General features: G+C 45.8%; 2 protein-coding genes and 1 non-coding gene across 5 annotated transcripts; 1 reads left to right on the top strand and 2 right to left on the bottom strand.

Annotated features, from left to right (window-relative positions):
• Positions 1–8,537: 8,537 nt before the first annotated feature.
• On the bottom strand, positions 8,538–8,613 carry TRNAT-CGU (transfer RNA threonine (anticodon CGU)). Its single transcript has one exon. It is a non-coding gene; the product is annotated as a tRNA-Thr (tRNA).
• A 27,101-nt stretch (positions 8,614–35,714) lies between these two features.
• On the top strand, positions 35,715–58,327 carry WDR82 (WD repeat domain 82). The gene is made up of 9 exons (XM_066245918.1): positions 35,715–36,196; positions 42,092–42,189; positions 45,440–45,506; positions 50,711–50,810; positions 51,287–51,403; positions 51,635–51,790; positions 52,474–52,543; positions 53,369–53,511; positions 54,993–58,327. The coding sequence occupies exons 1-9, from the start codon at positions 36,036–36,038 to the stop codon at positions 55,020–55,022; spliced, it is 942 nt and encodes a 313-aa protein (XP_066102015.1). The 5' UTR covers positions 35,715–36,035; the 3' UTR covers positions 55,023–58,327.
• Positions 58,328–60,213: 1,886 nt separating this feature from the next.
• Positions 60,214–64,976, bottom strand: PPM1M (protein phosphatase, Mg2+/Mn2+ dependent 1M). Of its 3 annotated transcripts, XM_066245916.1 has the most exons (11): positions 64,645–64,975; positions 63,792–63,915; positions 63,384–63,638; positions 62,810–62,922; positions 62,387–62,471; positions 62,172–62,290; positions 61,963–62,026; positions 61,645–61,752; positions 61,387–61,535; positions 60,881–61,047; positions 60,214–60,594 (listed from the first exon to the last, which is right to left on the bottom strand). In XM_066245916.1, the coding sequence occupies exons 1-10, from the start codon at positions 64,866–64,868 to the stop codon at positions 60,903–60,905; spliced, it is 1,386 nt and encodes a 461-aa protein (XP_066102013.1). In that variant the 5' UTR covers positions 64,869–64,975; the 3' UTR covers positions 60,214–60,594; positions 60,881–60,902. The 3 variants fall into 3 exon arrangements, with proteins under 3 accessions (XP_066102013.1, XP_066102014.1, XP_066102012.1); XM_066245917.1 differs by lacking the exon at positions 60,881–61,047 and having other exon boundaries at positions 64,645–64,976; XM_066245915.1 differs by having other exon boundaries at positions 60,214–61,047.
• Positions 64,977–70,579: the final 5,603 nt, after the last annotated feature.

Genomic DNA, 70,579 nt, shown 5'->3' with positions numbered 1-70,579 from the left:
ATGTCGATTTAATTATTAGATCAACGAACTAACCTAGAAGATAAAAAGGGAAAATTTTTTTGTTTTGTCTTTTTTTTTTTGTTTTTTGTTTTTTTTGTATTTTTCTGAAGTTGGAAACGGGGAGGCAGTCAGACAGACTCCCACATGCGCCCGACTGGGATCCACCCGGCATGCCCACCAGGAGGTGATGCTCTGCCCATCTCAGGGCGTCGCTCTGTTGCAACCAGAGCCATTCTAGCGCCTGAGGCAGAGGCCACAGAACCATCTCCAGCACCCAGGCAAACTTTGCTCCAATGGAGCCTTGGCTGCAGGAGGGGAAGAGAGAGACAGAGAGGAAGGAGAGGGGGAGGGGTGGAGAAGCAGATGGGCACTTCTCCTGTGTGCCCTGGCCAGGAATCGAACCTGGGACTCCTGCATGCCAGGCCAACGCTCTACCACTGAGCCAACCGGCCAGGGCCAGAAGGGAAAATTTTTCCTGTCAAACAATCAAGTTTCTGAGAAGTCTTACTGGGTACTCTCATAGAATTAGAATTTGTAAGGAATCATCAGTTTTGGAAAGAAGATATATGACTCAGGACAGATTCCACTTCTGTGTATTATGAAATATAAAATTGTAATCCATGGGTATATGGTCAGTGGCTGCCGCAGTCATGGCCATGCAGGTTCTCATTGTATTTGGACAGACTAAAGGAACAGTGGAGCCAAAAAATGGTGGGTCATTTTGTTTATTAAAGTCTTGTACTGGTGGATAAGCAAAAAGTCAGGGAAGACTGCTTCCCTCTCATTCAGAGCTCCCAAAGCCCTGCACCTTCTCCAGTTCCTCCTGGAATCAAAGGCCCCCACCAGCCTCAGCAGAGCTCCCAAAGCCCCTCAGCTCTGGTTCCACATCTGCACTCCCTCTCTTCCTGCAAAACCCAGGCTGGAGAAAAAATCCCTTATCCAGCAAATATCAGCAATACAATGGCCCCTCCAAAGCAGGAAGGTAATCCACTATTTATTTGCAATCTGCTGCCCTGAAGGCAAGCAGGGCAGTCTTTCACAGACTACTTACATAAGGCGCTGCCTAGGCCAATGCAAAGTATAAGCAAGCAAACCTAAAAAACACATTTTACAAACTTATTTGTGCAACACATGGGCCAATCCTAACCCTACTGTAATCATGTCACGATAAATAAGTGTATCAAATCATCACATTGTACACTGTTTTTTGTTTGTTTGTTTGTTTTTTTGTTTAGTGAGAGAGAGACAGACAGACAGGAAGGGAAAGAGATGAGAAGCATCAACTCCTAGTTGTGGCACTTTAGTTGTGCATTGATATCTTTCTCACATGTGCCCTGAATGGGGAAGGGGGTGGAGGGGGCTCCAACTGAGCCAGTGACTCTTGCTCAAGCCAGTGACCTTTGGGCTCAAGCCAGCAACTATGAGGTCATGTCTATGATCCCATGCTGAAGTCTGCAACCCCATACTCAAGCTGCTGAGCCTGCTCTCAAGCCAGTGACCTTGGGGTTTTGAATCTGTGTCCTCAGTGTTCCAGGTCAAGGCTCTATCACTGAGCAACCACCTGGTCAGGCTATTGTACACTATTAAAGAAAAACCTTTGCAGCTAAAAGGTTTTCTGAAAGCAAGATGTCAGTCAAATAAATTTGTAAATATGATGTATATGTTTGCTCGCTTATAGTTTGTACTGGGTGTGGGAGAGAGGCTGTAAGCCAGCAAGGTCCTTATAGCTTAAGGCAGTGGTTCTCAAAGTGTGCTTGCTCCCTAGAAGATTTCCAGGTGCGCCCTATGGTATTCCAGAGAAATATGTGCCTGTTGGGGACCAAAAAACCAACAGAGTTTTTAGAGTTTAGATTTTGGGGGGACAGAGATGTGGGGAATTGTCTGTAAGCTGATAGTCTGCCCAACCCCCCACCTCACTTGCCTGATTAGATTGCAAAAGGCTGTTAAACTGTGGTGCTGGATTGTTTACACTACCCTCCATGTTCCCTGGAAAGACTGGAGGCAAGTTTCTTCTATCCTTTGTTTGGTGTAAAGTTAAGATGATATGTATGGTGGGGGTTTTCTGCACTCAACACAATTAAGAGTAAAAAGAGGAAAATTCTTCAATGTATTGATGAGGAAATGAGAGTTTGCCTTTCAAATATATGCCCAAACATTGAAGAAATCACTAGGACACATTCGACTCATGTTTCTCGTAAATACAAGAATGCAAAACTTAACACGTTCACACTGGGACCTGCCGAATTTACTAAATCTTACTAAGAATGTATGTATATATATAAAAAGATAACTTTTTGTTGTTTTTTTATTTTTTAACTCTTCTTTTTTACAAATTCTAAATAGCATAACTAAAAAAATGTAACATAAAAATGTTTTTTGGCCCTGGCCGGTTGGCTCAGTGGTAGAGCGTTGGGCTGGTGTGCAGGAGTCCCGGGTTCAATTCCTGGCCAGGGCACACAGGAGAGGCGCCCATCTGCTCCTCCCCCCCCCCTCCTTCCTCTCTGTCCCTCTCTTCCCCTCCTGCAGCCAAGGCTCCATTGGAGCAAGGTTGGCCCAGGCGCTGAGGATGGCTCTATGGCCTCTGCCTCAGGCACTAGACTGGCTGTGGTTGCAACAGAGTGGCGCCCCAGATGGGCAGAGCATCGCCCCCTGGTGGGCATGCCAGGTAGATCCTGGTCGAGCACATGCGGGAGTCTGTCTGACTGCCTCCCTGTTTCCAGCTTCAGAAAAATACAAAAAAAAAAAAATGTTTTCTAATGTCAGAATAAATTTAATTTGGTTGTATTTATTTCATTTAATTACCATAAAAGCATGCTTGGACTTTACATTTTTTATTTAATATTTGACTTAAATATTATAACATATTTCTCAGAAATTTGTATATACTGCACCTACAATTATTTGTAGGATTTTAAATGCGCCCCAACTTCAAAAAGTTTGAGAACCAGGCCCTGGTCGGTTGGCTCAGTGGTAGAGCATCGGGCTGGTGTGCAGGAGTCCCGGGTTCGATTTCCGGCCAGGGCACACAGGAGAAGCGCCCATCTGCTTCTCCACCCTTCCCCCTCTCCTTCCTCTCTATTTCTCTCTTCCCCTCCCACAGCCGAGGCTCCATTGGAGCGAAGTTTGCCTGGGCACTGAGGATAGCTCTGTGGCCTCTGCCTCAGGCACTAGAATGGCTCTGTTTGCGGCAGAGCAACACCCCAGATGGGCAGAGCATCGCCCCCTGGTGGGCATGCCGGCTGGATCCCAGTCGGGCGCATGCGGGAGTCTGACTGCCTCCCCGTTTCCAACCTCAGAAAAATATTTAAAAAAAAAAAAAAAGAAGAAGAAGTTTGAGAACCACTGCCTTAGGCTATAAGGATCCCACCTGCTTACAGCCTGTCCCCCACACCCAATGCAAAGTATAAGCGAGCAAACCTATACATGATATTTGCAAATTCATTTGACCCATGCAAGGAGTTTTGAAATCATTACTAATGAGACTGGGAGAGTCCTAACCCTCCTTGCACTTCAGCAAACTCAGATGAGGAACACCATTTACCAAAACAGGTTAGCACTAGATTATGTATTAGTCGCAGAAGGAGTAGTATGTAGGAAATTCAATCTTACTAATTGTTGTCTGCAAATAGATGACCAGGGCCAGGCAGTTGAGGATTTTGTCAAGAAGATGACAAAACTGGCACATGTACCTGTATAAGTCTGGCATGGCTGGAACCCTGGTAGCCTTTTTGGAGGATAGTTCTCAGCCTTTGGTGGGTTTAAAACCCTAATAGGAGTAGTTTTACTGCTCCTAGGAGTTTGTCTAATTGGCATGTGTCTGTTGCCACTACTAATAAAAAGCATAAAGAGCATGATAGCAATCACTGTGCAACAATGAACAGCAGATTAATGATCCTCCAAGGTATTCATTCTCCCTCTCCCTAGGGAGAAGAATGAGCCAAGGATTTAACTCAAGATATAAAACCAATGGGGAGTGTGATAAGGTGCCAAGGAATTGCAAAAATTGTTAGCAAGGTGTAAAGCCAGTAACCATGGCCACCATCACAGCCACCTGGCCCATGCAGGTTTGCATTCAATTCAGACGGTAATAAAACAATGGAGCCAAGAACTGGTGGGTCATTAGCTTTAATCCTAGCTTGCACCCAGCGGGCAAGAAATACACACAGTGGGAAGACACTTCCCTTTCCATTCAGAGCTCCCAAAGCCACTGACTTATCCGAGTTTCCTAGAATCAAAGGTTTGTACCTCACCAGCCTTATTCACCTCTGTTCCCCATCTCCTTCTCTCTGCACAAACTGGCTTTTCCTCAGCACTTCCCCATCTTGGTTGCTTCTCCTCTTCTCCACGTGGCCTTTCTCTGCTCTCCTCTACAGTGTAGAAATCCAAAATACAAATAAGGAAGTCTCTGATACAAAGTTACTTATCTGAGGCATAAATGGGATTTCTCATAAGAGTGCACCACCTCCTATCATGCAACAGTCAAGGGTGTGGGGAAAAGCGTAGTCTTAAAACTAAGCCTTAGGGCCTGACCTGTGGTGGCGCAGTGGATAAAGCGTCGACCTGGAAATGCTGAGGTCGCCGGTTCGAAACCCTGGGCTTGCCTGGTCAAGGCACATATGGGAGTTGATGCTTCCAGCTCCTCCCCCCCTTCTCTCTCTCTGTCTCTCCTCTCCTCTCCTCTCTCTCTCTCTCTCTCCCCCTCTCCTCTCTAAAATGAATAAATAAAAAAAAACAAAAAACAAAAAAACTAAGCCTTAGGCTATAAGGACCCTGCCTGCTTAGAGTCTGTCCCCCACACCCAATGCAAACTATAAGCAAGGAAACGTATATATCATATTTATAAACTTATTTGACCAACACAAGGCCATTTAAAAAAATTTTTTTTAATTTATTCATTTTAGAGAGGAGGGGGGAAGATTGATAGATAGATAGATAGATAGAGAGAGAAGGAGCAGAAAGCATCAACTCCCATATGTGCCTTGACCAGGCAAGCTAGGGTTTTGAACTGGCAACCTCAGTGTTTCCAAGTTAATGCTTTATCCACTGAGCCACCACAGGTCATGCCACAAGGCCATTTTAAAGAGGAAAAGTCAGGCTTCTTACCCCCTCCTTTATTTAGAGAATACAGGAGCATCCTGGCTTACAAGGACAACTGAGTCATCTAGTCATAGTTTAATTATAGTTCTCTGGAAGGACTAAGGCCACTACTTGATAGACAACAAAGAAGATAAAACTTATCTGAAAACTTCCTCTTCCCCTTCCTTAAGATTCTCTAGGGAACAATATTTACATATCTTAATTAAAAATTCCTACACTGGCCCTGGCCGGTTGGCTCAGCGGTAGAGCGTCGGCCTGGCGTGCGGGGTGACCCGGGTTCGATTCCTGGCCAGGGCACATAGGAGAAGCGCCCATTTGCTTCTCCACCCCACCCCCCTCCTTCCTCTCTGTCTCTTCCCCTCCCACAGCCAAGGCTCCATTGGAGCAAAAGATGGCCCGGGCGCTGGGGATGGCTCCTTGGCCTCTGCCCCAGGCGCTGGAGTGGCTCTGGTCGCGGCAGAGCGATGCCCGGAGGGGCAGAGCATCGCCCCCTGGTGGGCAGAGCGTTGCCCCCTGGTGGGCGTGCCGGGTGGATCCTGGTCGGGCACATGCGGGAGTCTGTCTGACTGTCTCTCCCCGTTTCCAGCTTCAGAAAAAAAAAAAAAAAAAATTCCTACACTGCCTGACCAGGCAGTGGCGCAGTGGATAGAGCATCGGACTGGGATATGGAGGACCCAGGTTCGAGACCCCAAGGTCGCCAGCTTGAGCACGGGCTCATCTGGTTTGAGCAAAATCCCACCAGCTTGGACCCAAGGTCGCTGGTTCCAGCAAGGGGTTACTCGGTCTGCTGAAGGCCCATGGCCAAGGCACATATGAGAAAGCAATCAATGAACAACTAAGGTGTTGCAACGCGCAATGAAAAACTAATGATTGATGCTTCTCATCTCTCTCCGTTCCTGTCTATTTGTCCTTATCTATCCCTCTCTCTGACTCACTCTCTGTCTCTGTAAAAAATTAATTAATTAATTAAAAAAAATTCCTACACTGATTCTAACTCTTCCTCCGCTCCTGGAGTCCTGAGAGTGTCATATACCTCTAGACAAAGGTGATAGATATATGAAATTCCAACTGCCCTTTTGTTGTCCCACCTGGCTGCTTGACCTCACCCTTACTTACTGGATAATTGACCCTGAGGCAGAAAAGTTCCAGAAAGCTGAAATCCTAAAACCGTAAAAGGGAACGTACCAGAACTTTTGATTCAGTACCCCCTCAGGCTCTCCCAAATGCTATAAAATCTGTAACTGATGCCCTTCTCCCCGCAGAAGTGCCGGCAGGGTTCCTTTCTTCCTTTCAGTAAAGCCTGTTACTCTGGTCTTTTCGGACGCCTATGGATTCCAATATTTGGTGCCGAAACCCGCGACAGGGTACTAACTGCCTGGATAAACTCTCTTTGCTGTCCAACTTACAACCAGGGAAGCAATGGGCAGCAGCAGCTCGTCCCGGGCTTACTCCCTGATTCTGTTTGGACGTGTAATTGTAGGTTGATTGGCTGGCGATCTGTCCCTGTCCTGAACCCCTGCTGGACCAGAGAAAGGTAAGGAGTTTCTCCCTTCCCCTTCCCTGGTTGGCTTCTCTTTTTCACAAAATCTCCTCTGGTCAGATGGTTTTCTCTGACACGCTTCACATTTTGAGGGGTTTGACTTTCAGTCTCAGTAGACTGCACAGAAGACTAGGCGCCTAGCCAAACCTCTCCACTCTCTCTCTCAGAACTCCCTGACAGGTGGTGACAACCTCTATCAGGGACGACTCCCCCACACAGAGATTTTCTCCTCTTGGGACAGTGACAAATGGCAGGGACGCCCCCTCTTGCTCACCTGTCTCCACTAAGGGCTCTTCAGAGTCTAACCAGGGGTCCCCAAACTTTTTACACAGGGGGCCAGTTCACTGTCCCTCAGTCCGTTGGAGGGCCACCACATATAGTGCTCCTCTGACTGACCACCAATGAAAGAGGTGCCCCTTCCGGAAGTGTGGCGGGGGCTAGATAAATGGCTTCAGGGGGCCTCATGCAGCCTGTGGGCCGTAGTTTGGGGATGCCTGGTCTAAGCCTTCTGACCAGACCCCTCTAGGATGTCTCATAAAAAACCTCACTAAGTTGGGCCTCTCTGACCTTAAGCCAAAAAAACTCATTTTCTTCTGTAACACCGTGTGGCCCCAATACAAATTAGACAATGACTCCCATTGGCCTGAAAATGAGACATTCGATTACAATATCCTGAGGGACCTAGATAATCTTTGCCACTGGATGGGAAAGGCTTCTGAAATCCTTTACGTGCAGGCCTTTCTTCTCCCTTTGCTCCTGTCCTTAATTTCGGTGCCGCTTGTTCTACACACAGGCTGTTTTTTGGCCAAAGAAACCTCAGCTAAAACTTCCCTCCTAATCTTTCCTTCTCTGCAGACTCCCAAATCTCTCCCCTTCCTACCTGACCCTTGGGGGCACCCCTCTCTTGGGACCCCTTTCTGGTCCCTCTGCAAATCTCTTTCACTCGAGTCTCTCCCCTCCAGAAAGCCCCCCCTTCGCAGAATCCTGTTTCTCATTCACTTGCAAATACCAGTCTCTCTCTTTCTTTCTCCTCCCCTGCTGGCCAGGCACCCTCCTTCTCCACTGTGTTCTTAAACCCCTCCTCCTTCCTTACAGAAGGGTGGCTCTGTCTCTTTTTCTTCTTTGACCCATCCTTGCCCCTCCTCAGAGACTGAGTGTGCCTTCCACTACCCCTCGTCCTCTCCCCTCTCCTCAGAGCTCTAAATCTTTTTGACTCCTCTGACCATGTGGTGCCACCACTAGCAGCTCAACCTCCTCCTCCTCCTGCAGATTCTGACCCTCCTTCTTTCTATCCAGCTGTTCACATTGTCCATCTGTCTGCTTTCTCTCTTCCTCCACTCTATTCTAAGAACTCCCTGACATCCTCGAAAAATTTTTTAAAAAGTAGAGTTGTCTATTGAGCTGTGTGAGTGAGTGATCTGTTTTGTCTCTTCGTTTGTCAGAAAATATCTCTAGTATAATTTTAATTGAAACAAATAAATCACGCTCATTTAAATTCCTTATTCATAATCTGTATGTGAAGTCTTTGTTTAATGTGCAACTGTGTCTGTTTCTAAGGCCTTAAACCAATAATTACCCACCTCTTTTTTTTTTTTTTTTTTGTATTTTTCCAAAGCTGGAAACGGGAGAGACAGTCAGACAGACTCCTGCATGCGCTCGACTGGGATCCACACGGCACGCCCACCAGGGGCGACGCTCTGCCCACCAGGGGGTGATGCTCTGCCCATCCGGGGCGTCGCTCTTTTGCGACCAGAGCCACTCTAGCGCCTAGGGTAGAGGCCAAGGGGCCATCCCCAGCGCCCGGGCCATCTTTGCTCCAATGGAGCCTTGGCTGCGGGAGGGGAAGAGAGAGAGACAGAGAGGAGGAGGGGTGGAGAAGCAAATGGGTGCTTCTCCTATGTGCCCTGGCCGGGAATCGAACCCAAGTCCCCCACACACGAGGCCGACGCTCTACCACTGAGCCAACTGGCCAGGGCCTACCCACCTCTTAAACCAAGGCTTACTCATCCCCAGGGACTCTCCCTACAATACCCCTATCCTTCCTGTTCGAAAACCTTCAGGGGCTTATCACCTCGTACAAGACTTACACCTAATCAATGAGGCAGTAATTCCCCTCCATCCAGTATTTCCTAATCTCTACAAGTTAGTCACACATTCCCTCAAACACTACTCACTTCACGGTCCTAGACCTCAAGAATGCCTTCTTTACCATTCCTCTACACCCTGACTCTTACTTTCTGTTTGCATTCACCTGGACTTACCCAGACACTAATGCAGCCCAGCAGCTTGCATGGACTGTCTTATCCCAGGGAGTAGGAGGCAGCCCACATCTGTTTGGGCGGGCACTGGCTCAGGATTTAGCAGCATGCAATCTCGGAACTAGTACTCTCTTATGACGTGTAAATAACCTACTCCTCTGCAGCCCCTCCCTGCCTGCATCAAGGAGACACCCCACCACCCCTTTTTTTTTACTAAAGTTGGAAATGGTATTTCTTCCAAGTAGCAGATAGGCTAATCTCATTTCTTGTAAACACAAGGGGCATCTACTATGCCTTGCCTAAATATTTGAGGTTTTGTTTTTTCCCAAGGCTTCTCTTGAGGAGAAGCCTTTTGCTATTCCACACTTCGTGGCTCCGAGCCCTCTCCCTTCCTTCTCAGTGGGAAAAATACCTTACATTTTGGTGCCGAAACCCGGGAGAGGAGTAAATGTCCACAAGGACCGCTCCTCTTCCCCGTCCCCTCCAAGAAAAAGCCAGGATCTCCGACCTTCCACCCACTTCCTCGCACGGTGCGGTAAGTCCCCTGCCTCCAGCCTTCCTCTCAGTTCTTTCCTCCAAGACTTCCTGTCCGAAACCGTAGCTACGTCAGGGAAGTTTTTCCGTCCCTCCGAGTGCGTGTGCTGTGGAGACCTCCCCAAGCACATCCACTTTACCTTTTCCGTCCGTGGCCAGACCTTGAGTTTTTAGGACGCTAATACTTAAATCTGACCACTCTGAGGACTGAGGGCGCTGTAGGGGCACAGGAATCTCCCTCCCTAAGGAAGAAGAAACTGTTCTTCTCCGCTGTGGCCAGGCCACAGAACCCACTGAATTAGCCTCCTGAAGGGACTTTCGGTGTTAACACCCTCACCAATTTAACTATTGCCAGAAAAGCTGGGAAATGATTGGAGATCTCTTACATACACGGCTTTTAATTTTTCGCGCACCGTCCTTAATCTCTGTGCCGCCTGTTCCATCGCGCAGGCCTTTTTCTGGCCAGAGAAACCTCCCCTAAAACCTCCACTCCTAGTCTTTCCTTCTCCACAGACTCCCAACTCTCTCTCCCTCCTGTCTGACCCCCAGGGGCGCCCCTCTCTCGGGACTTTTCTCTGGTCCCTCTGTGGACCTCTTTTGTGCTCAGGTCTCTTCTCTCTGAGAGCCCCCTCCCCTTCCTTCGCAAAAACCTGTTTCTTATTCACCACTACCATCTCTCTTTCTCCTCCCCTACTGGCCAGGGGCCCCTCCCTCCACTGTGTTCTTTAACCCCTCCTCCGTCAGGCCATTCTCAGCCTGGCATTGGCTCTTCCATCGGTTTTCAGAACGTCCAACCCCAATTTTCTTGCAGGAAGTTCCTGCCCTGTCCTGCCTTTGGCTCCAGTGTTTCCTGTGGGATCTGGGTGCCGTGCTCCCCACGAGCCCTCCTCCTCTTACTTCCAATCCCCCAAACCCCTATCTGGAACCTGTGAACACGGCATTTAAAGTTTTTAACGATCCCAACTAGTAGAAACAGGCCAAAGCTGTTCGCCAGGCCCGCATGCAGCAGAAGGTAACGCTCCAAACCCAAACTCTTGTGGCAACCCTGAGACCAGCAGAGCCACCAGCAGCTTGCTTTAAGTGTGGCAAGCAGGACCACTGGTCCTGGCAAGGCCCCAGCCGGCGGCTGCCCACTGAGCCCTGCCGTGACTGCAAGCAGCCCAGTCACTGGCGGAGTGATTGCCCCTTTGGGCAACAGGATTTTCCTCAGCACTTCTACGTGGAGGACAAGCCGCCTGAATGGGAAGGCCAATCCAGCCAGGTGGGTGCATCGCTCAAACTCCTAGGACACGGCCTGGACACAAAGAACCCAGGGTACGCTGCAACAAGTGGGTAAGTCCATCCCATTTCTTGTGGACATGGGGCTACCTTCTCTGTTTTGCCATCACGCTCTGGACCTCTAGTTCCCTCACAGGTCTTGGTTATGGGAATGGATGGGACCCTCTTCCTTTCCCCTTTTTACACCACTCCTGACAATGCAGTTTTGCCTCAAGCTTGCCTCCTTACAGGACCACTGGCAGTCGGAACCACTGGACTCCATCCATCTCCAGCTCACCAAAAGGCTGGACCTTACAAATCCCCCTATTACTCCTCCTTTTTAAAAATCTTTACAGGACCACATCCGCGAAGTTTCTCAACTCACAACCACATAGATGTTCCTCCTGACACCCTCAAAACCACCACCTTCCAATCTCCCCCTCCCCATGATGCCCCTATTCAGCAGGAAGTAGCCAGACGAATAAACGGTGCCCCTTTTTCTATTTAACACAAAAGGTCAGAATGTAAGGTTGGTGGATAATGGGGGATGGTCACGTGGGGAACCTCGAACCTCGAACTTTGGCTAGGACTGCCCACAACCAAGCGCGCCAAAGGAGGCTTCACAGGAACCGTTTGGAAAAAAGCGATCGTCTGCCAGCCAGTGGGATTTCACCATGTCATATTAGCTCCACTTCCCTAGAGGGACCCTTTAAATATCTCCCACGCGGTTTAATCCGTGCAACTTCCCTGGCCTCCAACTTACCTCAGGGCCAGGGAACCTTGCTGGGCAGGATGCGTGTTCTGTACTCAATAAAGCCTTTTGCTATTCCACACTTTGTGGCTCTGAGCCCCGTTTCTTCCTTCTCGGCGGGGAAAAATACCTTACAGCCATGATGGCAGTGGCCACTGGCCATACACATTCTATTAAAATAATATTTTTTTAGTGTTTGGTTATTTTAGAGAATTTTCATTTTATAGTATTATAATTAAAAGTGCACAAAATACTAATACTTGTTTTTATTTCTGCCTTAGCAGTTCCTGAAATAATTCTCTTATTTTTAGCAGTTCCAGGTGTAAAAAGGTTGAAAACCACTGGCTTAGACTAATCAGGGCTTATCACAGGGTACTGGGCTCAAGTCTTGAAAAATGCATTGCCAATTAGAGGAGGAAGGATTTCTGAACAAAATCAGGGTTCTGTCAGAAAGGAGCAAGGAGAGAAAACTGTTGGATAGGCAACTAGCAGTGTCTGCCAAAGAGTGGCCATAGAAAAGCCAGGAAGAGACTAGAAGAAGTATGTCCAGACAGGCAAGAAGAAGGTTAGAACCTTGGCTGGTAGCTCAGTTAGAGCATGGATCCAATATGCCAAAACTGTGGGTTAGGGCACATATAAAAATCAACCAATGAATGCATAAATAAGTGAAACAACAAATCAATGTCCTCCCGCCCTCAAATCAATCAATTAATAAAGAAGAAAGTCAGAATGGAATGATGTCAAGGGAGCCATGAAGAAGAGTTTCAGGGAGAGAGTGGTCAACACTGTTAATGTCACAGATTAAGGGCAGGAAGGTAAACACTTTTCTTTTTCTTTTTTCCTTCTTTTTCCAAGTGAGAGGAGAGGGGAGAGAGAGAGACAGACTCTTGCATGTACCCTAGTGGGGATCCACCTGGCAAACCTGTCTGGGGCCAATGCTCTGCCCATTTGGAGCCATGCTTGCAACCAAACTTTTTATTTTTATTTATTTTTTTACAGAGACAGAGAAAGTCAGAGAGAGGGATAGATAGGGACAGACAGACAGGAACAGAGAGAGAGAAGCATCAATCACCAGTTTTTTGTTTTGACACCTTAGTTGTTCATTGATTGCTTTCTCATATGTGCCTTGACTGTGGGCCTTCAGCAGACCAAGTAATTCCTTGTTCAAGCCATCAACCTTGAGTCCACGCTGGTGAGCTTTGCTCGAACCAGATGAGCCCACGTTCAAGCTGGTGACCTCGGGGTCTCAAACCTGGGTCTTTCCACATCACAGTCCAACGCTCTATCCACTGCGCTACCAAGCTATTTTTACCACCTGAGGCACAAGCCCCAAGGAACCATCCTCAGTGCCTGGGGCCAATGCACTTGAACCAATCAAGCCATGGCTGTGGGAGGGAAAGAGTAGGGGAGAGGGGGGAGGAGTGGAGAAGCATATAATCACTTCTCCTGTGTGCCCTTATTGGGAACTGAACCCTGGACATCCACACACTGGGCCGATGCTCTAGCACTGGGCCAACCAGCCAGGGTCATGAATGTAAACACTTAAAAATGACCACTAGATTGGAGAACTATATTAACCTAAAAATCAAAGGCCAAAGTGAGAGGCAATAAACATTTATTTGAGATTAAAAAAAAGAAAAAAGAAAAGAATAGTTATTTGGGAAGTACTAATTCAGGTAGAAACTCAAACTATTCTAATTAGGAGACAAAGGCATAATAGGATTCCTCATGAGAGTGCACCACCCCACATCAAAAAGAGTGCAAAAGGCTTAGTCCTAAAACCAAGCCCCAGGCCATAAGGATCCTGCCTGCCCACAGCCCACCCCCAACACACATTAATATCACCTGGGCGATGGGCTTCCATGTGGGCAGCGCCATCTTTAACAAAGTGAGCATAATATATTTTATCTGCCCAACAGTACTGTATCCCCAAATGTTGTAAAGTACCATACCTCACTTCCATGGGTTTACGTAGAGACATCAAGTCCAGATGGATTTTGAAGCGTTTTATTAAAAGGAGATTTATTAATATCCTGGCTGCATATGATTGACATGGGGCATATCTGACCCAAATCATGCAGCCCCAAATGTATCTCAGAGGCTGGTTATATACCCTTTGACCACATACAGGTGGAGGTGGCATTAACAAGATTATAACATTTGTCTAGGGGATTTAAAAAATGTTAAAACTTTCAAGGTAACACAATTGTGATGTCATTTTACATATCAAAATACATTCATAAACCTTTTAGTGTCTACTCTCCTCCTTTGCCTAGAGGTACACGTTAATCTCAGGATTCCAGGAAAAGAAGGAGAGCCAAAATCAGTGTAGGGTGCTATGTAAATTTTGTCTCTTATTGAAAGGGAAAGGAAGTTCTTCAGATAACCTTAATCCTTTCAGAGAACTAAAACTAAATGACCCAGTTGTCCTTATAAGTCAGGAGACTTCTATATTCTTTTCCCTCTATTTTCCAAAGAAAGGATGGGACAGAAAGCCTGACTTTTCCTCTTTAAAATGGTGCTGCCAATACTAAGCTTTACAGTTCTCTGGCACCTTACCACATTCCTCACTGGTTTTATATCCTGGGTAAAATCCTTGACTCAATTTAATGAGATGCATGAGGCAATTCTTAATTTAAAAAAAAATTTTTTTTTTTGGTATTTTCTGAAATTGGAAATGGGGAGGCAGTCAGACAGACTCCCACATGCACCCAACCGGGATCCACCCGGCATGCCCACCAGGGGGCGATGCTCTGCCCATCTGGGGCATCGCTCTGTTGCAACCAGAGCCATTCTAGTGCCTGAGGCAGAGGCCACAGAGCCATCCTCAGTGCCTGGGCCAACTTTGCTCCAATGGAGCCTTGGCTGCAGGAGGGGAAGAGAGAGACAGAGAGGAAGGAGAGGGGGAGGGGTGGAGAAGCAGATGGGTGCTTCTCCCGTGTGCCCTGGCCGGGAACTGAACCCGGGACTCCTGCACACCAGGCCGAAGCTCTACCACTGAGCCAACCAACCAGGGCCTCTTAATTTTTTATAAATTTTCTTAATTATTCAGAAATAACTGGCTTTTATTACAATTTATTTTCTTCCTTTCTCTTTCAAAAAGTATTGCTGTACCCTATACCTTTTATTACTATACAATTCCTTTTAGTCAGAACTCTTAAAAAAACTTACCCTTTACTGACAACCCAGCTGGCTTTTCTTTTACCCCAGTTTCCCTTTTTCCTCAAAGTCTGATTAAAAAGGAGTCCTTATTGAGTTTCTTCAGCTTAGCCCTGCATATACCAACCAGCTTCCAGTTTGTGGCTGGAGCAGGGCATGTCGTCCTTTTTAGGGTTAACTTACAAGGGTTGGTGGGGTCAGTCTCCTCTGTCTGTGAGGGTGTTTCTGCTGGGACTGCAGGTTTCGACTGGTTATGGTGGACCCAGGCAGGCATGCCTTCTAACTTGGCAGCTGTGGGAGTGGTCAGGATCATGGTGTGTGGGCCCATCCACGTGGGAGTCAGTCCTTGGGTAATATACTTCTTTACCCAGACTGAGTACCCAGGCTGAAAAGGATGTACTGGATCTCCTGGCAGTGCTGGAAGTGCCTCTCAGACAGTTTTTTGAACAGTCTGCTGAGTAACTTACAGACCCTGCAAGTACTTAAGGAGGGAGTGGTTACTTAACTCAGCTTTTATCTCTTCTCTGAGTTTTGGTAGTAAAGGAGGAGATCTTCCAAACATTATTTCAAAAGGCATAAATCCTTCTCTATAGGGGGTACACCTTGCCCTAAGGAGGGCTAGTGGAAGTAAGATTGGCCAGTTTTCACTGGTTTCAAAAACAAATTTAGTTAGTGTTTCTTTTAAGGTCTGATTCATACACTCTACCTGCCCTGAACTTTGGGACCTGTAGGCACAATGTAATTTCCACTTAATATTTTTAAATTTTGGCTAAGTTGTGGGATATCTGGGCAGTGAATTCCAGCCCATTGTCAGAACCCATGGCTATGGGGAGGTTGTATCATGGAATTATTTCATGAAGTAATTTCCTAAATACTGTGGTAGCAGTCTCTGACCTAGTGGGGAAGGCTTCCACCCACCGGAGAAAGTGTCTATGCAGACTAGGAGAAACCTGTACCCTGCATGGGGTGGTTTTATTTCACTGAAATCAATTTCCCAATGTTCCCCTGGCATGGTTCCCTTTTCTCTAACCCCTAAGGGTGTTCTCCTACCTTGTTTTGCATTTATTCGTATGCAGGCCTGGCAACGTTCTACAACACTACTTAGTATCTGGTCCAGGTGCAGTATGAAATACCTGGGTCAGAGCAATTTAGTCATTTTGAATGTATTTGGAGGCTATTGTCTGCCCTAATGTGTCTGGAATCAAGCTTCTTTCATCTGGTAGGACCCACCAGCCATCGACATTTTCGGTAGCATTTTTCTCTTTAGCTAAGGTAGTTTCCTCCTGAGCGTAGTGAGGGGTGTTAGGCAACTCAGGCAAAGGCAAAGTCACTAAAACTTGAGGAGGCCCCTCTGCTTTTATGGCTACTGCTCATGTCTGTAGGTCTGCTGTACGGTTTCCTCGGGCTTCTTCTTTTTTTCTTTTCTTTTTAAACTTTATTCAGTTTTCAGAGAGGAGAGAGAGAGAGAGATATTCAATTTTCATAGAGGAGGAGGAGAGAGAGAGAGAGAGAGAGAGAGAGAGAGAGACAGAGAAGGGGGAGGAGCAGGAAGCATCAACTCCCATATGTGCCTTGACTGGGCAAGCCCAGGGTTTCGAACCAGCGACCTCAGTGTTCCAGGTCGACACTTTATTCCACTGCGCCACCACAGGTCAGGCTCCTCAGGCTTCTCTCGAATCTCCTTTTTGGTGCCCTTTGTAGTGAATGATGGCTACAGCTGAGGGGAGTTGGATAGCTTCTAGTAATGCTAAGATTTCTTCTTTATTTTTGATATCCTTTCCAGCCGGGGTAAGTAGCCCTCTTTCTTTATAAATGGCACTATGTACGTGTGCCGTGGCAAAAAGCATACCTACTGTCCGTATAAATGGAAACTGCTTTTCCTTTTCCCCATCTGAGGGCCTGGATAAGGGCTATTAGTTCTGCCTTTTGTGCTGAAGTTCATCGGCTCAACGCCTGCGACCAGATAACCTGATGCAGGGTCACTATTGCAGCCCCCGCGTACCTGATGCGTCTTGTATGTAGCTGCTCCTGTCTGTGTACAGTACCTCATTGGCATCAGGCAGCTCAGAGTCTTTCAAGTCTGGTCGGGCAGTCTGTATGATGTTGATTATCTCCGTGCAGTCATGTAATGGGGTGTTCAGGTTGTCATCTGGGAGTAGGCTCGCGGAGTTAATGGCAGTTGCTTTCTGAAACCTTATCCTGGCCTGGGCTAGAAGTAAAGCTTGGAATTGGGTTACTCGAGTGTTAGACATGTATCTCTCTGGAGTTCCCCTTAGGAGCGCTTCTACTGTGTGTGGTGCTGTCAGAGTTAACACTTGACCTATTGTGAGCTTGTCAGCTTCTTTAACTAGGATTGCGGTTGCTGCTATGGCCCTTAGGCAGGCAGGCCATCCTGCTGCTACAGGGTCCAGTCATTTGGACAGATATGCAACCGGTCACTTCCATGGTCTTAAGGCCTGAGTTAAAACCCCTTTTGCGATTCCCCGAGCCTCATGAATGAATAGCCGGAAGGGCTTTGAGACGTCAGGTAGGGCAAGAGCGGGGCCGATCTAAGATCTAAGACTGTATAGACCTGATGCTCAGGGTGCAGGAGGCTGAGCAATGTGTAGGGGTTAGGGACTGTAGGGTGTATGGTCTCTATCAATGTGTAGGGGTCAGGGACTGTAGGGTGTATGGTCTCTATCAATGTGTAGGGGTCAGGGACTGTAGGGTATATGGTCTCTATCAATGTGTAGGGGTCAGGGTCTGTAGGGTGTATGGTCTCTATCAATGTGTAGGGGTTAGGGACTGTAGGGTGTATGGTCTCTATCAATGTGTAGGGGTTAGGGACTGTAGGGTGTATGGTCTCTATCAATGTGTAGGGGTCAGGGACTGTAGGGTGTATGGTCTCTATCAATGTGTAGGGGTCAGGGACTGTAGGGTATATGGTCTCTATCAATGTGTAGGGGTTAGAGACTGTAGCGTATATGGTCTCTATCAATGTGTAGGGGTCAGGGACTGTAGGGTGTATGGTCTCTATCAATGTGTAGGGGTCAGGGACTGTAGGGTATATGGTCTCTATCAATGTGTAGGGGTTAGAGACTGTAGGGTATATGGTCTCTATCAATGTGTAGGGGTCAGGGACTGTAGGGTGTATGGTCTATATCAATGTGTAGGGGTTAGAGACTGTAGGGTGTATGGTCTCTATCAATGTGTAGGGGTTAGGGACTGTAGGGTGTATGGTCTCTACCCATTTGTTAACTTCCCAAAGGTCCTGGACCAGTTGGTAATCTTTTGTTGCGGGCTTTAGGACCAGTAATAAGGGAGTGTTCCATGGGAATTGGCAAGGCACCAAGATTCCCGCTTCCCAGAGATGCTGTATATGAACAGTTATTCCCTCCTTAGCTTCCGGACTCAGTGGGTATTGTCTTACTGCTATTGGAGTCACAGTGGATAGCAACTGTATGACCATAGGCGGCTGGTGGGCTGCTAGTCCGGGAGGGTTGGTTTCAGCTCATATTTCTGGAAAACTCTCCTGAAGCTGCTGGAGTAGAGACGGGCTGCGGGCATCTTCTGGTTCAGTTGATTTTCTGAAAAAGGTATTCTTCGGAGAGGGAGCAGGTTAGGAGTAGCTGTAATCCAGCGTCTGAAATTCCCTTATTGTTTCCTATAGTTAAGGCGGTATTTTCCCCTTTAATAAATTTTTTTTTTTTTTTTAGATTTTATTTATTCATTATAGAGAGGAGAGAGAGAGAGAGAGAGAGAGAGAGAAGGGGGGAGGAGCAGGAAGCATCAACTCCCATATGCGCCTTGACCAGGCTAGCCCAGGGTTTCGAACCGGCAACCTCAGTGTTTCCAGGTTGACACTTTATCCACTGCGCCACCACAGGTCAGGCGGTATTTTCCCCTTTAAAGGAGATTGTGGCCTGGAGTTTTTGTAACAAGTCCCACCCTATCAAAGAATAGGGGCACTCTGGAATGACCAAGAACGAATGGGTGACCGTTCCTTGCCCTAGATTGACTGTCTGCTGGGTGTTCTATGGGTAGTGTGCAGTTTTCCCAGTGGCCCCTTGTATTGGAGTCTTGTGAGTGGTGATGGGCCCCAGAGGCTTGGTTAAAACCGAATGTGTTGCTCCAGTGTCTATTGGAAAGTCTACAGTTCCCCCCCCCCCCTATTTCTGCTGTTACCATAGGCTACCGGGAGTTCAATGAAAAGAGCCTTGGCTCCGTCAGTCCTCAAGGTTCAGGACCTTAGTACTTGCCTTGGCTGTTTATAATATGGGACATCTAATTTTCCGATGCCCTTCTTCCTTACAATATGTGCAGTGATTCTTTCCTAGCAGAGTCCTATTCCTCTCGAATCGCTTCCTTCCCCCTCTTTATTTCACTCTTAAAAGAGCTTACTTTTCCTTAAAAGAGTTCATCTCTTGGAGCGCTGCTAGTACTACTTTAGCTATCCTTTTATCCTGTTTTACCTCAATTGTCTACCTATTATAAAAAACTTTCTGAGCGATTGAAATTAACTGGGACTTACTCATGCCCTCAAACCCTTCTAGCTTTTGAAGTTTCTTTCTTTTGTTTTTTCTTCAGAGACAGAGAGAGTCAGAGAGAGGGATAAATAGGGACAGACAGACAGAAACGCAAAGAGATGAGAAGCATCAATCATCAGTTTTTTGTTGGGGCACTTTAGTTGTTAATTGATTGCTTTCTCATATGTGCCTTGACCGCAGGCCTTCAGCAGACCGAGGAACCCCTTGCTCGAGCCAGTGACCTTGGGTCCAAGCTGGTGAGCTTTTGCTCAAACCAGATGAGCCAGTGCTCAAGCTGGAGAGCTCGGGGTCTTGAACCTGGGTCCTCAGAATCCCAGTCCAACACTCTATCCACTGTGCCACTGCCTGGTCAGACAACCATCATGGTTCTTTAAAGGCAAACATCTTCTGTAGTTTCGTGAGGTTTCTTATATGAAGTTTTATAGACCTTAGTGATTATTGCAAAAGATTGAGCAACTACTTTAAAAATGGTGTTTTTATAACATCAAACTATATAAAGCAAACAAAGATTTGTAATGCAAAACATTTCTATAGTAACAAAGAAAATGTTCATTCAAATTTGAAGAACAGGTCTGAACCAGGAGACAATATTCAAGGACAACCTGACCAGGCAGTGGTGCAGTGGATAAGAGCATCACCCTGGAATGCTAAAGACCCAGGTTCAAAACCCCAGTCATCAGCTTGAGCGTGTGCTCATCTGGCTTGAGCATGAGATCACAGACACAACTTTCACAGTCCAGCCACGACGAGTCCATTATGGGGTCTTTGAATGGGAAAAGATATGGATTTGAAATAAATGATAGACAGGGACTTAAAGATACACACACACACACACACACACACACACACACACACACACACACACACGGGTTCAGGAGGACACCATGGCAAACAGTCTCTACTGTTCCTTAGCTGTAACGTGCCTACTCCCAAAAACACATCCACTTTTATTCATAGAAAAAATGTGGTCCATCAGCAATTCAATTATGTTGCCAAGGCAACTCAAAGACAACCCCCACCATGCCATCCAAATCTACCTTACACTAATAAGAAACTAGCTTTCAGCCTTTGGGTGAGACAAATGAGAATCAGCTGTAGCTCTTTGTTAACTAGGCAAATGAGGTGCGTTTGGGCCCAGCACCTCTGTCCAGATTGCAAAAATACCCTGTTTATTTATTCAGTCCCCAACACACAACACCATGGTTGCTGGCTTGAGCCCAAAGGTCATTGGCTTGAAGGCCAAGGTCACTTGTTTAAACAAGTGGTCACTGGCTCTACTGGAGCCCCCTGGTTAAGGTACATATGAGAAAGCAATCAATGAACAACTAAGGTGTGGCAACTATGAGTTGAGGCTTCTCATCTCTCTCCCTTCCTGTCTGTCTCTCTCTCTCTAAAAAAAGGGGGACAAACAAAAAAACAAATAAGTCTAACTATGTTAATATTTTTCTTTTAATAGAAAAAGGACCCTGGCCAGTGGTTCAGTGGATAGAGCATTGGCCTAGCATGTGGGTTCGAATTCTGGTCAGGGCACACAAGAGAAGTGACCATCTGCTTCTCTCTCCCTCCCTCTCCATTTCTCTCCCTCTTCTCCTCCTGCAGCCAGTGGCTTGATTGGTTTGAGCGTGGCCAGGACACTGAGGATAGATCAGTTGGTCCAAGCACTCAGCCTCAGGCACTAAATATAGCTCAGTACTTGAACATCGACTCCAGATGGTGTTGCCAGGAGGATCCTAGTCAGGGCACATGTGAGAGTCTGCCTCACTGTCTCCCCTCCTCTCACCTAAAAAGAAAAAGAACAAATCTTCTGTGGTATTTCAGGGACCCTCTGAATACCCCAAAGTTATTCTTAGATCAGTAAGACTTTATTTAAAATCTGATTTGGGGAAGTTTGTTAAACATATTAAAAGTTTAAAGACATAACCTGAGGTGGTGTATTACATAAAGCTTTGACCTAGAATGCTGAGGTTGCCAGTTCAAAATCCTGGGCTTGCCTGGTCAAGGCACATATGAGAATTGATGTTTCCTGCTCCCCCCCCTCCCCCTTTCTTCTCTCTAAATAAAATCTAAAAAAATTTTTTTTAAATATTTGATCAAAAAATCACAGATTATTAAGAAATATTTAAATATCCATTTAACTAAATGACAATGAAAAATTTAAAAACAAGTACAATTTACATAATTATAAACAAAATTTTAGTTCTTATTATTGAAAAAATTCCGTTTTCTGGAGGACCTGATTAAGACAACATAAAATACAGAACTTTGTTGTTGTTGTTGTTTTTAGCTGAAAGAAACAGAGAGAGGGACAGATGGGGACAAATAGGAAAGGAGAGAGATAAGAAGCACCAATTCTTCATTGTGTCACCTTAGTTGTTCATTGATTGCTTTCTCATATGTGCCTTGATCTGGGGAGGGGGTGCTCCAGCCAAGCCAGCAACCTTGGGCTCAAGCCAGCAACCTTAGGCTTGTAGCCAGTGACCTTTGGGCTCAAGCCAGTGACCATGGGGTGATGTTCAGTGGCGGGATTCAAATAATTTAACAACTGGTTCTCTGACCTAATGACCATTTTAAGTACAAAAAAAGATATACTGAAAGGTAGTTTATTATTTCATGCATTTAATACTTAAATAATAACAATTAAATAGGTACACAAAACTAGATTATGTTATAAGAAACAGTTTTAAAATAGTAATGAAGCCTGACCTGTGGTGGCACAGTGGATGAGGCATTGACCTGGAACACTGAGGTGTCTGGTTCGAAACCCTGGGTTTGCCTGGTCAAGGCACATATGAGAGTTGATTCCTTCTGCTCCTTCCCCACTTCTCTCTCTCTGTCCTCTCTAAAAAAAAAAAGAATAAAAATGTTTAAAAAATAAATAAAATAGTATTGAAAAAATATTAAAGAAAACCTGACTAAAAACAATACAATTTGTTATACTCTTGTTTGGCACTTTTTCTTTTTACATTATATGTTTGTTTACTGAAGTAACAAACATGATGGAATTAAAATGTAGTATTTCATCAAAGGTATAATGAGTTTTATGAAATGAATAAGTAAATATTACAAACATAGTTCCATCAAATTTTTTTTCGCCCTTGCCAGTTGGCTCAGTGGTATAGTGTCAGCCCAGAGTGTGAACAGCCTGGGTTTGATTCCCGGTCAGGGCACACAGGAGAAGCACCCATCTGCTTCTTCACTCGTCTCCCCCTTGCTTCACTCTCTCTCTTCCTCTCTCTCTCTTCCTGCAGCCGTGGCTCAATTGGAGCGAGTTGGCCCCAGGCACTGAGGATGGCTCCTTGGCCTCCACCTCAGTGGCTTAAGAAGAGCCCGGTTGCTGAGCAACAAAGCAACGCCCCAGATGAGAAGAGCATCGGCCCCTAGTGGGCTTGCCAGGTGGATCCCAGTTGGGGCACATGTGGGAGTCTGTCACTCAGCTTACAAACAAACAAACAAACAAACATTTTTTTCACCTATGGATAGATGAACATTACTATGGTTGCTTAGAATACACTGTCGTGAAGATGAACATTAAAAAAGAGTGAGAAATGTAAATTTGTGATTTCCACATTGGGGAGCTGCCCAGGTGCCCACCTTAGAGAGAACCCTGATTGCAAGAGCTATTTTAACAAGTGGTTCGCCAAACTCAACAAAAAATTAGGTATCAGTTCTGCTGAACTGAATGAATCTCACCACTGGTCATGTCTATGATCCCACGTTCAAGCCAGTGACAGTGCTCAAGCTGGCAAATTCAGGTTTTCAAACCTGGTTTTCATCCCAGGACTATGCTCTATCCACTGTGCCACTACCTGGTCAGGCCAGAACTTTTTTTTTTTTTTATGCAACAAACTTTATAAAGTCTTACCAGGAACAGACCAATGACACAGGAAAACTCTGTCTTTTTAGTAGAAGAAAGAATTCAAGTTATACCTTTATATAAATACGCCATTAGTAAAGATTAATTTTTAAAAATTCTTATAACTTAATGTTAGCCAGCTTATTTATAAGAAATAACATTTCTCTTTCCTCTTCCCATTCTGAAATAACCAAAACAAAATTATTTTTATTTCCTTGAATGAAAACATATGTTCATACCTATACCAGTGGTTTTCAACCTTTTTACCCTTGAGACCAGTGAAAATAGGAGTATTTCAAAGATCACTAAAGCAGGAATCACCCTGAGTATAAGCAAATTCAACTAAGATCATTGGGTTTATAATCTTCATACAACGTCAAGGTCATACAACATGCCAGTCAACTCTTTTGCAGACTGGCATGAAATTTCTAGAGGACTGTTCCATGGATTGACATCTGAAAAACATTGCCTTATACCACCTTTTATTAAAAACATACATTAATTCTTCTATATTAACCATACTTTTTAACCCTTAGAAATATTTAGTGATAAATAAAAAAAACAATTAACATTCTTTAGGTTGGCTAATTTATGAATACAATTCATTCAAAATGATTGTGTAAAAAAAACCAAAAAAAAAAAACCCCAAAATGATTGTGTAGCTCTGTATTATTGACTTGGTTGATGTTCACAGTATTATATGAAAAGGGTAGATTATAAATAATATTATATTATAAGCTCATTAAAATATAATTCAGGGGAGACCCTGGCCAGTTGGCTCAGTGGTAGAGCGTTGGCCTGGTGTACAGGAGTCCCAGGTTTGATTCCCGGCAAGGGCACACAGGAGAGGTGCCCATCTGCTTCTCCGCCCCTCCCCCTCTCCTTCCTCTCTGTCTCTCCCTTCCCCTCCCGCAGCGAGGCTCCATTGGAGCAAAGATGACCTGGGCACTGAGGATGGCTCTGTGGCCTCTGCCTCGGGTGCTAGAGTGGCTCTGGATGCAACAGAGCGACCCCCCAGAAGGGCAGAGCATCGCCCCCTGGTGGGCATGCCAGGTGGATCCCGGTCGGGTGCATGCGGGAGTCTATCTGACTGTCTCCCCGTTTCCAGTTTCGGGGAGGAGGGGGGGGATTATATTTCCCCTGAATATATAATTCAGGGGGAAAATATCTGAAAAGTCTCACATCAAAATGGCAAAATTTATGTTATATATGTTTTACCATAATAAAAACAAATGTAACAGTAGTTACTTCTGGATGCTGTTTTTTCTTTTTTATTATTATTATTTTTTTCTTTTTTAAGTGAGAGGACAGGAGATAGTAAGACAGACTTCCACTTGCGCCCTGCCAGGATTTACCCGGCAACCCCTTCCTGGGGCCAATGCATGAATCAATAGAGCTATCCTTAGTGTCTAGGGACAATGCTCGAACCAGTCATGCCACTGGTTTTGAGAAGCATATGGTTGCTTCTCATGTGTGCTCTGACTGAGAATTGAACCTGGGAAGAGCATATGCTGGGCGGATGCTCTATTCACTGAGCTGCCAACCAGGGCCGGTATTTTTTTTTTTTTAGTGAGAGAGAGACAGACAGGCAGGACAGACAGACAAGAAAGAAAAGAGTGCCACATCAACTCGTTGTTGTGGCACTTTAGTTGTTGGTTGATTGCTTTTTCATATGTGCCTTGATTAAGGAGCTCCAGCAGAGCCAGTGACCCCTTGCTTAAGCCAGTGACCTTGGGCTCAAGCCAGCAACCATGGGGTCATGTCTATGCTGGATGAACCTGCAGTCAAGCCAGTGACCTCAGGGTTTTGAACCTGGGTCCTCAGCATACCAAGTTGACGACCTATCCACTGTGCCACCACCTGGTCAGGCCAGCACCTGTTATTTATTTATTTATTTATTTATTTATTTATTGACAGAGACAGAGAGAGTCAGAGAGAGGGACAGATAGGGACAGACAGACAGGAAGGGAAAGAAATGAGAAGCATCAATTCTTTGTTGTGGCACCTTAGTTGTTCATTGATTGCTTTCTCATATGTGTCTTGATGGGGGGGTGGGGACTACAGCAGAGCTAGTGACCCCTTGCTCAAGCCAGTGACCTTGGGCTCAAGCCAGTGACCTTTGGGCTCAAGTCAGTGACTGTGGGGTCATGTCTATGATCCCATGCTCAAGCCAGCATCCCCTGCGCTCAAGCTGGTGAGTCTGTGCTCAAGCTGGATGAGCCTATGCTCAAGCTGGTGACCTTAGGGTTTCAAACCTGAGTCCTCTGTGTCCTAGTCTGACACCACTGCCTGGTCAGGCCCAGCACCTACATATTTTTTTTAATTTATTGATTGATTTTAGGGAGAGAGGAAGGGGAGAGAGAAGGAGGGAGAGAGAGAGAGGAACAGCAATCTGTTCCTGTATGTGCCCTGACCAGGAATAAAACTTATTTGTATTTTTTGTTTTCTGCAATGAATGGATGTATATTTAGTTGTGCGAAAACTAAGTAAATAAATGAAGAGAAAAAAAAATTAAGTCTGATGCTCTGTAAGGCAATCTGATCCACTTCTTTTTATATACAGTGTGTCCGTAAAGTCATGGTGCACTTTTCACCGGTCACAGGAAAGCAACAAAAGAAGATAGAAATGTGAAATCACCAAATAAAAGGAAAACCCTCCCAGTTTCTGTAGGTTGATGTGGCAGCATGTGTGCATGTGCAGATGATGCCGTAACACCGTGTATACAGCGGAGCAGTCCCTGGCCATGCTAGTCGAGATGTGGACGGTACAGAGGAAAGTTTAGCGTGTTCTGTGGCTCGCTAAATTCGAATCCGTGACCAAAGTGCAATGTGAATATCGGCACGTTTATAACGAAGCGCCACCACATAGGAATAACATTACTCAGTGGAATAAGCAGTTGAAGGAAACCGGCAGTTTGGTGGAGAAACCCCGTTCTGGTAGGCCATCAGTCAGTGATGAGTCTGTAGAGGCTATACGGGATAGCTACCTAAGGAGCCCTAAAAAATCTGTGCGTGAGCCCACATCAAACTGCACTGAATAGGTATGAAACTGGGAGAGTTTTCCTTTTATTTTGTGCAGTTTTACATTTCTATCGTCTTTTGTTGCTTTCCTGTGACTGGTCAAAAGTGCACCATGACTTTACAGACACACTGTATTTATTTATTGAGAGGTGGGTAGGCAGAGAGTTAGACTTTCACATACACCTTGACCAGGATCCACCCAGAAAGCCCTCTGGGGGTGATTCTCAACCCATCTGGGGCTGTTACTCTGCTGCTTGGCAATCAAGATATTTTTTAGCACCTGAGGCTAGGCCATGGTGCCATCCTTAGTACCTGGGGCCAACTTGCTAGAATAAGCCATGGCTGTGGGAGGGGTAGAGGAGGAGGGAGAGAGAGAAGATGGAGGGCTAGACAAGCAGATGGTTGCTTCCTCTGTGTGCCCTGACCAGGAATAGAATCTGGGACTTCCACATGTTGGGCAGTTGCTCTATCACTGAGCCAGCCGGCCAGGGCCTCTGATCCACTTTTGATTGCAAGCCTTCCCCTCTGTCCACACCCCCACTGGAGCCCACCCACCTTTCTGGGTCACTTTTGATTTCTTTTCAATTTTTATTTTTATTTTTTAGTGGGACGAGGACAGACAGACAGGAAGGGAGAGAGATGAGAAACATCAAATCATAGTTGCGGCACCTTAGTTGTTCATTGATTGCTTTCTCATTATGTGCCTTGACGGGGGGGGGGTGTAGGTTGGAGTGGGGGGCTCCATCTGAGCCAGTGACACCGTCCTCAAGCCAGCGACCTTGGGCTCAAGCCAGTGACCACTGGATCATGTGTATGATCTTACTCTCAAGCTGGTGACCCGCGCTCTCAAGTTGGATAAGCCCACACTCAAGCTGGCAACCTCAGGGCTTCAAACCTGGATCCTTAGCGTCCCAGGCCAACACTTTATCCACTGTGCCACTACCTGGTCAGACTCAATTTTTATTTATTGATTGATTTTTAGAGAGAGAGGAAGGGAGAAAGAGAGAGAAAGAGAAAGACATCAATTTATTGTTCTACCTATTCATGCATTCATTGGTTGATTCTTGTATGTGCCCTGACCAGTGATCAAACCTGCAGCCTTGACAGGAGAGGTGATCAGCTAAGCTACCTGGCCAGGGCCTCTGGGTCACTTTTTAAAGTCGAGCCTTTAAGGCACTTTTGAACTGGAAGTCAGGTGAGACCAATTCTAATAGGGTTGGGTGCCAGATTAGGAATGTGAAACAGGCTGAACCATTTCAGGATACTCTTAAAATATGAAAAAATGACCTTTTCCATTCCAAAAATAATTCAGGAAGTCAAATCTTGGAAGAATGCTTCTATTTTAACAGTGAAATCTGGAAAAGGTACAGGAAGTACAAAACTTGAAAGATACCCTGAAAAGATTGCTTTGGGCCGAAAACATTCAGTAGATTACAGCTGTTTCTGTGTGTTTTTTTTATAGGTTAAGATGAACTAAAAAATGGTATTTCAGTGGGTGTGTTCACTTCCCAACCATTCCAGGACTTGGCACCAGATTTGTCCCTGTTGTCACCCATTCAAAGTCCACTCTACATCAGCCTTTCTAGCCTGTGAAATAAAGAAGCAGGGATTGCAGGGAAGTGAGTGCTCTGGGGCACTGAGGGCTTTTCTTCCATTGCTTTGCAGTTTGGAAAGTTGCCATCCATTCACGTTTCACTCAGACAGCCTTTTTCCAGACCCCAGAACAAATTGTAGCCAGAAGCTCTGCTCTTTGTCAGGAGGCAAAATTGCAGTCCAGATCTTGCCTTCTCCCCTCAGAGAACAACGTTTCCTTATGTTCGGGAACCCTAGCTCTTCTTTACTCTGGAGATGGACACAGCTTCTAGTTCTTCCCAGGACAACCTCAGTTGTCCCAAGGTTTCTGTATTGTTTTTATCATTGTCCAGGTTGTATTTGGATCTTTGGATATCACATCTTTTTAATATCGGTGTTTTAAACATTTCAGTTTTCCCATTTAGCCACTGTAGTTAGTGAAGTAAAATAAATAGGCTCCATTTCTATTGTTGTAGGCCCCAGGCAATTAATCATTTGAGGAGCTGCCCATGAGCTAGACATCTATGAACCTTCATAGACTGCACTGAGTTTAACCCCTTGCACAGAACGTTAAAGCCAGGTTTTGTGGTACTTATTTTGTGATTAGATACACTTTTCTTTGTTAGGAATCGACTTTCCCTCCTTTTAAGGCAAAGAATCCCTTATAGGAACCCTTGAAACAATTTTGTTCTCTACACAGAGGGTAATGCAACTGATATACATCTTGAATGTGGTGATGGTTGCACAATGTATATGAGTGTTAAAACTATTTTTTTTTTTTTTTCATTTTTCTGAAGCTGGAAACAGGGAGAGACAGTCAGACAGACTCCCGCATGCGCCCGACCGGGATCCACCCGGCACGCCCACCAGGGGCGATGCTCTGCCCACTAGGGGGCGATGCTCTGCCCATCCTGGGCGTCGCCATGTTGCGACCAGAGCCGCTCTAGCGCCTGAGGCAGAGGCCACAGAGCCGTCCCCAGCGCCCGGGCCATCTTTGCTCCAATGGAGCCTTGGCTGCGGGAGGGGAAGAGAGAGACAGAGAGGAAGGCGCGGCGGAGGGGTGGAGAAGCAAATGGGCGCTTCTCCTGTGTGCCCTGGCCGGGAATCGAACCCGGGTCCTCCGTAAAACTATTGATTAAAAAGTCCAATTTTTTTTTTTCTGAAGTTGGAAACGGGAAGGCAGTCGGACAGACTCCCACATGTGCCCGACCAGGATCCACCCAGCATGCCCACCAGGAGGCGATGCTCTGCCCATCTGGGGGTTGCTCTGTTGCAACCAGAGCCATTCTAGCGCCTGAGGCAGAGGCTACAGATCCATCCTCAGCGCCTGGGCCAACTCTGCTCCAGTGGAGCCTTGGCTGTGGGAGGGGAAGAGAGAGACAGAGAGGAAGGACAGGAAGGAGAGGGGGAGAGGTGGAGAAGCAGATGGGCGCTTCTCCTGTGTGCCCTGGCTGGGAATCGAACCTGGGACTTCTGCACGCCAGGCCGACGCTCTACCACTGAGCCAACCGGCCAGGAAAAAAAGTCCAATTTTTACTGTTCATAAATTATACCTTGATTAACAACACCAACAACAATTGGTTTAGTAACATGAAAAACCAATGAAACATAAAAACGGAAGCAGGGGAAAATGATTGCATCTATAAAGTTAATGTATATACATAAATAAGGATTAGGAGCCTGACCAGGCAGTGGCACAGTGGATAGAGCGTCGGACTGGGATGCAGAGGACCCAGGTTCGAGACCCCCAGGTCGCCAGCTTGAGTGTGGGCTCATCTGGTTTGAGCAAAAGATCACCAACTTGGACCCAAGGTTGCTGGCTTGGTCTGCTGAAGGCCCGCGGTCAAGGCACATATGAGAAAGCAATCAATGAACAACTAAGGTGTCGCAAGGAATAATTGATGCTTCTCATCTCTCTCCGTTCCTGTCTGTCTGTCCCTGTCTATCCCTCTGTCTGACTCTCTGTCCCTGTAAAAAATAAAATAAAATAAATAAAATAAAATAATTATTTAAAAAAAATAAGGAGGAGGAAATCAGAATTTAAAACTGCATTTTGTTGTATGAGGAGATAATTTTCCCTTTAAAAATTTTCTTTGTAATTGATGTTAAATTTTGGAGTTGTAAATATATTTATTTTTATTTTTTCCTACATATTAAAAAATTTATTGAATTGGGGTGATATTAGTAGATAAAATTGTATAAGTTTCAGGTGTACAATTCTATAATACAGTATATTGTATTGTGTGTTCACCACCCCAAGTCAACACTCTTTCCATCACCATTTATCTTTACTTTACCCTTTTTTATTCCTCCTTCCTCCCTTTCTTCTGGTAATCACCATACTGTTGTCTGTGTCTGTGAGTTTTTGTAGTTTTGTTTGTGTGTGTGTGTGTGTGTGTGTGTGTGTTTTCCCTTCACCTTTTTCACCCAGCTCTCTAGCCTCCCTTCCTCTCACAGCTGTAAGTCTGTCCTCTGTATCTATGAGTCTGTTTCTATTTTGTTTGTTTGTTTATATTATTCATTATATTCCACATATAAGTCATATGATACTTGTTTTTGTTTTTTTAGAGACAGAGAGAGAGAGAGTCAGAGAGAGGGATAGACAGGGGTAGACAGACTGGAACGGAGAGATGAGAAGTATCAATCATTAGTTTTTCATTGCACGTTGCAACACCTTAGTTGTTCATTGATTGCTTTCTCATATATGCCTTGACTGTGGGCCTTCAGCAGACTGAGTAAACCCTTGCTCGAGCCAGCAACCTTGGGCTCAAGCTGGTGAGCTGGTGAGCTTTTGCTCAAACCAGATATGAGCCCACACTCAAGCTGGCGACCTCGGGGTCTTGAAACTGGGTCTTCTGCATCCCAGTCCGACGCTCTATCTACTGCGCCACCGCCTGGTCGGACACTTGTTTTTGTTTTTTGACTGGCTTGTTTCACTTAGCATAATACTCTCCAGGTCCATCTGTGCTGTCGCAAAAAGTAAGATAGCCTTTTTATACAGCCAAGTAGTATTCTATTGTGTAAATATATCAGGCTTTTTAATTTTTATTTAATTTTTTTTTTGAGAGAAAGAGAAAGGGAGAGGGAGAAGAAAGATGAGAAGAATTAACTCATAGTTGCTTCTCTTTAGTTTTTCTTGGATTGCTTCTCATATGTGCCTTGATCAGGGGGTCAAGTTGAGCCAGTCACCCCTTGCTCAAGTCAGCAACCTTGGGCTCAAGCCCATGACCTCAGGATCATGTCGATGATTCTGCACTTCAGCCAGCAACCCTGTGCTCAAGCTGGCAACACTGCACTCAAACTGGCAACACCATGCTTAAGCCGATGAGCCCGTGCTCAAGTTGGTGACCTCAGGGTTTCAATGGAATATAATGTGGAATATTCTGGGTCAGTGCTCTATCCACTGCACCACCACTGGTTAGGCTGTATGACACTTTTGTTTTTTTATTTTAGTGAGAGGATGGGGAGGCAGAGATAGACTCCTGCAACTGGGATCCATCCAGCAAGCCCACTGGGGGCGATGCTTTGCCTATCTGGAGCCCTTGCTTTGTTGCAAACAGAACATAGAGGTTCATATATCCTTTCAAATTAGTGTTTTGGGTTCCTTCAAATCCAGTAGAATTACTGGATCATAAGGAAGCTCCATTTTTAATTTTTTTAAGTAACTCCATGTTTTCCATAGTGGCTACACTAATCTGCTTTCCCACCAACAGTATATGAGGGTGCCCTTCAAACCTGTGGTAACACTTGCCATTTGTTGATTTATTGATGATAATCATTCTGACTGGTGTGAGGTGATATCTCATTGTGGTTTGAATTTGCATTTCTCTGATGATTAGTGATGTTGAGCATCTTTTCCTATGTCTATTGGCCATCTGTATGTCCTCTTCGGAGAAGTGTCGACTCAGGTCTTTTGCCCATTTTTTAATGGGATTATTTGTTCTTTTGTGTTGAGTTGTGTAAGTTCTTTATAAATTTTGGGTATTAACCCCTTATCAGATGTATCATTGGCAAATATATTCTCTCATTAAGTGGGTTGTCTTCTCATTTGGTGATGGTTTCTTTTGCTATGCAAAAACTTTTTAGTTTGATGTAGTCCCATTTGTTTAATTTTTCCTTTGTTTCCCTTGGCCAAGGAGACATATCAGAAAAATATTGCTACAAGAAGTGTCTGAGATTTTACTGTCTATGTTTTTTTGTAGGATTTTTATGGCTTCAAGTCTTACATTTAAGTCTTTAATTAATTTTGAGTTTATTCTTATGTGTGGTGTAAGAAGGTAGTCTAATTTTATTTTTTTTGCATGTTTCTAATTTCCCCAATACAATTTATTGAATAGAATGTCTTTACCCAATTTTATGTTCTTGCCTCCTTTGTCAAATATTAATTGCTTATAAAGGTGTGGGTTTATTTCTCGGCTCTTTCTTCTGTTCCATTGATCTATATGTCTGTTTTTATGCCAGAACGATGCTGTTTTGATTACTATGGCTTGTATGTAGTATAGTTTGATATCAGGTAGCGAGACTCCTTCAACTTTGTTTTTCTTTCTCAAGATTGCTATGGCTGTTTGGGGTCTTTTGCAGTTCTATGTAAAGTTTTGGAATATTTGTTCTACTTCTGTGAATATGCCATTGGTATTTTGATAGGAATTGTGTTAAATCTATAGACTGCTCTGGGCAGTATGGATATTTTATTGATGTTAGTTCTTCCCATCCATGAACTCAGTATATGCTTCTACTTGTTTATATCTTCTTCTATTTCTTTCTTCAGTGTCTTATAATTTTCCAAGTATAGGTCTTTTACATCCTCTTTTTTTTTTTTTTTTTTTTTTTTTACAGGGACAGAGAGAGTCAGAGAGAGGGATAGACAGGGATAGACAGACGGGAATGGAGAGAGATGAGAAGCATCAATCATCAGTTTTTCGTTATGAGACCTTAGTTGTTCATTGCTTTCTCATATGTGCCTTGACCATGGGCCTTCAGCAGACGGAGTAACCCCTTGCTCCAGCCAGTGACCTTTGGTCCAAGCTGGTGAGCTTTTGCTCAAACCAGATGAGCCCGCGCTTAGCTGGCGACCTCGGGGTCTCGAACCTGGGTCCTCTGCATCCCAGTCCAACACTCTATCCACTGCACCACTGCCTGGTCAGGCTACATCCTTGGTTAAATTTTTTCCTAGCATTTATAAATAAGATTGTTTTCTTAGTCCCGCCCCCTTTTTTTTTATTAAGTGGGAGTCAGGGAGGATGCTCTGCCCATTTGGGGCCACTGTTCTGTTGTTCTGGCAATGGAGCTATTTTAGTGACTAAGGTGAGGCCATGTAGCCATCCTCAGCACCTGGGGCCAACTTGCTCAAACCATTTGAGCCATGTCTGTAGGAGAGAGAGAAGGAGGAGGAGAGGGAAGGGGAGGGGGAGAGAGAGAGAAGAGGGGAGGAGTTGAGAAGCAGATGGTTGCTTCTCCTGTGTGCCCTCACTGGGTATCGAATGTGGTACTTCCCCACAATGGGCCTGTTTCCCTTTTCTGCTAGTTTACTATTGGTGCATAAAAATGCAACTGATTTCTGGATATTTTGGACCCTGCCACTTTACTGAATTCATTTATCAACCCAGTAGTTTTTTTGTGGAATCTTTACAGTTCTATACATACAGTATCATGTCATCTGCTGTAAATACATTTTAAAACTTAGATGTGAGTGTTTACAAAAATGTGTGGAGGTGTGCACTTAAAATTAGTTCATTTATTGCACTTTGTTATACAACAGCGATTAAAAAATATGTATTTTCCGATGGCTTTAGGTGACCCCTGTGTTTTGGTCGTTCGACCCTGCCGGGGTCGCGACCCACAGGTTGAGAACCGCTGTTATACAACAATTATAAAGTTTTATAAGAAGGCTTAAAGTTCTGGTGCTAGTCACAAGGGTGTATATCCAAATTTAAAAAATATTCATCCAGTAAGAATCTGTGTGGTCTACCTGTAAAGCCAATAGCCACGGCCACCATCACAGCCGCCTGGCCCATGCAGGTTCTCATTGGATTCGGACAGAAGGTAATGAAACAATGGAGCCACGAACTGGTGGGCCATTACGTCTAATCCTAGCTTGCACCCGGTGGGCAAGTAAAAACACACACTGGGCTCCAAAACCCACTCATCCAGTGCTGACAAAGCTACTGATTTATCCGAGTTTCCTAGAATCAAAGGTTTCTAACCTCACCAGTCTCATTCACCTCTGTTCCTCATCTCCTCTCTGCACAAACTGGCTTCTCCTTTGTAAAGCCAGTAGCCACGGCCACTATCACAGCCGCCTGGCCCATGCAGGTTCGCATTGGATTCGGACAGTCGGTAAAGAAACAACGGAGCCAAAAACTGATGGGCTGTCATCTTTAATTCTAGCTTGCACCCGGTGGGCAAGTAAAAATACACACTGGGCTCCAAAACCCACTCACATTCAGTGCTCACAAAGCTACTGACTTATCCGAGTATCCTAGAATCAAAGGTTTCTAGCTCACCAGACTTATTCACCTCTGTTCCCCAACTCCTTCCTTATCCCAGATACAAACTCTACACAAACTGGCATCTCACTCAGCACTCTGCCATCTTGGCTGCTTCTCCTGGCCTCCTCCACATGGCCTTTCTCTGCTTTCTGCTCTGCTCTCTCCTCTAATGCTAATAATCCCAGGAACCGAGAGCACAAGCTCCCTTTCTGTCCCCATTTTATAGTGTAGAAATCCAAACCCTTAATCCAATATACAAAATAGGGAAGTCTCTAATACAAAGTCACTTCTCTGAGGCATGATTGGATTGTACCACCCCACATCAAAACGGGTGGGAAAGGCTTACTCCCAAAACCAAGCCCCAGGCTACAGGGATTCTGCCTGCCCACAGAGACACACATTAATATCACCTGGGCAACGGCCTCCACGTGGGCAGCGCCACTTTAACAAAGTGAGCATAATACATTTTATTTGCCCAACATCCTTCAACACTCTGCCATCTTGGCTGCTTCTCCTGGCCTCCTCCACGTGGCCTTTCTCTGTTCTCCCCTCTAATGCTAATCTCAGGAATGGAGAGAGCAAGCTCCTGGTCTGTCCCACTTTATGGTGTAGAAATCAAAACCTTTAATCCAATATACAAAATAGGGAAGTCTCTAATACAAAGTCACTTATCTGAGGCATGATGGGATTACACCACCCCACATTAAAAAAGGGTGGGAAAGGCTTAGTCCTAAAACCAAGCCCCAGGCTACAAGGATTCTGCCTGCCCACAGCCCGCTCCCAACACACATTAATATCACCTGGGTGACGGGCTTCCATGTGAGCAGTGCCATCTTTAACAAAGTGAGCATAATATATTTTATCTGCCCAACACTACCTTATATTCTACCTCAGAAAGAGAAGCACAGAAATTGAACTCTGCTGGCTCTGTCCTGGACTACCGGTCAAAGCCAGCCAGAGATAGTTTCACTGGCTGATCCCTAGAACACTCCTACTAGGGCTTAGAACAGGGGTCCCCACCACATGCGGCCCTCTGAGGCCATTTATCCGGCCCCTGCCGCACTTCTGGAAGGGGCACCTCTTTCATTAGTGGTCAGTGAGAGGAGCATAGTTCCCATTTAAATACTGGTCAGTTTGTTGATTTAAATTTACTTGTTCTTTATTTTAGATATTGTATTTGTTCCCGTTTTGTTTTTTTTTACTTTAAAATAAGATATGTGCAGTGTGCATAGGGATTTGTTCATAGTTTTTTTTATAGTCCGGCCCTCCAATGGTCTGAGGGACAGTGAACTGGGCCCTGTGTAAAAAGTTTGGGGATCCCTGGCTTAGAAGATCTCTGCAGGATCTCCTTCCGCGTGGCCTGAGGTCAGAGCGCCTGCAGGGGGCAACCGAGATACTGCGCAACCAGTGGTTCCGTCACATGTCACCTCCCCCCCACCACACACACACACACACACACACACACACACACACACACACAGGCGCGCGCGCGCCCGGACTTTAAAGGTCATGGCTGTCCCTTCTTCTCCCTCACACAGAGGGCAGGGAGATCTCTGCCTGGGGCCATCCCCCCAGTTCCACTCCTCATGGGCCGTACTGACGTCACCGCCCCGCCTCCGGTTCTCGCGGTGCAGTCGTCGCCCCGCCTTTTTTCCCGGCGTGCATAGTGGTGAGGTTCCTCGCCCTCGACTTCAGCTAGTCGCCCCAAGATGGCGGACACAATGAGAGGATGCCGCGCCGGCTTACCCTGAGCCTACTCTGAGGAGGAGCAGTCGGCGAGACCTCACAGTCTAGGTAGAAGAGCGTCGAACGAGCAGGAGGAGGGAGAGGGGGAGGCACCCCGATCGTCGCCGCCAGCGCGGCGCCCGCCCCGCCTGGGTCGGCCCCTCGGCAGCCCGCCCGCTCGCCCGCCCGCTCGCCGCGGGGCCCCACCCCGGCCCTGCTCCGCCACTGCCGCCTCTAGCAGCCGCCGCCGCCATGAAGCTGACCGACGGCGTGCTGCGGAGTTTCCGCGTCGCCAAGGTGTTCCGTGAGAACTCGGACAAGATTAACTGCTTCGACTTCAGCCCCAACGGCGAGACAGTCATCTCGAGCAGCGACGACGACTCCATCGTGCTCTATGACTGCCAGGAGGGCAAGTGAGTGCGGCAGGGGTCCTGGCTCCGGTCCGGGTCCCTCCCTCCCTATCGTGGTTCGCCCCGCTGCCGGCTCCCCATCCCGACTTCGGCCCTCCCGCTTATTTTGCACTGGCTTCTGCCAGGGCCGTTTCCACGCCAAAGCCGTCCAGACCTTTCCTTAAAAGAAAAAAAAAGGAAGAGTAAGGATAGTGTTATTGTTTTGTTGTCTTCGGTCTCTTCAGAGAGAGCTTCTGCAGCTGTCAAATCCCACCTTGACCTTGACCTTTGAGCGCGGGGTCTGCCCACCTCGGTCTCAGCAGGTAGCTTTTCCCGCTCCTCGTACCCTGTCGAAGGTGCGGTCGGCTCTGCACCCGCGCAGAACCGCGGAGGCTGCCGTCCTGCTCCGCAGCAGCTCTGTGCCCTCTCCTAGGTGACCTCGGTTCATCCCTGCACTCCGCGCATCCCCTGCCCCGAGCTTTCCGCGGCCTTTCTGTCGGAAGGCCGCGTGGGTTGCAGTTCTTAGCGGTTGGGGTGTATTTGTTCTGCCTCTTCGGGCCCCGTGTCCTTTCCTTTCTGTTTCCAATAGCATGCTCTTTTTTCTGTTAGACCCGATGCCCACGCTTCTGAGCGAAGTTGTTGGCAACATCTGAAACTTTTACTTTTTGCCAGGCACAAACGAACTTAGCCTTCCATCCCGACCTGAATGTGAACCTCCCGTTAGAACAAAGAAAGCATCATATAACCATTTCGTGTTTCCTGTTACGCTGTTTTCTTTTTTAAATAACACTATGTAGTCCACTTGAAATTGTCAAAATTCCGAGTCTAGTCTGATCATGAAATTTCTACCTTGTCCCAAGTTCTCTGGAGACCCACTACACCAGCATCTCTGCAAAATCTTGTAAGGACAGCATTTTTTGCCTTTTCCCCTGGGAACCTTGTCAACTTCACCTCACCCCTGTACTTGTTTTTAAGTTCCTGCTAAATTGTGCTTCTTTGAAGCAAAAAATTGGTTTAGGCTAAATTTGATTTCCCTTCAGCCACCTTCCCCAAGCAGACTTGATGCAGATACTTGGTTTAATTTGGTGGCTACTGGTTTTGTCAGATTTCATTTTGTTGCCTAGTTCCAGATCTTATTTTTTGTATCTTTGGGTTATTGTCTGTCTTCTCCAGCTGTTCCTTTTGCCTTTCTAAAAAACTGATGTCTTCTGTAAACTTTCTTTGGAACTTGTGTCTTGGCTTGTGGGTTTAGTTCTGTTTTGGTCTGAACCATAACGTTCTCCCCAGTTTTTTCCCACTGGGGCTATGAAAGAGTATTATGTAACTGGCTTTGGATCTGCCTGCTGTGTGTGGAAGGGTGGCCTGTAGTGGTGGTCCTGGGGAGGAGAATTTTTTAGTTGGACCAATGTTGAGTTATTTGAGTCAATTTATTTCTGTCCACAACTGGTCACTCGAATAAGAGCCATGGCGCAGTGGAAAGAGCGTCAGTCAGACTGGGATGCGAAAGACCCAGGTTCAAGACCCCCAGGTCGCCATCTTGAGCACGGGCTCATCTGGTTTGAGCAAAAAAAGTTCACCAGCTTGAGCCCAAGGTCGCTGGCTCGAGCAAGGAGTTACTTGGTCTGCTAAAGGCCCGCGGTCAAGGCACATATGAGAAAGCAATCAATGAACAACTAAGCTGTCGCAATGTACAACGAAAAACTTATGATTGATGCTTCTCATTTCTCCGTTCCTGTCTGTCTGTCCCTCTCTCTGACTCTTTCTCTGTCTCTGTAAAAAAACAACAACCCATAAAACTGGGGTGGGAGTCAGTTGTGGGGTTCTGGAGCTAGAAGTAATTTGAAGCTGGCTTACTTGAAATGTGTAGTGCTTGGACACAGATTAGAATCTCTGGAACTTGAGGATGGAGATCTATATCCACATTCAAAGAAAATAAAGGTTGTGATACTATTTTATAGTTTGTCTTGTAATTTCCATTTGTTAGGAGGGATGACAGTGACTTGAAGTCCTGTCTTGTTAAAAATAAAATGTTAATTTTGTGAGGTACTATAGTTTATTCACTAGAAGCATTTTTTCATAATTACAAACTTACAGAAAAGTTACAGCAATGTTTCAGAGTTCCCATATGATCCATAATTGGCTACATTTTGCCCCACTTGCTGTATTCTCTGTACATATTTATACCTATGCATTTTTTCTCCAGTAGTTGGAGGTATGAAGCCCCTTTATCCCTAAACACATCCCTACAAATGGTTTTCTTAAGCACAAGCACATTTTCTTCTATAACCAGAGAACAATTTATCCAAATTAGTAAATTTAATATTGATGCAACAGTAGAGGGTATACTTTTAAAAATTTTGTTTTATTAAATAATGGTGACCTATTTCATTGTGATCTGTGGCAGGAGAGTGACCTGGTAGTAAGAATACTGGGTTCTAGATTAGTCTTGTGGCCAGGTATGCACAGTTTTTTTTGTTGTTGTTTTAAATTTTATTTATTTATTTTAGAGAAAGGAGACAGAGACAGATAGAGAAGGGAGGGAGGAGCAGAAAATATCAACTCCCATATGTGCCTTGACTAGGGAAACTTGGGGTTTCAAACCAGCGACCTCAGCGTTTCAGGTCGGCACTTTTACCCACTGCGCCACCACAGGTCAGGCCTAGATCAGTGTTTTTCAAGCTGATTAGTCTGCCAGAAATTTTGTGCTAGTCTGCAAAAGAGTTTATACCCTGATGTATGAAGAGTATAGATCCAGTGACCTTAGTCCAGTTTACTTATGCTCAGGATGATTTCTGCTTTAGTAGTCTCCAAAATAATTCTCCTGTTTTCACCAGTCTCCTTGTGTAAAAAGGTTGAAAACTACTGGGTCAGATCACTTCTCTGGATATTAGATGACTTCTTTAGCCTCTAGGAATCCATGATGTTAGGTGATAATGTGAAGAAAAAATTTGCCAGTAGTGTGGATCAAACCAACATTGGAAGAAAAGTCAAGTTTCCTTGTAATGCATAGTATCTTTGTTAGATGGTGCTAATGTTAGAATTTGGGAGTTTGAATATGGCTAAAACTAATATATATATATATATATATATATATATATATATATTTTTTAGCATGGACAATAAAGAGAGCGACACACATAGGAAGGGAGAGAGATGAGAATTATCAACTCATAGTTGTGGCACTTTAGTTGTTTATCGATTGCTTTCTCATATGTGCCTTGACCAGGGGGCTCCAGCTGAGCCAGTGATCCCTTGCTCAAGCCAGTGACCTCTGGCCTCAAGCCAGTGACCTTGGGGTCATGTCTATGATCCTGCACTCAAGCTGGATGAGCCCACACTCAAGCTGGTGACCTCGGGGTTTTGACCCTGGCTCCTCAACATTCCAGGCTGATGTGCTATTGACTGCGCCACTGCCTGGTCAGTCTAAAATAATATTCCTTATACTTATTGTTTTCTAGTTTATTTTATTTTATTTTTTGTGAGAGAGGCTGATGAGAGACAGGAACATCTAGTTCCTGTATGTCCTCTGACCGGGGAATTGAACCAGCAACCTCTATGCTCTGGAACGAAGCTCCAACAGAGCTATCTGGCCAGAGCTTAATCTTCTAAAAGATATTTATTGATTCTTTAGAGAGACAGAGGAAGGAAGGGAGAGAGAGGGGCAGGGAAAGGAAGCATTCGTTTGTTGTTCCACTCAATTGTGCACTTGTTGGTTGCTTCCCATGTGTGCCCTGCTGGGGATCGAACCCTCAATCTTGTCATTTTTGGAACGATGCTCTTAACTGACTGAGCTAACTAGCCAGGGCCTGATTTACTGTTCATTTAAACTTTCTTTTTAATGGAGTTCATCTATTGAATGATTTTTTTCAACTTGAAAGAATATGAAGAGGATGTTACCTGTGGTAGGTGGTGCAAATTATTTAAAGGAATAATTTAATATTATTATTTATACTTGGTCACCAGAATCATAGTTGGTGGAGAGAAGCTTATCAAAATATTTGTGAGAAAAAGATTTGACATGGGTTTGATACAGTAGAATCTTGCTTTCAAAGTAGGAAATATGTAGTAAAAGATTTCTGCTAACAAATCTCAGGTTAGTGTTATTGATAAATTTAAGACAAACAGGCTGTATATAAGTGGAACTGAAAAATTTCCTTACATCACACACTTTAACATTGGCTCTTTAGGCCCTACTGTTGTAGGTAGACTGAAATAATGAGATAGGTAAGCTTCTCCTTTCACTGGTAGAGGCCAAGTCAGCTATCTTTTGAGAGCAATCAACACGCGCTCGTTTACTTATTCGCTGGTCACCACCATACAGTAAGTAACCCCAGTGCACAATACAACCCTGGATGGTGAACTAGACTACGTAGCCTCTGAGTTGATCTTTTTAGCTGATCTTTCAGTAATGATAAGAGTGGAAAATTCAGTGCATTTAGAGTGAGAAGTCTTTGGAAATGATTTATGTATTTATATATTCATTTTAGACAGAGGAGAGAAAGAGAGAGAGAGAGAAAGGGAGAAGGGGAAGGAGCAGGAAGCATCAACTCCCATATGTGCCTTGACCAGGCAAGCTTGGGGTTTTGAACCAGTGACCTCAGCATGCCAGGTCGACCTTTATTCACTTAGCCACCACAGGTCAGGCTCTGGAAATGTTTTACGTAGGGAAACCCTTATCCTCACTGACATTAACAAAAATTGAAAGTGCTAGTTGACTTTTTTTTTTTCCTGTATTTTTCTGAAGTTGGAAACAGGGAGGCAGTCAGACAGACTCCCACATGCGCCGACCGGGATCCACCAGGCATGCCCACCAGGGGTGATGCTCTGCCCATCTGGGGCCTTGCTCTGTTGCAACCAGAGCCACTCTAGCGCCTGAGGCAGAGGTCATGGAGCCATCCTCAGCGCCCGGGCCAACTTTGCTCCATTGGAGTCTTGGCTGCGGGAGGGGAAGAGAGAGACAGAGAGGAAGGAGAGGAGGAAGGGTGGAGAAGCAGATGGGCGCTTCTCCTGTGTGCCCTGGCTGGGAATCGAACCTGGGACTCCTGCATGCCCAGGCCAATGCTCTACCACTGAGCCAACCGGCCAGGGCCTCTAGTTGACTTCTTAAAGCTGACTGTGTCATCTGATTTTTTTACCATCTGTGTGCCAAGATGATTTTGCATTGATGACAGGGTGAACTTTTATATAAATTGGGACTGTTGGTAAACATTGGTACAGGGTTTATGAAATTCTTCTACACCTAAACATAGAATGTTAGAAGTTTGGGGAAATGATTTTGCTGAGTTTGATTTCGACTTGATTTTCAAGCTTTTCTGTAGAGAAGACATTGAAGGAACTTAACGAATGGATTGGTATCCTCTAGCTTGAAAATAAGTGGTTTTATATTAAAATGAAAACAAAACAACCAATGACTAGTTTTGCTAGGGAGAGTTAGGCTTGCCTTCTGAAAGCCTCAGTAAGTGCTTTGGAACTTGAGGATAGGGAGAATGGATAGCTTCTATAACAGCAGGTTTATATTAGGGAGGGTAAACAATAATTTCTGGCCTTACTGGTTTGATGTATTTCCATATCCCTCTTTGTTATCAGGATGACTTGTATCGTTCTGTATGCCTTTCTTCCCTGATAGATGTACTTTTGAACATTACAGTAAAGACTGAATTAGGCCCTCAGATATATTCCCATATCCTAACCTTGGCATTTGGTGTTCAGAGGTGAAAGGCTGTTGCACTTGATTGATATTATTTGTTTCTTCCCTTTTGGAAGAAATTCTGTCTCTTTCCAGTGTTAGAGTTTACCAAGAATACTCACCCTTTCCGTATCATTCAAGTGCCTTTTTTTTTTTTTTTTTTAAATGAAGATCTCAGATTTTGGTGATGGAGGATTTTGATAGTTTTCTTTCTCTGTCCTTTCCTTTATCAGACCAAAGAGAACCCTGTACAGTAAGAAATATGGTGTGGACCTCATCAGATATACTCATGCAGCAAACACAGTCGTTTACAGCTCTAACAAAATAGACGGTAAGCAAGCCTTCTTTTTAGGAGTTATGATCATGGTTTCCTTTGTTAAATAGTTCACAGAATCTTTGTGACTTCAGATTTGGTTATAGTTACTTAAAATATTTTCCTATGTTAGCAGTGCTAACATTTTTATGACTGAAGAGATGGTGGAGGCAAGCTGCTAGTGCTTTTGAAGGACTTGTAATTGAGTGTGCAAAGTCTTCAGTTTAGAGTGGAATGTGGGAATAGGAAGCCTCAAATTGTATTTATGGTTTGTACTTCTTGAAACTTTAAAGAATACTTTAGAACAAGTAAAGGTAAAGAAGACTTGACAGCACAACAAATGCTAAACAATAGTACCTCCTGTTCAAAATAGAGATTTGAGAAAAGTTTACAAGTGCTTGAGCTGTGATAGTTTAGGGGAGCTTAGAAGAGTTTTGGGGTATGCCCAGCCTTTTATGGTCTGTCATAAAGGACAGTGTACTGTCCTTGGTTATCTTTGATTCTGGGGACATTTTTTGATCTGAATTTTATCCTTTGCCCTTTTAATTTTTAAATCTGAGGTCTTTGAAAAGTAATGTTATTTTTCAAAATTAAATTTGTAAATTTCTTTCTCTAATAAACCGTCTCTTTTTACCTGAATTTTGCCTGGACTAAGTTGTTGTTAGTTGACAGATAGATAGATGGTCTTGGTAATTGAGCAAAAACAATTTTAACTTACCTCACTGATTTATTAATTGTTTCAGTTTTTGTGGTAAGATTTTCCTAATGTCATTTAACAAAGATTGCTTAGACTACTATTTTGGTTATACCTGTCGCAGAGCTGATGGGCAGAATTATGTTTTTAAAAATTTTTTTTCCTGAGATTTTTCTGCCTGTTCTTGACTTTAAATAAGTATATTATTTTTACTTTTTATACCTCTATTTCAGAAGTGGTTTTCTAAGTAAGCATGCATTTGATGCTTTTGGACAAGAATATAAAACATTAGGATCCTGAGGAAACATATCTATGTGATCATCTATATGACTGGTATATTTCTTCTGTTGGGGTGTTTTTCTGGGTGATTAAATGAGGATTGTCTAAATACGGTGCAAGATAAGGCACATGTGTGGCACTTGCAGCTTTGCTGCCAGGCCTCTGCTGTGAGGATGTTGCCTTTCCTGTCTCAAAGAGTGCATCCTGAAGAGTTCCTCCAACGCTTCGTTTCCTTTTGCCTGATTCCAGGCTGAGGTAGTAGTTTGTACAGTTTGAGGGTCTATGATACCACCCGGTACAGGAGATAACTGTACAGGCCACTGCCTTGCCAGGAACAGTGCGCCAGCTACCGAGTGGGGCGGAGAGGATGGCGACGCCCTGCTCATCTCTGGGAAACCAGGTAATGGGGAGGAAGCCTTTTTCTGCTTAGGGCAGGTGAGTAGCTCCTAGCAGTAGAAAACCAGGAAGACTTTATAGTTGTTATTTGAGAACTTTGAAGATGTATTCAAGGAAAATCATGTAGAGTTCACTTTTGGAACATACAGAGTACCCTGTTTTCCTCTCCTAGGTTAAATGCCCTCTTACTAGAAAGTTCCCCTCTGAACCACTGGAGTGACTTGGTGCTTTCAGCGTCTTTGTTCCTATGTTCTGTTTGCCTCTGGAGTGTTCTTTCTGTGCTTTCCTTTCTACATTTTGGCATCATTTCCTATTACCCCTTTCTCAACAATTGCTCTTTATTTTCATAGTATTTTTATGGGTATAGTACTTCTCCAGTTTTTTTTTTTTAATTGGCATTTCATGTCCTTCCCACCACCATCTTCTTTATTTTTTCAGATAGACTCATTTGATTTTTAAAAGTATCTTATTTTACCCAGGCACAAATCTCTCTGATTATTCTTTTCTTTGATATTGTCAAAATCTCACTATTCTGACTTGGTATAGTTTATGAGTTTTGTTTTGAAATGTCTTGAGTTCTTTTAAACCCAAATTTTCTCACTTCTTTTGGCCACTTTATTCTCTCTCTCTCTCTCTCTCTCTCTCTCTCTTTTTTTTTTAAATTTGGTGAGAGGAGGGGAGGCAGAGACAGACTCCTGCATGTGTCCTGACCAGGATACACCTGGAAAACCCAATAGGGGGTGATGCTCTGCTCATCTGGGGCTGCTGCTCTGTTACAACCAGAGTCATATTTTAGCACCTGAAGTGGAGGCCATGGAGCTATCCTCAGCACTTGGGGCCAACTCGCTCCAATCATGCCATACCTGCAGTAGAGGAGAAGATAGAGAAAAGCGAGAGAGGGTGGGGTGGAGAAGCAGATGGGCATTTCTCCTGTGTGCCCTGACTGGGAATTGAACCTGGGACTTCCACACACTGGGCTGATGCTCTACCGCTGAGCCAACCAGCCAGAGTCACTTTATTATTTTTAACTAATTTCTCTGATACACAAAGGGCCAGTAGATATTTGGTTAATTCAGTGGTTCTCAACCTTTCTAATGCCGTGACCCCGCAATACAGTTCCTCATGTTGCGGTGACCCCAAACCAAAAAATAATTTTGGTGGCTACTTTATAACTGTAATTTTGCTACAGTTATGATTCGGAATGTAAATACCTGATATGCATTATGTATTTTCCGATGGCTTTAGGCCAGGGGTCCCCAAACTACGGCCCGTGGGCCACATGCGGCCCCCTGAGGCCATTTATCCGGCCCCCACCGCACTTCCAGAAGGGGCACTTCTTTCATTGGTGGTCAGTGAGAGGAGCATAGTTCCCATTGAAATACTGGTCAGTTTGTTGATTTAAATTTACTTGTTCTTTATTTTAAATATTGTATTTGTTCCTGTTTTGTTTTTTTACTTTAAAATAAGATATGTGCAGTGTGCATAGGGATTTGTTAATAGTTTTTTTTTTTATAGTCCGGCCCTCCAACAGTCTGAGGGACAGTGAACTGGCCCTCTGTGTAAAAAGTTTGGGGACCCCTGCTTTAGGCGACCCCGCTGGGGTCGACCCACAGGTTGAGAACCACCGCTGGGTTAATTAGAATAGAAGTAGAAGACTGTTACTTCTCTTTCCAATGTTTAGTTTTAATGTAAATTGTATATCTAGTTAACATTCAGGTCAGTTTAAGAACTCTGCTTTTCGAATTGGGTCAGATTTATAGTACCTCTCTTCAGCCCACACCTTGCTTGGGTTATGGAGAACAATGAATTCTTTTGACCTTATCTTTTTAAGATCAAAATACAAAGCAAAGTTCTTTAAAAATAGGAGAATATCATCATGCTTTCTTTGTCTTCTTGCAGATACTATTCGATACCTGTCCTTACATGACAACAAATACATCAGATACTTCCCTGGACATAGCAAAAGGTAAGACACAAGTGTTAACAGAAGTAGATAGTGCTCTTATCCTGTGGTTCCAGACAAAAGAAGAATGGAGAGATTTTATCAGTGAACTAAAGCTTGTTCCTCACTGCCATTGGCATTCCTTTAGTCTTCTTTTGTTAAACCTCTACCCAGTTAACTCTTGATTAACTGAAGTTGTGGAGGCAGGGGTAGGACTTCATACATAAATTGAAATCTCAGTTAAAATGTAATTAGGGTAAAAAGTAGATTCAAGATATTCAGGGGAAACCTGTGTAGTAAAAACACAGTTTGTACTTAGAAACCTCAAATATCAGTTGTCTCTTAATGAAAGGATCTTGTACATATTGTATGTGAGGCCTTCCAGTGTGGGTAGCCCCCATATCAGCAGGCTTCTGCTCTACGCAAACATATTCTGTGAGGATCTTAATGAGGATGCAAAAAAAAAAGTAGTAATTATCCTTTGTTACTTTTGAAAGCTACGAAGCTTGTTTTCTTATTCTATTTTGTAATGTAGGTTGCTTCTCTCTCCCACCTCAATTTTCCCAGTATTTTTTCTTTCGTTTTTCAAGTTTTGATTGAATGTGTGTGTGTGTGTGTGTGTGTGTCAGACTGAGAGAATCAGAGAGAGAGACAGATAGGGACAGACAGGAAGGGAGAGAGATGGGACGCATCAGTTTTTCGTTGCAGCACCTTAGTTGTTCATTGATTGCTTTTTCATATGTGCCTTGACAGGGGGCTACAGCAGACTGAGTGACCCCTTGCTCAAACCAGATGTGCCTGCATTTAAGCTGGCGACCTCGGGGTCTCGAACCTGGTCAGGCTGATTGAATGTTAAACACTTATTTTCCCTGGTATATTTTAATCACTGGGAGGGGTATTTCCTTCTGTTTTCATTTGCAAGTGTGCAGAAACCAAGTAAGTTTTGTAGTGGTAGAGAACCCTGACAGAAGGTGGATCAAGAGCCAGGCTGCACTTCTGATTGGGCAGGGCATTTCCATGTTGTTGGAAGTAAGGAGGTGGCAGCTGTTGGTTACCATAGTTCCAGACAAAGAATGGCTTATGACAGGTAGATGTTTTTGCTAGTTTGTAATCAAATTAATGTTCACAAATGTACTGTCTGTAATTAAGAGTTGATTGTAGCCTGACCAGGCAGTGGTGCAATGGATAGAACATCGGACTGGGACGCAGAGGACCCAGGTTCGAAACCCCGAGGTGGCTGGCTTGAGCTCGGGTTTACCAGCTTGAGTGCAGGGTTGCCACTTGAATGTGGGATGATAGACATGACCCCATGATCTCTGGCTTGAGCTCAAAGGTCGCTGGCTTCAGCAAGGTGTCACTTGCTTTATTTTAGTTGCTGATTGATTGCTTGTCATATGTGCCTTGACGGGGCAAGCCCAGGGTTTCTAATTGGCGACCTCAGTGTTCCAGGTCGATGCTTTATCCACTTGGCAACCACAACCATAGGCCAGGCAAATACTAATGTTTTAGCTTTAATTTCAATTTTTTTAATTTTTGAGAGAGAGAGAAGTAGAGAGACAGGGAGAGAGATGAGAATTATCAACTTGTCATTGTGGCACTTTAATTGTTCATTGATTGCTCCTTATATGTGCTTTGACCTGGGGGCTCCTGCCAAGCCAGTGACCTCTTGCTCAAGACAGCAACCTTGGGCTTCAAGCCAGCGACCATGGGATCATGTCTGTGATCCCGTGCTCAAGCCAGCAATTCCATGCTCAAGCTGGTGAGCTTGGAAGCCAGATGAGCCTGCACTCAAGCTGGTAATATTGGTGTTTTGAACCTGGTACCTCAACATCCCAGGTTGATTTTCTATCCACTGCTCCACCATTGGTCAGGCAATATAATAATTTTTTTTATTTTTTATTTTTATATTCAGTGAGAGGAGGGGAAGCAGAGACTGATTCTCACATGAGCATTGACTAGGATCTACCTGTAAAGCCCAGTAGAGGCTGATGCTCTGCCCATTTGGGGCATTGCTCTGTTGCTTAGCAACTGAGCCCTTCTTAGCACCTGAGGCGGCCATGAAGCCATCCTCAGTGCCTGAGGCCAGCTCGCTCTAATCAAGCTATGGCATGAGGAGGAGAGAGAAGGAGAGGGAGAAACAGATGGGCGCCTCCCCTGTGTGCTCTGACCGGGAATCAAACTTGGGATATCCACACACCAGGCTGATGCTCTACCACTGAGCCAACTGGCCAGGGGCTGGTAATTTTTTAAAAAATAATTTTTTAAAGGTTTTATGTATTCAGTTTTGAGAGAGAAGTTAAAGAGACAAAGAGAGAAAGAAAGGAGAAAGAAGGAGAGAGAAGCAGGAAGCATCAACTCCCATATGTGTTTTGACCAGGCAAGCCCAGGGTTTTAAACTGGTGACCTCAGTGTTCCACATTGACACTTAATCCACTGCGCCACCACAGGCCAGGCCGCAAAATAATTTTTTTAAAGAAAAATTTTTTTTTCTCATAGAGAGAGATAGACAGGAATGGAAAGAGGAGAAGCATCAATCATCAGTTTTTCGTTGCGACACTTTAGTAGTTCATTGGGTTCATTGGATCCTCTGCATCCTAGTCTGATGCTCCACTGCGCCACCGCCTGGTCAGGCTAAAGAAATTTTTTTTTTTTAAAACAGAAACAGAGTCAGAGAGAGGGATAGACAAGGACAGAGAGATGAGAAGCATCAATCATTAGTTTTTCGTTGCGCATTGTGACACTTTAGTTGTTCATTGATTGCTTTCTCATATGTGCCTTGACCATGGGCCATAGCAGACTAACCCCTTGCTCGAGCCAGTGACCTTGGGTCCAAGCTGGTGAGCTTTCGCTCAAACCAGATGAGCCCGCACTCAAGCTGGCGACCTCGGGGTCTCGAACCTGGGTCCTCCGCATCCCAGTCTGACGCTCTATCCACTGCACCACCGCCTGGTCAGGCCTAAAGAAATTTTTTAAGAAAAATTTTTAGAAAAGAAATTTAAGGCAAAGTAAATTTTCTCATTTTTTATTTATGGCATACATTTTAATTCTTTCTAGTGGAACCAAAACCTCCTGAACTCCTTTCAGTATCATTCAAAACGAACTTCCTCTATTTCTAGATATAAAAAATTCATTCACAAATGAGCTGTCATTCAATCACTTTTTTTACTTAAAACTTTTCTTTGTCAAAATGAAACAGTACAACATGCACATCTTCTCTATGATCTTGATCTGTGATACTAGCTGCTGTGTTTATGAAGTGTTTTGCAGCCAAGCCAGAATGTGGAACTACTCGTTTATAACACCCAGAAAGAGGAGCCATCTGAGTGTCCCTTTTCCTATGGGCTTTCCCCATAGGTGGTACTGTAGAGTCACAGGCACTGGACAGGTCATAGCTTGTGCCTCAAGGATTCCGTGGTCAGGGTCATGGTGTGCTCTAGAGACAGGTAAAGTGGAGACACATGTGGTCCTTCTCTGTAGGCAAAGGCTCAAATGCTAGGTGATGGAGGGTGTCTCTTCAGAGCAGGGTATGGCAGAGCGAGAACACCAGCAGACGGGACAAGAGAGGTCAGGATGAGCCCTGGGAAGAAATATTTTTCAGTGAGTGATTTTTACAGGTATAACCATAAAAAGGGACCCACATCAGAAATATAGTTGCTTTGGCACAGGCCTGTGGCTGTGTCAGTGTAATGTTCAAACCAACAGTCTCACTGTCACCCAGGAGTTTGTTAGAAACGTAGATCTCAGACCTCACCCCAGACCTATCGGATAGGTTCTGGGTGTGAGTCCCAGCAATCTGTGTTTTAACCCACCCTCCGGGCGATGCAGATGGTACTCAGATTTAGAATATTTAGTATAGCCCACAAGCCTAGTTAAGGGATCATGCTTTAAAAAAATTTTTTTTGAGGTAAATTTCAGTACTATGCGTTCACCCTTTTAAAGTATACAGTTCGGTGGTTTTTAGTATATTTACAAAGTTGGGCAACCATCACCACTGTCTAATTCTGGAACATTTTCATTACCCCAAAGAGAAACCTTGTACTCACTGTGAGGATTTTTTTTAATTCATTTTAGAGAGGAGAGGGAGAGATAGAAAAGAGAGAGAGGAGAGACAGAGAGAGAAGGGGGAGGAGCTGGAAACATCAACTCCCATATGTGCTGTGACCAGGCAAGCCCAGGGTTTCGAACTGGCGACCTCAGCATTCCAGGTCGACGCTTTATCCACTGCGCCACCACAGGTCAGGCCTAGAAACCTTGTACTCGTTAGCAGTCACTTCCTAGTCCCTGGCAACCACTAATCAACCTTCTGTCTCCATAACTTTCTCATTTACAAAATTCAATTTGCATAAGTAGAATCAGACAATAGGTGGCCTTTATATTTATCACCATGTTTCCAAGGTTCACAGGAACTGTAACATGAATCAGTACTTCATTTGTTACTACTAAATAATATTTCATTGGATGGAAATATACCACATTTTGTGTATCCATTCATTAGATGATGAATATTTGGGTTTCCAGTTTGGGGCCATTGTGAGTAATGCTGTTATAAGTATACGTGTATGTTTTTGTGTGAACATATATTTTTCTTGTTATTTCTTGGTCACATGGCAAGTCTATCTTTAATTTTTTGAGGAACTGAAAACTTTTCCAAAGGAACTGGACCATTTTACACTAGCAGTGTATGGAGGTTTCAACTTCTCTGCATCCTCACTAACACTTGTTACCTCTCTTTTTTTTTTCCAGATTTTAGTTATGGATTTGAGAGAGAGAAAGAGAAAGGCTGTGTGTGTGGGGAGAGTAGGAAGCATCAACTCGTAGTTGGTTCTTGTATGTGCTTTGACTGGGCAAGCCCGGGGGGTTTTAACTGGTGATCTCAACATTCTAGGTCAGCGCTTCATTCCCTGTGCCACCATAGGCCAGGCGCTCGCGCGTGCGCGCGCACTCTCTCTCACGCGCTCTTTTTATCTTTTACACTATAGGTATGCTAGTGATTGTGAAGTGGTATCTCATTGTTTGATTTGCATTGGAATCATACATTTTTATGCTATAGCTTTAAGGGTTTTTTTCATTATACTAGTTGCCTTTGATTATTCCACATTGCTTGTGTAGTGTGTTCCTTAAAATAGCAATTTGAGGTATATATAAATGGGTTGGTAGAGTGGTTTAGAGTTCATATCCAATTTTTGTAATATTTTGTTTCAACTCCTATTTATCTTGCTCTGTTTCAGGGTGGTGGCCTTGTCCATGTCACCTGTGGATGACACTTTCATTTCTGGGTCTCTTGATAAAACCATTCGACTCTGGGATCTCCGATCTCCTAACTGCCAGGTAATGGTACCTCACAGTTATACTTTGAGTGTTTTCTATGGTAGGAACTATTATCAACTCTCTCTCTCAAGGAAGGGGGAAAGTAATAGTTTCATTCTGGAATCCCAAGTCTTTTTAAACTTTGGAGAGAATCTGATTTCTTGGTAGGTAGCTGGTAATTAAGCAAATGCCCTGTTCCCGTGCATATTGCAGTATGCTCTGTGCTTTGTTGTTTTAAAAACAGTTTTTCTGGAGTTTTCCCCTTTTAACCTCAAGGGACTTTTTATTTGAATTTAGTGTCCATAAAAATTATACGGTGAAGTTGATCTGAAATCAATGTATGGAGACCTGTTTTTTTTTAAAAGCCTTGTTTTAGTTCTACTTTTTCAGTTCTGTATGGGTAGGTTATCTATCAGTGTCTTTTTTAATTTTCTCTGGGAAAAGTAAATATTATAGAGGTATGTTTGCTATAACTTTTCTCTTATTTTTTTTCTTAGGGCCTCATGCATCTACAGGGCAAGCCAGTTTGTTCTTTTGATCCAGAAGGGTTAATTTTTGCTGCAGGTGTCAATTCTGAAATGGTCAAACTTTATGACCTTCGCTCTTTTGATAAGGTAAATCTTTGATTCTTTTCATCTACTTTGATACGGAAATTATGAAGAGTGAGATGGACATTTAAGAACTCTTCTATAGTAGGAGAGAATATGATAGATACTGGAGCGTGTCATAGCTGTAGTCTTTCCCTAGTCAGAAAGGAATCTAAAGGGATAGAATAAGAGATGGCTTTGGTGGAAGGAATTATTAATGTGCCTTGGGCCTGGGGCTGCTACTTTTATCTGTTTCAGGGGCCATTTGCAACATTTAAGATGCAGTATGATCGGACATGTGAATGGACAGGACTTAAGTTCAGCAATGATGGCAAACTCATCCTTATCTCCACCAATGGCAGCTTTATTCGTCTCATTGATGCATTCAAGGGAGTGGTGATGCACACGTTTGGGGTGAGCTGACAACATTTGAGTGTGGCTGTTTCCATGTTCATACCTCCTAGGCTGAGAATTGTGTTAGCTGGCTAGTGGAGATGAGCAGTTATCCATAACTTACTGATTGAGGCATGGGCTTGCAGAGAGGCAGAGACAGATTCCCGCATGTGCCCTGATTTGATCTATCTGGCAAGCCCCCTATAGGGCAATGCTCTGCCCATCTGGGGCTGCAGCTCCATTGCTTGGCAACTGACCTCTTTAGCTCCTGAGGTGAGGCCATGGAGCCATCCTCAGCACCCAGGGCCAAATTGCTCAAACCATTTGAGCCATGGCTGTGGGAGGAGAGGAGAGAGAGAAAAGGGGGTGGGGGGGGGGAGGGAGAGAAGCAGATCGTCACTTCTACTGTGTGCCCTGACCAGGAATCAAACCTAGGACTTCCACACACCTTGTTGATACTCTTGGCTCAGTGGTAAAATAATTCTTGACCATAAACATTTTCTTGCTCTCTTAAAGATGGAGTTCAGTGTAGAGGGTGAAGTGTAACGAGTGGTGGCAAAGTTTGGAACCTTGCGTGGTACTGTGTGCATGAGGAGGAGAGGGTTTCATAGAAATGAAGGTGATGAGTCTGCTGGGTCAATGTTTCTAGGCAGTTATATTTTGTTAATGACACTTGAACAAGAGTACTGTTCTGCCTTTTTTAGGGTTATGCCAACAGTAAAGCTGTCACACTGGAGGCTTCGTTTACTCCAGACTCTCAGTTTATTATGATTGGTAAGTGTCCTTTATTCCTCTTGGGGGGGTTATTTTTCTGGTACTGAGATTTTTTTGGTTTTTTTTTTGTTGTTGTTGTTACTTTTGACTAAGATACAGTGGTACCTTGAGATGCGAACAGACCAACATACAAATTTTTTAAAGTATGAGCTGCGACTCAGTCCGTGTTTTTGTTCGAGATCAGAGCAAAATTCTGAGATAGGAGTGGTGATTCGGGAAGCTGCCGCTAGTTGGCATGTTGGCGCACGGGTCCAGTATCGGCAGTTTGATATCCGAGTTGACTGACTTACAAGCTCGGTTACAGAACGAATTAAATTCATATCTCAAGGTACCACTGTATTTATTATCCTTTTGTTAGATATTCTCAGGTATCTGTGTAGTACAATGTGCCAAAGGTCTAATGCCTTTAAACTATTCTGACGTTGCGGTTCTTTACTGGGAACTGGCAATAAGGCTGGTCTTCCCTGGACTAGCATTTGAGTTAAACTCTATAAGCATTATCTTACTAGTAATACTCACTTTCTGATATAATTTTGCTTTTAGTCATCTTACATGGCTAGATGTTGGTAGTATAATGATATTAGGCCCCTGTTTTTAATGAAAAAACTGAAGTCAGAGGGGAAGTGACTTGCCCAGGAACAAATAACTACGGTCAAGATCAATGCTCAAAGTGTCCTTTCTTTACTGCTTTTCCTTTCTCTCAATTTCTGCTGAGGGCTGGGTCCTGAAACACGGCCTCTTTCTAGATGTCAGTCTGTGTCTCTTTCCCACTTGTCTTCGTATTGTGCCTTGAGCTGTTGTGTTTTCCTTGATCATTCTCTTTAGGTTCAGAGGATGGCAAGATCCATGTATGGAATGGAGAGAGCGGTATAAAAGTAGCTGTGTTGGATGGCAAACATACAGGCCCCATTACCTGTTTGCAGTTCAACCCCAAGTTCATGACTTTTGCCAGCGCATGTTCCAACATGGTATGTGCACAATGGGAGATGTCCTTCAGCTGGGTTGTGGGTATTCAACAAGCATAGCAAGCTATGTTCTAAGTAGGTACATTATAAGCACCCAAGTTCGTGTTTCTCAACTGGGTGCTTCCCTGTTTCACCTCTTATTTTCTGATCTCTGCTTAGGCCAATCTCTTTCACTTTTACTTTTTTTTCCTGTAATCTGGGATCACTCTTGAGCTCCTTGGAGGTCTTAGGCAGGTTTTAGCTCTGGCTCCTGGTTTTATGCCCAGACTACCTGAGCTATGCTAGACAGCTTCTTGGCTTCTTAAATACTTTGGACAGGACTTCTGTGGCTACAACCTTTCAGTTTTCCATTTCTCTAAGTTTATGCTGAAGTCCTCAGAATTCTTAAAGTTGGTCATCACTTAACCACTTAGAATTTTCTTGCCTGATCAGGCAATAGATGTGCATTGGATATTGTCGGCCTGGAATGTTTAGGACTCAGGTTCGAAACCCCAAGGTCGATGGCGTGAGTGTGGGATCATAGACATGACCCCATGGGTGCTGGCTTGAGCAAGGGGTTGCTGGCTTGGCTGGAGCCTCCCAGTCAAGGCACATTTGAGAAAGCAACCAATGAACAGCTAATGGTGCTGCAATTGTTGAGTTGATGCTTCTCAGCTTTCTCCCTTTCTGTCTGTCTCTATCTCGCTAAAAAAATTTTTTTTTCTCTAGATCCTATGTCTTCTTAGATAACACTGGCAGGACAAAGCATCATGAGTCTCAGCTACCAGTTTCCTCTTGGCATCTTCCAAACCTGCCTGGGTATTTGGGGATGTGGTACTTCACTACTAGCCTACCCAGAACATGTTGCCTCCCCTTTCCCTTCTTTTATCTAAGAAGACGGTCAGAAAATAAAGCAGCAAAACCATCCAGTCTAGTCCCCCCCCCCCCTTTTAGATAGGGACAGACTGACAGGAAAAGAGAGATGAGAAGCATCAACTCATAGTTGTGGCACCTTAGTTATTCAGTGATTGCTTTCTCATAAGTGCCTTGACTGGGGGCTCTAGCTGAGCCAGTGACCCCTGGGCTCAAGCCAGTGACATTGAGGTTTCTAACTTGGGTCCTCAGCGTCCCAGGCCAATGCTCTATCCATTGCGCCACCGCCTGGTCAGGCAATCCCTCTCATTTTTTACAGCTCAGGAAGGTGAGGGCCTATCTAAGGTCACCTGGTATATTAGCAGTGAGGCCAGGTTATCCAGGACCCCACCCCCCACCCCCCCGGCCCACCTCTTGTACAGCACTCCTTTTATTCCTTACCACTAGGGGAAAACACAACCAGCTTGCTTTCATGGAAAGCAAAGAGTGTTTCTTCATAGATTGTCAGCGTCATAACTCCTCCACCTTTGGGGTAGGGCAGCTTGATGCTGTGGGAAGGAAGGGGTGGGTAAAAGAAACCTTGGCAATTGGGAGGCTTGGCTTTTTAAAGTTGACTTATATTCTTTTTCCAGGCTTTCTGGTTGCCCACCATTGATGACTGACCCTGTTGCTGTTCGGCTATTTCTGTGCAGTGAGGGTGGCCAACAGAAAAAAACTCAGATAGGACTGAGATAATAGTGGGATTGGATCATTTGACTGGGCTGGAGAGCATCCTTCCACATGGCCTTCCCAAGGATGTGCTGTACATCTGTTCAAAAGAAGAAAAATTTCTTTGCCAAGTTTCTTCAAAAGGACTCTCAGTGCGGCAGATTTGATTGGGACTCAGATTTTCTAACAACTACGCCGACCTCCTTGAGAGGAGTGACCAGACTCATGATTAGGGTATAGTGGGGCCCTTAAGGCACCTTCAATTTTGAATGTATTTGCTGCTGAGGAGCCGGTGAAGTTATTAATTCTGCACATCCCTTCTCCCACCCCCATAAATGCATGGGAAGCCACAGTTCTGGTTTTGGGATGCTAGAGCAGCTCAGTGCCCCTTGCCCTCACCCTGCATGTCTTGTTACTGGGTCTCCCTGTGTCATTGTGGTATAATCCACAACCATCATGTTGCTTAGGTGCCAAACATTTACAGAAATAAGTCTTCTTATATCTTGGGGTCAGAAAGGGACAGATACAGAAAGACCTTGCCAAGAAACCTTGCAAGTTAGTCATTTGAGGGTGGGTGATACAGACATGCTTTAGGGCCATGGGTTTTGGGTGGGGAAAAAGCTCAAGAGCCTGAGAAGGAGGGAAGGGTAGCAGATGAGTTCCTAGGGCTGGGAGGTTTAGCATTAGCCTAGTGTGGTCCTTTGTCATCGAGCCAAATCTGTGGTCCTGGGTGCTTACCCAGCATGGCTGTGTACAAAAGCAAGGTGGGGCTCTATTTTTGTACATGAGATACATCACACTTTCCTGTGGGTCAGTATTGTGGAGTGAGTCTGAGTTGTTTACACTGATGCCTTCCCTGCCCACCACAAATTGTGTACATAGTCTCCTGATGATACTACCCATTTCCCAGCTCCCAACCACGAGCTGGCTCTAGGCCTGTGTTATATGTTATATTTAGCCTTTTTATATATGACCTAGGATTTCTGTTGTTTGTATTTTAGCACAGTGTGTATACCTTCATTTAAATATATGTGTATATGCATACATATATATGTATGTGTGCATATATATAAAATATCTGTCATTTCTCAGTTTAGCTGAAGGACATCCCGGGGGAAAGACCGCATTCTTGCTAATAGTGTTTGCCACAAGTGTTAGTGAGTATTCCCTATTAACATTTTTCCCTTTAGGAGACTGAACGAAGCAAAGCTTCAAGTGTTTGCTATTCCCATGGCAGCTAAGTGAGGGTCTTTGGATGACTCATGTGTTTCTCAAGCCACAGTTTGGGGCCCTCTCTGCAGTATTAGCCCCTTTTTGCCTGGTGATGCTCTCTGCACCTATACATGTGACAGTCACTTTTGCATGCCTTTTGTGTCTGTGGCTTACAGTGTTTGGGGACAGGATGCTGGAACCCAGAGCATTTTCAGCTTGAGGCTTCTTTACCAATTACAGGTCCCTTCTGTTTATCCGTTATGTCGCTTTCTTGTTTCTTTTCCTGCTTTCTCTGGGGAGAGGGAGGGTTCTTGATCAGGGATGAGATGAGCTGCTGCTGGCTTATGGCCATTTCCTCCCCTGCAGGATGAACGGCATATTATTTCACTAAATTCCCAAATGTTTAAGCAGGTGACACATTCCCTGCACATCGAGAAACAGACTCAACAAGGTTATGACTTGTCCAAAAAGACTTGCCTAAGAGTAGTAGATAGCTGCTAGGGTGAAAGCAAGCCATTAACTGCAGCAGGAATAGACTATGAATTGCAAGCAATTACTGTTTTGTTTTTTAGCAATTACTTTTTTACTATTTTCTCAGACATGGACGTCAAGGGGCATGCACTTTACCAATGCAAACTAGAACCTGCAGTTTCTGTGATTCCACCTATTGTGTATATCTCTGCCATTTCAGAGTGAAGGGACTTTTAGAAACCAAATAATCTGAGCTGTTACTGCCTACTCCTGGCTTTCCAGGGTAGAAAACTCATGGTAGGAATAACTGTTGAGAGAGAGTGCTTAGAACTGGGTTATCAAGATTACCTGCATAATTAACATTATACTGCTCACAGAAATTAGGGGATCAGGGAACACGCAGATACTCCAGAACTTTAAGCCATTTGTATAGTGCATTTTTACCAATGAAATAAAAGTTGGTTTTGCATTCATTTGCAAAATTGAACAACTTTCTTTGACTTGTTTGCTTTTCCTGATGTTCTTGTTTAATAATCAAAAAAATCAAGTGCTTCTTTTTTTATCGCTTCATACTCATTTTGAAATATCTCGTAATTTTTGTGAGCAGCATATCTGTAAATAGGCAGCCACCAAGCATGAGTTACATGTCAGCAGGAAAACGATTTGTATTGAGTTCATGTATGTCCAAAGGTGAGGTACCATGTTCTTTGAAAATAAGCACTGTATGGCTTCTCTATGGGGCTCTTTGGCTGCAAAGCTGGCTCCTGAGTTGGGAAGGAAAAGTTAAAAATGCAGCTGGAAGTGACTGGAGGTAGTGTGGTGGTGGGTGGGAATAAGACAGAGTAAAAGAACAGCTATGGGCCAGAGAGGCTGCTGGCTAGAACTGCAGGGATGCTCAGTAGGAGTCAGAGGCTTGAGTTCTCAATGGGGAGAGCTGCTCACAACTCAAGTCGGGGTCAAAGCCACCAATTTGTATGTGATGGTAATATTGCACTGCTTAACCACCAGCCAGTAAGTTTTTTATTTAAAGAAAAACTTCCCCTGACCAGGCAGATAGAGCACTGGACTGGGACGTGAAGGACCCAGTTTTGAAACCCTGAGGTCACTCACTGGCTTGAGCGTGGGCTCATCAGCTTGAGCACAAGGTTGCTGGCTTAAGGAAGGGGTCACTCGGTCTGCTGCAGGCTCCCCCCCCTTAAGGCACATATGAGAAAGCAATGAACAACTAAGGAGGCACAAGGAAGAATTGATGCTTCTCATCCGTCTCCCTTCCTGTCTGTCCCTATCTGTCCCTCTGTCTCTTTCTGTCTGTCACAAAAAAAAAAGAAAAACTTCCCCGTTGGCAATCATAATGCTTATTAAAGAAAATTTGAGAATTTTAAAAATCAAGTTTGCCACCCAAATTCTACCACTTAATCTTTTGGTGTTAAATGTTCTTTTAGACATTTGTGTAGATTTTTGGTGTCTACATAGTTGTTACTTCTACTGTATATACAATTTATGTCCCTTTTGTATTAACAAACATTTTCCATGTTATCTGTCTTAAACAGAATTTTATGACTGTAGCCTCTTCCAATGAGTTTCTGTAGCATTATTTGCTTGGTTCCTAGAGTTAGAGGGAAAGATGGGTTGTCTCCTGGCTCACACTGGGACTCACTGTAATGCTGTGTGGATGGATTGTTGGGCTCCCTTAATTGTCCCTGACTGTCCCTGGTGACTAAGGCCTATGGGCTGGTGGCAGGAACCCTTACACCCACCCCTCGATGCATAGCAGCCTGGGTATTCTCAGCTTCAGCCTGTCATAAGCAACTGTATGGCCAGAAATGAGTGGCTGGGAAATGGCAACCTGAGCCAACCTTGACCTTCAAACACTGCATCTGGCATGTACTTCAGGCCACCTTTCATCCTTGATTAGATTAGCAGCATCTAGTTGGAATAAGGTTCATACTGCTGGGCCCTGGCTTTTGGGGTGGCAAGGATAGTGGGACCCCTTTGAAGCTCCTGTGCCAGTTCTGGCAGAAGGCCTGGCCAATTGCTTGGTAACCCATTGCCTGGCTTATGAGTTTGTAACTCCTAGAGCTTGTGCTCCAGCTGTCCTCGGCTATAAGGACCTGTCGACCTTATTCCTGGCCCTCTCCAAACCAGAGAAGACGGCCTTGGGCCTGTCGCTTTGCTCATGGTTATTGTAGGTTGGGCAAGGGCTCTGAAGGGCATGGTTATTGTAGGTTGGGCAAGGGCTCTGAAGGGCAGCAGAAGGAATATCCGAATTTGTGAGTGACAGGTCATGTGTAGGCTCTCCTGCCAGATTGCTCAAGGAGGAAGAGACCTCACGGCCTGATGGGAGGGCTGCTGCAGTGTTGGCTCTGCCGAAACACGAGCAGTGTAGCTGCCTCTGCCACAGTCAGTCTTGTCAGTTTGGCTTGCTTGCAGTTAAAAGAAATGCACTGCACCCACTCCCTGGGCCTCACCCTTTGGTGTGAGGAGCAAGAACAGGCAGTGGCTGGATCAGAAGCAAAACAGGTGGGTTGTGGGGACGAACTAGCTCCGCTGTTCATGTGGGTAAGAGGCAGGCATAGGATGCTGCCCATGGTTTTTTTTTTTTTAGGTGGGTGAGGAGACTGCTGGGGACAGGAAGTAAAACTGCAGACTATTTGGGCACACTTCTGCATTTGCCAGCTGCCTACTAGAGTGGTTCTAGAGAGGCTGCCCAGGGCTGCTGGGACCAAACACAACTTGTCAGGACCCAGCTATGGACAGATGTAGGTCCAGAAGGGCTGGGCGTGGAATATAATTGAAAAGTGAGAAATTTTGTAGTTTTCCCTATCTCTTCCCTAAAGAATGTATAAGAAATTGAGTCTAAAATGAGTTCATGGGCAGGAAAGGTTCTGAGAGCCTCCTCAATCAGTAAAATGTTAGTTTTACCATCAATTCCTGGGCCCTATCAGCCTTTGTCTGTGTATTACTTCCTTGCTCCAGTCTAGGACTGTGAGTTGCCTGGTAAGAAGTCATCTCAACTATTGAGTAGCGGACCAGGAACATGTTGGGTAAGGCTGAGGTCATGAAGGTGATAGCCTTGTAACTGAACAAATACTTTCCTAGCACCTGAGCCTTGGCAAGTGCTAGATGGTAAAATAGTCTTGTAAGGGAATGTGAGGAACTAAGCTGCTACTCATCAAAATGCAAGCCCTGGAGCTTTGCATTCAAAAACAAATTCAAGGGCAGCCCTCTGGTACTTCAAGCCCAGAACTCACAGATGGTGGTGGAGACCTTTCTGTTCCCCAGGGAACAATCCCCTCACCAGGGCCTACCCCAACCTGAGAACTAGGGAGGCCACAGAAAACTAACGACTGTATGCAAGCTTGCAAGGCAGAGTGAAGGATTCTTTGGAAGGTACAAGAGCAAAAGATACACTATAGTGCCAAGCTGTACAGCAATTCACGATTCACAACGGCTTTTCTATATAAACATTTAATATCAGGGAGGTGATGGGGAGCAACAAAACAAAGGCATTATTGGGGCATCAGCTTAGGGTGGCTGGGGCCTAGAAGGAGCAATTGAGATGCAAGGCCAGAGGCAGGAGCACCAACTGGAGAGAATTCCTTGCTTAGCCAACTGGGGCTCCTCTTGCCCCTTTCTGTTCTCCAACTTTAGCCCAAGGGCCGCTTCAAGATGGCTGTTCAGCAGATAGGAGGCTGCCCACAACTTCCCATAAAGCAACCTGCATGGGTTTTGGGGGTGGTCAAGCAGATACCCTGACATTCATGGATTGTAGACTTGGATCCAAACAGGCTGTCTGTCCCTTCTAGCATCCTTGGCCCGTTCCCTTAGTCCAGCTGTCCCCACCTGGGAATAATATAATTGGGCTGTTCAGGTTCCCGGAGCCTCCTATGGGTGTCCTAAGTTGTAAAATGCCTGCCATAGGGATGTTACTGACATTAGCACTCTTTCCCTGCTAATGTCCCCCAAAAGGGGGACCTGGGTTCTCTGCACTCTTCAGTTCTTGACTGCCTGGTATAAATGGTCCCCTTGATACGGGTTGGGGTGGAGGGGGCCAGGGCTCTGGGTTGTGTCTGGGGGCAGGGTACGCAGGCCTGCTGTGGACCACAGTAGACGGCTGCCCAGACTGCACCTGGGATGTGATGTCTGAATTGTCAGTGGTTATTGCGTCTTTGGCCCTGGCTGTACAAGGGAATCACGAACACAGAGACGTCATCATAGGACACTTGCTCTTCCCCTGTGGAACCATCGTCCTTCCCCTGTGTGCTGTGTATCAGCATTTGGGCCAGCTCCGAGAACCTGTGGGGAACATCCTGCAGATGTACTGTGGGGCCAGAGAAAAGAGGTAAGGCCAGCCATCAGGGAGAACTCGCTGTACTCCTGAGCTAGACACTGGGAGACCCAAGCAATGCAGTCTGTCTTGTGGGGCCAGATGAGCTACAAGCCTGGAAGGGCCACAGGTTGAACCACAGGAATCTGGACCTAGACATTTATGGAACCCACTGTCATCCCCTTCACACTGATCCTCACCACCTGCCCTCAGCAGGCATATCATCTATGGCACTATCTTCTCAGTCATAACTACTTGGTGTTGCTGCTGGCACCCAGGCCCAGGCAGGTTCCTAGCAGTTACAGTACCTATGTGGGTCCTCTTGATTGCCAGAGAGGAAGCTCCGCACTAGTTGTGCCACCTGCTCATTGGACAGGACATCCCAGAGCCCATCAGTTGCCATGACAATGATGTCGTCTTCCTGCAGCTCTAACTGGTCCACATCCAGCACTGTTACCTGCAAGTTAAGCCTGAGGATCCCTCAGTGTTCCCTTCCTGGCTCCCATAAGCCTTACAACCTGCCTCTCTAGGCAGGTGGAAACTAGAGTGGGCTGTTGCCCCCTCACCTGTGGGACAGAGAGCAAGAAGGGCTTAAGCTGAATGTCTGTGTCCAGGACTCTGAGCTGATGGTCTCCAAGGCCCCGGGAGACAGCCAGTGTTCCCATTAACCGAGCCTGTGGACAAGGGAGATGTGAGGTGACAGCAAACAGCACCAGCAAATGTACAAACAGAGGTGGATTGTGGCCCATAGGCACTCTGGGCTGACGAAGAAACTTCCTGTGTCCTTGGAGCAGACCCCAAGACACCAACCACAACCACAAGACACAAAAGAACTTCTGTAGGGGGCAACTAAAGGGGGATTTTTGAGGGAGCCAGTCACTGACCTGTCTACCCTGTCCATGGATCAGTGGGTACTTGAGATCCGACTTCTCCACGCACTTGTAGCTCCTACCAGGAGCAGACCCAACATCAACCCAGGCCCTACTTCCCAGCTCATCTCCCTCAACACAGGACCCACCCTGCCCAGGTCACAAAACTGGGCTTGGATCCCATGGTTCTCCCCATGATGTCCCCCCACCACCACCTTGCTCACCAGCCGCTCATGTGGTGGTCCCTGAACAACACCTTCTGCCCCAAGTCATCCCCCTTCAGTCGCCGAGGGAACTCCAGTCGGGTGAACTCACCAGCCAGAAGCTCAGGGTAGACAAAGGCCTGGGATAGGGGGGCCATGCTCAGATCAGGCTCTCTCTGGTGGCCCTGGACCCAGGAGTTGGGGCTACACAGCCTCCCTCTGCCGAGGGCACCTACCAGCTGCTGGATGCGCTGTCGCTCAGTTTCTGGGGTGAACTCAGAACTCAGAGGCCGTACCTCATCTCTCCGCACCAGGATGGCCCTGGATGCGATTGTGGAAGAGAGGGAGAGGTCTGGTGAAGACTTCAACCTCACCCATGGCCTCCATCCTACTGGCCCCTCCTCCAACCACCAGGGGTCAGCTCTGCCCATGCCAGCCCCTTGTTCAAAGCCCTCCATGACTGCTTGAGGGTAAAAGCTCAGCCACTTCGGCCTGTGCCATCCCTGGTATCTGCTGTCCACTCATACTCCATACACGTCAGGTATACAAATAGCCAGTCAAACCTCTCCATTTCCATTTCCTCACTTCCAGCCCCCTTTCACTGTCCCCACTGCCTCTGGTGCCTGCCTGTGACCTGCCCCTACCCAAAGCTCACTTACCTGCTATCTCCGGCATTGGCCACATACAGCTTTCCCTGCAGGGACACGGCTACCAGGGCTGTGCAGCCGCTCCCTTGTCCTGAGACCTCCAGCTCCCGCCCGATCATCTCATCCTGGAGCAAACCGAGGCCACTTTAGCTGCTGCTTGTCCTGCCACCATATCACTCTGTTCCTGATCCCCATCCTGCAGTTCACTTCCCCACCAATAAGCCTGACAGTCCTTGCTCAAAGTCTAGCTCTGAACCCAGGATCCTTGTGGTCAGATCTGGATGTATCCCTTGTGAGGGAGGGAAGTCTTACTCAACAGTGAGGAAGGGAACCAGCCCCTGCACCAGGGACCAACAGGTATGCAATGAGGTGACGCAGGTAAAAGCACATAGCACATAGTAGGCACTGGATAAATGGGAGGGGTTATGACCATGATAGCTGTTAGGAACAAACCAACTCAATTTTGTCTTCCCAATTCAAACATCAGGGGTGACCACCATTGTGTGCAGGGATACCCCATAATTCAGAGACCCTCAGATCCCTGGGGACAAAATCTTCACTTCCCCAAAGGCCACACTTAACTTACACATTCCTGGAAGGCACTCTCCAGAGCCCCGACCACCAAGTCTTCTGTCTTAATGCCCTTTTCCTCCACAAACTGGGGATCACTGGGGCAGACACAGTGACCACTGAGATGCATGGGGGGCTGAGTGGCCACCATGACCTCTACTATGTCTTCCAGCTGCTGGCGCAGGCAGGAGTGCAGGGTGTTGGCAGCCAGGATGGCTGCAGCTGGTCCACCATGCCCGTCAAACAGTGCCCAGTAATGACCTGTTAGGAACTGTACAGGAAAGGACTGGTGTCAGGTTCTTCCTGGCTTCCTCACTTGACCCCTGGCCTAGCAGAGGGCAGTAGGGCAAGAACTTCAGCCTGAAGTCCTAGCCTCAATCCTGGCCCCAGCCTGTAAGAAGGGCTCAGACCCAGTTGCATTTACCTCCTCTGGGCACAGGGTCAGCCACTCCTGGTCCTCTTCAGCCCCAAACTCACACCTCCGGATGCACAGCTTCCCACAGGCGGCTTGATCCTCATTGAACTCAGATTTCTCTGCATTGATGATTCTGGGGACAGGAAAGTGATCAGTGACTCTTCAGGGACACAGCCATGTCCCTGTGTGCACAGAGACCAGACGGAGCTGGTACACAGAGGAGGGGATCTCCTTCTGGAGCAGTAGCCTCAACGCTGTCCCTTACATCTGGACAAAGATGGTGTACGTTTCCTAACTGTTCAGTGATCTCCTGGCTAAGGCAAAACTTAGGGGCCAGCGCCTCTTGAGGCTGCCGCTGACCTGGGCTGGAAGGTAAGGGCGGACCTGCTTGGGGAGATCTTGGGTGGCCTTGCAGATCCCTCTTGCCCCCTCTCAGAGAGATTCCCTGTCCCACACTGCACAGGCCATAACCCAGACGGAGGTGGGGTGTGTGAGTACATTGGGGTGGGGTATATCCAAAAGCCTAGAATGCTGGCACTTTACCCAGTGTCCCTGTCCCATGTTGGAAGCCTCAGGGGTGCTGGTCCTTCCCAACTTGCAACCCTCTCTCAAGGAGGCTAGAATCCCAAAGAAAAGGCAGAGATGGGATAGGGAGAAGGCTGTCAAGAGTTCAGAGGTGAAGACAAGGAGTTACCCACAAATTTGGGGAGGTGGGTCACTCACTCAGTTTAGCCTGTTTTCTAACAGAGCAAAGGCCCCCAGGCTCGATCAGCAGGGTTCCGGGGTAGGGGGGGAGTCCCGGGACAATAGTCGCCGGAGTGGGGTATGTCGGATGGGGGTCGCTCAGGGGTGAGACACTCACTCTGCATAGCCTGCGTTCCAGGGCAGCGCGCGGCCCCTCGCAGGACAGCGCACGGGCCGAGCTTCCGGGCGGCGCGGGGCGTCGGTTGTGCTGGCGCAGGAGCCGGAGCCGCGCAGGAAGCGGGGCCGCCGGTAAGGCACTGGGCTGGCGCGCGGCCTGGGGGGCCGCAGGGCGGGGAGCGGATCTCCTTGCAGGAAGCGGCGCCGGAACCAGCCGGCGGACATGGCGCGGCGGCAGGGGGCTGCAAGCAGAGCGCTGGGTGCGAGGGCTAGACTCGACACCACCGGCCGCCCGCCCCTGGGAGGAGGAAGCGCGGGACGGACGGGGCCGAGGGGAGGGGCGCGCCGAGGCTGGGCGGTGACCTCCCCAAACCCTTGCCTCGCGGCGGGGTGCGTGCGCGGCCTGGTGTCATCGGGCTTGTCAAGCCTCGTATCAACCCTGAGAAGCAAACGCTGTTTACCAACCCCGCTTTACACGCCAGAGAACTGTGGCCTAGAGAGGGAAGTCGGTTGCCCCTTGTCACACAGTCACCCGAGCAGAGCGACTGTTCACCCACATGTGTGGGGCACTAGCCTTGGAGAGGGACACGTCCCTCCTCCCCTCCAAGGAGGCCTGGTAGGGGTTCAGAATACACCCTGTGCCTCCAGGCTGACTGAGTCCGTGTCCAGGCAGAGCCTCAGGCCTCCTCCTGCTGGGCCCCGACCTTATGCAAGGGTCAGATGGAAAGAGGATGCCTTGAGAGGTGTGGGGCTAACACATTGAGTAAGTCTCAGAACACAGTGTTCCCCTCAGGCGGCCTCCATTCCTCCTCCGCCCAGCTGGCACCCCCCCCCCCCCCCCCGCGCCTCCCCAGGGATGGCTTTACTCATCCTGAGACACTGCTCCCACCCTCAGGTCAGTCTCCCAAACGGCCCTCCCAGCCGGTATCTTCTCTCTGGAAAGAGAATCCTCACTAGAGAGTGAGTGGCTAGGAAAATAGGAACCCAATGTCCCCAAAAGGCTCCAACTGGTCAGAGTTCAGAGCTGGAACTATTATAAAAAAAGTGAAAGACTTTTATCTGGGCTGGAGGCAACATGTAGTCTTTGAGTCCCTGGCTAGCTGTCACTGTAGGGTCTCTTCACATCAGCATGCTAACAGAGTGCTTTGTCATCGTCTGTCTCTTCAGCCAGACTCCCTGTGCAGGACTGTTATTTCCACCTCATAACGAAGATTCTGAGGCCCACCCACACAGGGGAAGTATTCTGATGCCCAACACTGTGCTGTTTCCATTATGACAGTGCCACTGATTGACACCCCCCCCCCCCCCAGGGTATTTCTCTTCCCCTTTCCTCCTCCAGGAAGGCAGGCTAGTCAACTCAAAGCCCCTGAGGCCCATAGCCCAGGGCTCCCAACGAGGTTACAGGAAGAGTCCTTACCATCACCTCTGCTTCTAAACCCAGCACATGCTCACTAGGCCGTACTTCCTCCAGGTTAGCCATCCCAGCCCCATTGAGAATCCCCCCAATTAAAAAAGGAAGATTCTTGGGGCAGGATGAGTAACCCAACATACCCTCCTTCAGATTATTCAGTTCCAGAGAGCCTGGGGGCTAACTTACTGATCCCACTGTGTGTGCCAGGCCTCATGCTGGGTGCAGCAGCACAGCACTGATGGACATGTGCTTCCCTGCAGTGATGGTGGGAGTCCTAGTGGATGGTGCTTGATCCAGCTGACAAGGGGTGTTGGCAAAGTCAGAGAAAACTTCCCAAAGAGCATGTGAGCTCTGACCTGTTCTTGGACAGAACTGGATCAGATCCAGGCGTATGGCAGACCTAATTCAGTCTATGGGCTTATCTCATCTCCACCAGCCAATGGCTAAGAAGCTTTGTGTGTGTGTGTGTGTGTGTGTGTGTGTGTGTGAGAGAGAGAGAGAGAGAGAGAGAGAGAGAGAGAGAGAGACATATAGGAAGAGAGATGAGAAGCATCAATTCTTCATTGCGGCACCTTAGTTGGTGATTGCTTTCCCATAATGTGCCTTGACCCAGGGGCTACAGTGGAGTGAGTGACCCCTGGCTCAAGCTAGTGACCATGAGGTCATGTCTATGATCCCACACTCAAGCCAGCAACCTTGGGGTTTTGAACCTGAGTCCTCTGCATCCCAGTCCAATACTTTACCCACTGCATCACTACCTGGTCAGGCCTTAGTTATTAATTGATTGCTTTCTCATACATGCCTTGACCAGGGGGCTCTAGCTGAGCCAGTGACCTCTTGCTCAAGCCAGCAACCTTTGAGCTCAAGCCAGCAAGCATGGGGTCATGTCTATGATCCCATACACTCAAGCCAGTGACCCTGTGCTCAAGCTGGTGAGCCTGCGCTCAAGCCGACAACCTTGGGGTTTCAAATCTGGGTCCTCAATGTTCCAGGCCAGTGCTCTATCCACTGTGTCACTGCCTGGTCAGGGCCAAGCAGCTTTTTTTTTTTAAATTTATTTTTATTTATTGACTTTTTTAGAAAGAGAGGAAGGGGAGGGAGAGAGAGAAAAAACATCAACTTGCCCTGGCCGGTTGGCTCAGTGGTAGAGCATCGGCCTGGAGTGCAGAAGTCCCGGGTTTGATTACCGGCCAGGGCACACAGGAGAAGCCCCCATCTGCTTCTCCACCCCTCCCCCTCTCCTTCCTCTCTGTCTCTCTCTTCCCCTCCTACAGCTGAGGCTCCATTGGAGCAAAGATGGCCCGGGCCCTGGGGATGGCTCTGTGGCCTCTGCCTCAGGCGCTAGAGTGGCTCTGGTCGCGGCAGAGCGATGCCCCTGATGGGCAGAGCATCGACCCTGGTGGGCAGAGCGTTGCCCCCTGGTGGGCGTGTCGGGCGCATGCGGGAGTCTGTCTGACTGTCTCCCCGTTTCCAGCTTCAGAAAAATACAAAAACAAACAAACAAACAAAAAAAAAACCCATCAACTTGTTTTTACACTTTATGCACTCATTAGTTGATTCTTGTATGTTCCCTGACCAGGGATTAAACCCACAACTTTGGCTCATCGGGAACAAGGCTCTAACCAACTGCGCTACCCAGCCAGGAACTACTCCCTTATTTTGATGAAGCATATCCTCTTAACAACTTTCCAAGGAAGGATGACTGAGAGGTAATTTCCTGCGTCCTTACAAGTCTGAAAAAAGTTTGTATTCTGCTTTTGTGTTTGATATTTTGGCTCAGAATTCTGACTGCTCTGTTTATTGTCTTTTGCCTGTTGCTACTGCTGAAATTTAGTGTCCCTCTTATTCCCAGACTTTTGAATTGGTTTTTCTTCGCTTTTTCTCTCTATAGAAGCATTCTGATTCTTCTGTCTCTGGTGTCTGAAATTGCAGGTGAAGGGCCTTGGGGCATAGGTCTGTCTTCATTCCTGGGCTCGCTCTCCCTGGAGGCCATGCAACTCCTCAACCCTCAGGGACACCCTTTCCCAGCTGCTTGAATGAACTCAAGTGTGCCCTCTCCTGGCAAAAGGCCTCTCCTCATCTAAATCAGCATGTGAGGGGTGGAGGATGCAAGAGGAGCAAGCTTAGAAAAAAAGAAAAAGCTTAGAAAAAACATTTTTTGCTACTTTTTTTTGAGAGGAAGAGAGAGAGAGAGACAGACAGACAAGAAGGGAGAGAGATGAGAAGCATCAACTCATAGTTGTGGCACCTTAGTTGTTCATTGATTGCTTTCTCATATGTGCCTTGACCTGGGGTGGGGGTGCTCCAGCCAAGCCACTGACCCCTTGCTCAAGCCAGCAACCTTGGGTTTCAAGCCAACAACTTTTGGGCTCAAGCCAATGGCCATGGGGTCATGTCTACGATCCCACACTCAAGCTGGAGACCCTGTGCTTAAGCTGGTGACCTCAGGGTCTCAAACCTGGGTTCTCAGCATCCCAGGCCAATGCTATATTCACTGTGTCACCTCCTGGTAAGGCTATACTATAGTTTTAATTTTACCTTTTACAGCATAAACCAGGGGTCAGGAACCTTTTTGGCTGAGAGAGAGCCATGAATGCCACTTTTTAAAAAAAATTATTTATTTTTTTACAGATACAGGGAGTGAGTCAGAGAGAGGGATAGACAGGGACAGACAGACAGGAATGGAGAGAGATGAGAAGCATCAATCATTAGTTTTTCCTTGCGTGTTGCAACACCTTAGTTGTTCATTGATTGCTTTCTCATATGTGCCTTGACCACGGGCCTTCAGCAGACCGAGTAACCCCTTGCTGGGGCCAGCAACCTTGTGTTCAAGCTGGTGGGCTTTTGCTCAAACCAGATGATCCTGCGCTCAAGCTGGTGACCTCAGGGTCTTGAACCTGGGTGTTCTGCATCCCAGTCTGACACTCTACCCACTGCGCCACTGCCTGGTCAGGCGAATGCCACATATTGTAAAATGTAATTCCATGAGAGCCATACAATATGTTTAACACTAAATACAAGTAAATGTGTGCATTTTATGTAAGACCAACACTTTTACAATAAGTCTCTGAATTCTTTTTAATAACATTGTTATGCTGTTGCTAACCAATGATGAATAAAGTACTTCTTACCATTAATGCGACTTCTGGTGCTGCATGGTTTTGCTGATGGCTTTGTAGTCTGGTTGATACGTGGTGAGGTTAAGCTTCATGCAGGTGTTGAGACTTCCATCCGTTAAATGTGATCGTAGAGTGGTCTTAATGTTCTTTAGATGTGAGAAAGACTGCTCACATGCATACGTAGAGCCAAACATTGTGAGTACAGCAATACTCACATGCTGTAGTGTGTAGTATGTGATGGGAAGTGCGTTCCAAGTTTTGACAATTAGCTGGTTTGAGGGTTGAAGTTTTTTCATTTATCCCCACTTGTGTTTGCACGCCAACTCTGCTTGCTGTCGTGTAAGTCTTTCCAAATCTTCATTCAGTGACTTGAACTTATTCACCCACATGTCTGAGGCCTTCAGGTCAGCAGCTTGTAGCTCAAATCTCTGACAGAGACAGAGGGGATGTAACTCAGGTCAGCACTGTCCACTGCACACTCGTGCGGATGGGTGATGAACTTAAAAAGATGAGTGCGTTCACGAAAGTCTCCAAAGTGCGCTTTGAACGACTGCAGGAGATTAGATGTGAAGCCCGCTAGCTGCTGGAGATCAAGATGTTGAGCAGGGTCACTTGCTGAGCATGCATCTTTAAACTCTCCCAGTTTTTCAAAGTGTAGTAAACAACCTGTTTCAATGTCAGCGATGAAGAGTTCCAGCTTGTTTTCAAATGCAAACACTGCTTGTTGAAGGAATAAGATTGTATTTCCAATGCCTTGCATTTTCACATTGAGCTGGATCAGATGTTCAGTCATGTCCATGAGATAATAGAACTTCAGGAGTCACTCAGTGTTAACTAACTCAGGATGCTTGACTTTTTTCATTTCAAGAAAAGTTCAGATTTTGCTCAGACAAGCCGCAAAATGGCTGAGCCCCTCTCTTGACAACCAATGCACATTGCTGCGCAGAAGCAGACCAGGATAATTATTCCAACTTCATCAAGCAGTGTTTTAAACTGGCGATCATTTAAAGCTCAGGCAACAATAAAGTTGACTACTCGAATGACCAGCGACATCACCTCACCAAGCTGCTCGCCACACATCTGAGCACAAAGTGCCTCCTGATGTAGGATGCAGTGAAAACTTAGGATGGGTCTCTTTTCATGTTCACAAAGAAACACTACGAATCCTCTGTTTTTCCCCACCATGCACGGAGCACCATCAGTACACACTGAAAATAAGTTTATCCATCGGTAGATTTTTTTCTTTAGTAAACTCAGTGAAAGACTTGAATAAATCCTCCCCTCTTGTTGTTTCTTTCATAGGCAAAACAGCAAGACTTTCCTCAGGTAGTGTGTCACCAACAGCATACCTAGCAATCATGCTGAACTGGGATAAATAGCTTATGTCTGTTGACTCATCCAAAGCG

Source organism: Saccopteryx bilineata, chromosome 10 (assembly GCF_036850765.1).
Source record: "Saccopteryx bilineata isolate mSacBil1 chromosome 10, mSacBil1_pri_phased_curated, whole genome shotgun sequence".
In the NCBI taxonomy this organism is placed as follows: Eukaryota; Metazoa; Chordata; class Mammalia; order Chiroptera; family Emballonuridae; genus Saccopteryx; species Saccopteryx bilineata.
This window is presented reverse-complemented; position numbering and strand designations above follow the sequence as displayed.

Excerpts from the sequence above, each read along its gene's own strand:
- WDR82 (XM_066245918.1), top strand. The coding sequence starts at position 36,036 with ATGAAGCTGACCGACGGCGTGCTGCGGAGTTTCCGCGTCGCCAAGGTG. Across the intron at positions 50,811-51,286 it reads TCCGATCTCCTAACTGCCAG|GGCCTCATGCATCTACAGGG; the intron begins GTAATGGTACCT and ends TTTTTTTCTTAG. Across the intron at positions 51,791-52,473 it reads TGGTGATGCACACGTTTGGG|GGTTATGCCAACAGTAAAGC; the intron begins GTGAGCTGACAA and ends TGCCTTTTTTAG.
- PPM1M (XM_066245915.1), bottom strand. The coding sequence starts at position 64,868 with ATGTCCGCCGGCTGGTTCCGGCGCCGCTTCCTGCAAGGAGATCCGCTC. Across the intron at positions 63,916-64,644 it reads TGGAACGCAGGCTATGCAGA|AATCATCAATGCAGAGAAAT; the intron begins GTGAGTGTCTCA and ends TCCTGTCCCCAG. Across the intron at positions 62,472-62,809 it reads GCCAATGCCGGAGATAGCAG|GGCCATCCTGGTGCGGAGAG; the intron begins GTAAGTGAGCTT and ends AATCGCATCCAG.